The 71,937-nt window shown below is 38.6% G+C and overlaps 4 protein-coding genes across 6 annotated transcripts in view; 2 read left to right on the plus strand and 2 right to left on the minus strand.

Annotated features, from left to right (window-relative positions):
* Positions 1-14,292, plus strand: part of LOC113446133 (chitinase-3-like protein 1) — a 19,853-nt gene extending 5,561 nt beyond the window's left edge. Inside the window, exons 5-10 of the mRNA XM_026715627.2 lie at positions 1,099-1,249; positions 7,086-7,213; positions 10,459-10,594; positions 10,705-10,887; positions 13,101-13,217; positions 13,781-14,292. Of these exons, the coding sequence (XP_026571412.1) occupies positions 1,099-1,249; positions 7,086-7,213; positions 10,459-10,594; positions 10,705-10,887; positions 13,101-13,217; positions 13,781-13,915 (850 nt within the window). The 3' untranslated portion in view covers positions 13,916-14,292. The remainder of the gene's footprint in view (positions 1-1,098; positions 1,250-7,085; positions 7,214-10,458; positions 10,595-10,704; positions 10,888-13,100; positions 13,218-13,780) is intronic.
* Positions 14,293-17,042: 2,750 nt separating this feature from the next.
* Positions 17,043-42,378, plus strand: CIMAP3 (ciliary microtubule associated protein 3). 3 transcript variants are annotated; one of them, XM_087929507.1, is made up of 7 exons: positions 17,043-17,087; positions 20,421-20,579; positions 26,218-26,360; positions 30,908-31,006; positions 32,558-32,691; positions 36,923-37,040; positions 40,118-42,378. In XM_087929507.1, exons 1-7 carry the CDS (start codon positions 17,069-17,071, stop codon positions 40,187-40,189), a joined length of 744 nt encoding a protein of 247 aa, XP_087785633.1. In that variant the 5' UTR covers positions 17,043-17,068; the 3' UTR covers positions 40,190-42,378. The 3 variants fall into 3 exon arrangements, with proteins under 3 accessions (XP_087785633.1, XP_026571368.2, XP_026571369.1); XM_026715583.2 differs by lacking the exon at positions 17,043-17,087 and having other exon boundaries at positions 20,250-20,579; XM_026715584.2 differs by lacking the exon at positions 17,043-17,087 and having other exon boundaries at positions 20,524-20,889.
* On the minus strand, positions 41,568-59,956 carry LOC113446105 (acidic mammalian chitinase-like). Its single transcript, XM_026715582.2, has 13 exons — positions 59,573-59,956; positions 57,504-57,690; positions 57,160-57,198; positions 55,892-55,921; positions 54,056-54,257; positions 51,973-52,029; positions 49,372-49,537; positions 47,611-47,735; positions 46,928-47,051; positions 45,929-46,111; positions 45,059-45,175; positions 44,277-44,412; positions 41,568-41,956 (listed from the first exon to the last, which is right to left on the minus strand). The coding sequence occupies exons 3-12, from the start codon at positions 57,182-57,184 to the stop codon at positions 44,278-44,280; spliced, it is 1,164 nt and encodes a 387-aa protein (XP_026571367.2). The 5' UTR covers positions 57,185-57,198; positions 57,504-57,690; positions 59,573-59,956; the 3' UTR covers positions 41,568-41,956; position 44,277.
* Positions 59,957-63,141: 3,185 nt separating this feature from the next.
* Positions 63,142-71,937, minus strand: part of TAF8 (TATA-box binding protein associated factor 8) — a 13,046-nt gene continuing 4,250 nt past the window's right edge. The window contains exons 4-8 of the mRNA XM_026715626.2: positions 71,366-71,428; positions 70,258-70,382; positions 69,806-69,953; positions 67,019-67,161; positions 63,142-64,683 (exon numbers count right to left, since the gene is read on the minus strand). Coding sequence (XP_026571411.1) covers positions 64,540-64,683; positions 67,019-67,161; positions 69,806-69,953; positions 70,258-70,382; positions 71,366-71,428 — 623 coding nt within the window. The 3' untranslated portion in view covers positions 63,142-64,539. The remainder of the gene's footprint in view (positions 64,684-67,018; positions 67,162-69,805; positions 69,954-70,257; positions 70,383-71,365; positions 71,429-71,937) is intronic.

The raw sequence follows: 71,937 nt of genomic DNA on the forward strand, positions 1-71,937 counted from the left end.
TATTTAGCTTCTCCTCATAGTGAGCTGATCCCTTAAAATTAACTATTTTTTCCTGCTAAAGGCTGCACTTGAAAAATCATAACCTATATCTGTCTTCCTCATCTCCCTAGTCTCCACTTGTTCACATATAGAGAATACTTTCCCAAGGTGATGTCTAAATGTGCCGGAACTGCAACTGTGATACATACATGCATACATACATACATACATACATACATACACACACACACACATATGTTTGTATACACACAGCCTGACATAAATTGAGTTTTACTTATACTGAATCATTTGCAAAGGGTATATCTATTTAGATTCTCAGTCATCCAGGTCATGATTGTCTCAAAAGCACTTTTCAAAAGGCATCTGTGCTTTCTTTATTTTTCCTTAAAGAAAAACATCATCCAGTCAGAAAACATCCCCATCCAGTCAGAACTGGTGAAGCTTCTTGAATGAGAAGTGAAATGTCTTCAAGAAAAAAATGAAGAAAGTCCAATTGCCTTTTGAAAAAGCATGTTTGAGAGAGGTTGGCAAAGAGTAACTTTGAACTGAAGCCATCTTGTGCTGTGTAGCAGGTCACCACTTTTCTACAGCTTTAAAAAGCTAGACAGAAAGTGAAAAGGGAGAGGAAGGGTTATAGACCTTTGTATCTCTGCAGAATTTAATAGACAAAGTGTTTGTGTATCAAATTGAATTCTGAATCTTTAGAATTCAAGTCCTTTGACACTTTTTAATGATGATGATGATGATGTCCAGCTTTTAAATTCTCTTTCCACTAATACCAATCATACTATGGAAGCTTTGAGGGGTTTGGGGATGTAATAGTGGAAGAGAACTGACAACTTAAATTTTAGTTTTGAAAAGATAGTGATTTTATTAGTCAGTAAAAAGCCAGCTTGCAAGTACAATTTGTTTTGAGTGTAGTTGTTTCTGTTACTGCTTATTTATTTCATTTATATAGCTGTCCATCTCAGCAAATGACTCTGGGAAGCTTGCAATATTAGAAAGCATGTTGCACATCTCTTAAAATGTCTCAATTATATTCCTTTTAAAAAATGTTCTTTTTAAAATCTGATTGTCTCTCTCTCCCATTTATAACAGCTTTCAGAATATAAATACTTCTCCAGCCACACGCTCAGAATTTGTAGCATCTGTGATCAGCTTTCTTCGGAGCAATAATTTTGATGGTCTTGATATTTCTTGGCATAGGCCAAGCCAGAATGATAAAAGGAATTTGGTTAAGCTGGTTCAGGTACATGTATATTAAATCGTCTTTTTGTAAATTGTAAAAGGATATGACTTTCCTTCCTCTATGCATATTAGAAATTTGTACAATCATTTCATTCCACCAGAACACTGCCTCAGTTATTCAAATATACTGATTATCCTTATGAGGACAGTTTCCTCCCATGTTTGTCTCTCTACTTTCTGATTTTGATTTTTTTCCTCAATCAAATTGTTAAGTTTGAGCAATGAGAGGCTGAACCAGAGCATGAGTGCAACAGTACTTTATTTTACAAATAAAGGGCTGACCGTGCTTGCCAAGCCTGGAACTGGCTCGCAGCAATCAGCAACCAGTTGGACCCCGCAGCCTGCTTTTATAGCTGGCTGCTGGGGGAGAACCAACCAATGGGAATGGGGAATATCGCCCACACAAAGTGAGTGGACCTGAGTGAGAACTCCTTGAGTCCTCAGGACATAACACCCCTTCCCCCAGATGCGAACACGCATAGTCCTTGAGGTAGATGGGGGTTTGTGTTGGCGCCCGGAGCGGCGCAACTCGGGAACATTGTCTGACTGTTCGGTATCAGTCTGTGACGGTTGAGCTGGCATAGTGTCGCCAACACTCTCTCTGGACTGGCATCCTCGGAAACCACCGGGTTGGTTTCTGGGGTCGAGCTCGTGGGTTGAATCCGGTTGGTCAACTCTCTGGGTGCTGTTGTCCGAGTTTGGGCTGACCGGAACGACGCTGGCGCAGACTGGTCACTGGGTGCGGTGTGGCTGGGTGGCGGATGAGGCGGTTCCCCTTCGACTGGAGACTCCGGATTCTTGTTTGCAAGGTTGCTGAGGCGCCTTCTGAGTTGGTCTATGTCTCCTCCAGACGCGACCATCCTCCAGCCTGACTCTATACGATCTCGGCCCGGTGACGGCGATGACCTCGCCCGGAATCCAAAGTGGGTCCCCAGCGAAATTCCTTGCGAATATCGGCTCCTGTAACATAAAATGTCTAACCCCAAGTGGAAGCGAGGGGAGAGTCAGGGCAGTATTGTGGGTGCAGTCTATCTAATACAGTCCTCAGGCGCCGGCCCATCAGAAGTTCCGCTGGGGACTTATTGGTGACTGCACAGGGGGTTGAGTGCTGGCTCATCAGGAACCGTGAGAGCTTGTGGTGCCAGTCATCTCTGCCAAACCTAGCGAGGGCCTCTTTGGTGGTCCTGACGGCCCTTTCAGCCAACCCATTACTCGCAGGGTGAAATGGGGCTGTGAAAATGTGGCGAATGCCTAGGTTGGCTGCAAAACGGCTGAATTCTACTGATGCGAACTGTGGGCCATTATCGGAGACCAAGGAATCGGGTAGTCCATGTGTAACGAACAGGCGCGTTAACACGTTGGTGATTGCTAGTGTGGTGGTCGTGGATAGCTGTGCCACGTCTATCCATTTGGAATAAGCGTCCACGACCACTAGGAACATCTTTCCATGCACGGGCCGGCCAGATCGATATGGATTCTAGACCAAGGGCGCTGGCGCTCCCATCTGGTAGGGGTGGCGATGGGGGAGCAGGACGGGATTCCTGGCAAATGCTGCAGGAACTTACCCAATTGACAATGTCCTCGTCTAGACCCGGCCACCACACGTAGCTGCGTGCCACGCCTTCATTCTCACAATGCCGGAGTGTCCTCGTGCAACGCCTCCAGGACTCGGGTACGCAGCGAGGTCGGAATGACCACTCGAGTGCCCCACAGTAGACAACCCTGCAAACTGGACAGCTCCTGCATGCGAGTCTTAAAGGGTGTGAATTTGTTATCAACATTGCCTCCCGGCCACCCCTCCTCACCCAGTCGAGCACCTGGGCGAGCGTTTGGTCTTCCTTGGTTTTGGCGGCGATGTCAAGGGCGGTGATGGGCAGGTCCAACTGGGTGATTTCAAAAATGGCATTGACAGGAGCTGGGTCTTCAGCCGGAGCGGGTAAGGGGCAGCGACTGAGCGCGTCAGCGTGGGATAGAGTTTTGCCCGGGCGGTGGATAAGTTTGTATGAGTAGGCCGCTAGGAAAAGTGTCCACCTTGTCATCCGAGGGGAGAGGACTTGAGGTGTCTGCTTGTCGCCGCCAGTAGGCCCAGGAGGGGCTTATGGTCGGTGACCAGTTCAAGAAGTGGCCAAAAGGAATTCGTGAAACTTTTTCACGGCTGCAACAGCTGCTAGGGCTTCCTTGTCTATTTGGCTGTAATTTCGCTCCGTGGCCGAGAGCGTCCTGGAGAAAAAGGCGATGGGGGCCTCGGCGCCATTGGCGAGTCGGTGACTAAGGACCGCCCCAATTCCAAAAGGGATGCGCGTCTGCTGCCAGTACTAAAGGAAGGTTGGGGTCGGTGGATGAGCACTGCCTCTGGACGTAAGTAGTGATTTGACGGCGTTAAACGCCTGGTCTTCTTTGTGCCCCCAGTGCCACGGTGACTTTTTGTCTAGTAATCTGTGTAGGGTTCGGCTACTGAGGCTTTATGGGGCAAAAAGGATGCATAAAAGTTTAGGAGCCCAAGAAAGCTTGTAGCTCCGTTTTGGAGGTCGGTGTGGGAGCTTCGTGGATTGCCCTGACCTTGGACTCCAGGGGGTGAATGCCAGAGGCGTCAATTTTATAACCCAGAAAGTCCACCTGTCTAGTGGCAATGGCGCATTTTTCTTTTTTTAACTTGAGGCCATGCTGTCTGAACCTCTCTAACACTGCTCGCACTCTCTGGAAGAGTTGGGGTCTGTCCCTGGCCGAGACCAAGATGTCGTCAAGTAGGGTACTACACCAGGGAGGCCCTGTAAAATCCGCCCATGAGGGATTGAAAAATACCCGGGCAACACTTACGCCAAATTGGAGACGCTTGCATCGGAAGGCACCCCTGTGAGTGGCGATGGTCTGAAGTTCGCTGTTTGGTTATCAACAGGGAACTGTTGATATGCTTGAGACATGTCCAATTTAGCAAAAATACTGCCCGGTTCGAATGTGTGCAATAAGTGCTGAATGACGGGCACGGGTAGGCGCTAACTTGTAAATATTTATTGATTGTTGTCTTGTAGTCCGAGCAAATTCTCAGGCTACCATCTTTTTTGAGGGGTGTGACAATGGGCGTCTCCCACTTGGCGAAATCTGTTGGCTCAATGACCCCTTGTTTTAGTAGTTTATCCAATTCAGCGTCTAGTTTTGGTCGAATAGCAAATGGAACTCTACGTGGTTTTAATCTGATTGGGACTGCCTGGGGTCAACGGTGAACGAGATGGGGGTTCCATTATAACACCCCAGCTCCTCGCTGAACACATCTGCGTAGTCAGCGAATAAGGAGTCAGTGTCTGAGGTTGAGACAGCATGGACTCCTGTTAACCCTAGGCCGAGGTAGGGAAACCAATCGAGCCCCAATAAGGTGGGTAGATTGCCGTTAACTACCACTAGAGGTAGGTGGCCTTTAAAAGCTCTAAAACTGACAAAGAACTTGCCTCTGCCGATCACGGGAATGGCCTTCCCTGGTAGTCCTTCAGACCGAACTGGCATCTCTGAAGCCGGGTAGTAGATAGGCTGGGGTGGAGTCTCTTGAGGGTGTTCCACGAGATTATTGAGAGCGCTGACCCTGTGTCCACCTCCATGTGGCACGGTTTACCTTCTAGGGAAACGGAGAGAGAAATTTTACTAACAGTGTGGCAAGTACGCCTGGCAAGGCGGTGCGTGCGACAGTTTAATACTTTCCTCTGTGGTCCCGAGTGCGAGGACGGGGGTCTGTGTGCAACGCTTTGGGGGCTTGGCAGACTCTCGCAATGTGCCCCTCTTATGGCAGTTGTTGCAAACGGCTCCTTTAAACTTGCAGGTGGCCCTTTGATGTGATCCCCACAGGCTAGGCACAGCGTGATGTGCTTGGGTGGACGGTGTATTCTTGTTTGGCCCCTACCTGTGACCGTCTGTCATTGGTGAGGCGATGGACATCGTTCTCATCATTGTGGGCTTCCTCCACTTCCACTTCTTCGGAATGGACTGGGAACGATGCTAGCTTGGCACTTGGGCCCTGAATTTCGGTGGCTGAGTTCGTTGCTAGCTCGGCTGCTAGGGCCTCCTCTACCGCTTGCAAGGTTGAGGTCTTTTTGGCTAGCAGTCGCCTCTGTAGGTTGAGATCCTTGACCCCACAAACTAATTGATCGAGGAGCATGTCCTCCAGGTATGTTCCAAACCCGCAGTGCAGGGCTGCTGTTCTGAGGGCGGCCATATATTGATTGATGGTCTCCTTACTTGATTGCTTCCTCATACGGAACGTGAACCTCCTGGCGATTTGTGAAGGCCTGGGAGCGTAGTGGTTAGTGAGGATCTCAAGCAACCGGACCACGGAACGTTTTTCAATTCTCTCGGCGCCACGAGTGCTGCGGCGGTATCATAAACAGTGGCTCCAGTAGATTAGGAAATAGGATTTTTTCCGATGCTCTCCCGCATCTGCCAGGCCGACCGCATCGATGTAATGATTGAAACGGTTCTTATACGATTCCCACTTCTCTTCGTCTGGTTTAAACGCTGGGAATACTGGGTTGGAACTCATGGTGCTGGAACGGCTGGGCTACCTGCGGAAAAAATCTCTCTGGGACTACGAGCGCTCGTGAGTTACTAGTGATATCAGCTCTGGAGAGGTTTTTGCTACCCTCTCTTCTCTCTCTGGGTTACCACGTTGGCTGCTAGCCGTTGGAGGTGTCTTGATTCGCGCCAAAAAAAGTGGGCGTTAGTGACTCTCTACAGCCTGTGCTGTGATTTCTACTGGCTCGAAATTCAAATGACACCCGTTTGAATTTCGCGCCAAATGCAGAGCGGCTGCGGCTCGCAGCGCTTCACTTTCCCGTAGCGGGGCTAACAAGCTGCTACAGACGCTTCTAACTATTTGACTCAGACCGCTTTCTCTGGCTGCGGATCTGCGTTTGCTCTTTTTGATCGCTCGTTTTGTTAGCTGACCGCTCTCTCTGGCTGCGGATCAGCGTTTCCTTATCGCCAGCCGATCGCTCTCTCTGGGCTGCGGATCAGTGGCTAGTGACTCAGCGGTTGCAAGGTGCATCTGGTAGCCATCCCACCTCGTCGCCAGTGTTAAGTTTGAGCAATGAGAGGCTGAACCAGAGCATGAGTGCAACAGTACTTTATTTTACAAATAAAGGGCTGACCGTGCTTGCCAAGCCTGGAACTGGCTCGCAGCAATCAGCAACCAGTTGGACCCCGCAGCCTGCTTTTATAGCTGGCTGCTGGGGAGAACCAACCAATGGGAATGGGGGAATATCGCCCACACAAAGTGAGTGGACCTGAGTGAGAACTCCTTGAGTCCTCAGGACATAACACAAATGATAAAGATTTTCTTCAGAAGCTCACCATTTCCTGAATCATTCAAATTCACAAACTTTTTGAAGTGCTACTCCTTTTCTTTACAATAAATCAATTCCCTCAAATTTTACTTCAATTATACTTCTCCCAATCTTCACCTGTAGTACTTTACAGCTCAAGTGATCATTCTCTGGCTTCCAAAGAATTTATGTTCTGTAGACTTTTAGAAGAAGTGTGTGTGTGTGTGTGTGTGTGTGTGTGTGTGTGTGTGTGTGTGTGTGTGTGTGTAGGAGGGGGGAAGGAGCAAACAATTTTTAAGCCAGTTCTTTTGCTGTGGAGTTCAGTAGTTCCAGGATTCATTCATGCTTTGATGCACTGGGACAGGGATCTGCAGACAACACAGCCTATTGTAGTAAATTAAAAAAAAGTTGAAAATACTTGCAATACTAGATTCTTGCTGCTTTTCTACTGTATATAATTTAAGAACTTGCAAGTTAAATCTTTTTACCATTTATTAAATCACAATAATGATTTCAATTGATGTCATTTAGGACCTGAATGTAGCATTCCGCTATGAGGCCCAGAGGAATCCAAAGAGGCAAAATCTCATATTGAGTGTGGCAGTACCAGCTGGAAAAGAAGCTATTGATAATGGCTTTGATATCCCAAATATTGCTAGGCAAGTATTCTTATTATCATGACTTATAAAATACATACAGATATGAACATATATTGATGAGCTATCCCAAATGAACATTTCTAATTTATTATTTTTTCATACTTGTCTAGTTTAAAAGTTTCTGATAAATTTGTTTTATCGCTGAAAACATCGCTTAAAAAAATGGAAAAAAACGCAAATTAAATACAAGTAGTCCTCAAGTTATGACCACAATTGAGCCCAAAATTTCTGTTGCTAAGTAAAACATTTGTTAAGTGAATTTTGCCCCATTTTACAATCTTTCTTGCCACAGTTGTTAAGTGAATCACTGCAGTTATTAAATTAGTAACACAGTTGTTAAGTGAATCTGGTTTGCCCATTGACTTGCTTGTAAGAAGGTGGCCAGCACACTGCAACTGTCATAAATATGAGTTGGTTGCCAAGCATCCAAATTTTGATGCTGTAACTATGGGGATCCTACAAACGGTTGTGTGAAAAATGGTCATAAGCCACTTTTTTCAGTACTGTCGTAACTTTGAATGGTCACTAAATGAACTGCTGTAAGTTGAGGTCTACCTTGAGTGGATCAAACCATTTCAAGACATGTGCAAGGAGAATAAACAATTTATTTACATTACTTGCACAACTTTCTTTAAAGTTATTTAAAACGGTGTTAAGGTTTTAATTAAAATTCACATTCCAGAAATGTATGATTTCATCTCTAACTGTATTCATAAAAGTTAATTAAGCGTGCTACACTCAGAATTCCTATTAAAATTCAATGTGAGCTAATGGCTTTGTTCACAATCTTTACAAATACTTAAAGTTTATTAAATTATTGAATTGAATTTTAATTCAAAATTATAGGCCCATATCCCTTTTAAATGTTGATTATAAAATATTTATGTCCATAATGGCAGAAAGATTGAAAAAAACCCTTAATCAGATCATTCATAGAGATCAAAACGGATTCTTACCGAATAGACCAATAATAATAATACCAGAATGGTATTGAATATAATAGAATATTATGAAGCAAACCCAGGAAAACAATTGGCAATGGTCCTCCTCAATGCGCAAAAGGCATTTGACAATGTTAATTGGCAGTTCATAATACAATTAAAAAGTATGCAATTTGGCAATAAATTTATTAAATTGATTTTGACAATTTATACGACACAGATGGCCAGTGTAATAATGAACGGTGACAGAACAGAAACATTCAAGATTAACAAGGGAGTAAGGCAGGGATGCCCACTGTCACCCCTTTTCTTTATTCTTACCTTAGAAAACTTATTGGAAGACATTAGGAAAAATGTAGAAATCAAAGGGGCTTTAATTAAAAAGGAGCATTATAAGGTACAGGCATTTGCCAATGATGTAGTATTTTTGGGGAAGATCCAGAGGATACGGAAGTAAAATTAATAAAGGAAATAGAGGAATTTGGCAAGGTCACAGGCCTTAAGATAAATAAAAACAAAACAAAATTATTGACTAAAAATTTAAAAGATAAGCAAAAAAAAGAATTAGAAGGAAAATTGGGAATGCAAAGCGTGAAAAAGGTAAAATATTTAGGCATTTGGTTAACAGCAAGATGCTCTTCAATCTAAAAAGATAACTATGACAAATTAATAATACAAATAAAAAAAGAATTAGAAATTATAGCTATCATTACTGAGGAAAATTGCAGCAATTAAAATATCAATCCTACCAAAAATGCTATCTCTTTTTCAAACTGTACCAAGAAGATTGGATAAAACCTTTTTTAGAGAATTAGATTGAATAATAAGTAAATTTGTTTGGGATGGGAAAAAAGCTAGGATGAAAATGAAATTGTTACAGGATAAAAGAGAAAGGGTGACCCTGTTGGGAAGTGTATCATCAGGCTGCGGCTATGGTATGGATTAAAGATTGGATCAACCTGGAAAATAGAAGAGTATTGTCGATAGAGGGTCAAGACTTGCAGAGAGGGTGGCATAGTTTCCTATGGGATGGGAAATGTAAACAGCATACATATTTTCAGAGACACATGATTAGAGATTCATTAATTCAGATATGGAACAAGATTAAAAAGAATCATTATACTAAAATACCAAACTGGCTGTCAACTATGGAAACACAAAGCTACCCAAATGCAATGGATCTGGGAAAAAAGAGGAATTACAAAGACCTATTAGACACTCATGGAAGATTAAAAACAAGACAAGAATTACAGCAACAAAATATAAAGATAGATTGGTGGCCATACATGCAAATTCAGGCAAGATATCATAAGGACGAAGAACAATTTGGTTTCTGCATGGAAAAGCATCAATTAGATAAAATTCTCCAAGAAATGGAAAATAAAATAATTATCAAGAATATATAACTTTCTACTAGATTTTAAAATGGAAGAGCAGGTGGTCAAAAAGACGATGGTGGCATGGGCGAAAAATATAGATCTGGAAAATTGGGAGAGAATGTGGGGATCAAATTACAAACTAATTACATCCAGAGCATACAAGGAAAATCAATACAAAATGTTCTACAGATGGCACCTTCCTCCCGCTAGATTGGCAAAAAAGTTTAACTCAGACTCAAATTGTTGGAAATGTGGAAAAGAAAAAGGCACTTATTTTCATACCTGGTGGACATGCCAGGAAGTGAAAAAATATTGGAATACAATTAGACAATGGATAGAAGAAATCACGAATCAGAAAATTGAATTTAATCCGGAACGTTTTTATTTTAAATGTTTTAAATGCAATAAAAAGTTTTAAATGCAATAAAACAGATAGATATGTTACATATATTAACAGCTTCAAGGATTTCATACGCACAACTCTGGCAGGAAAAAAGGGTTCCACTGGAAGGCATGGTTATAAAAAAAATAATAGACTGTATAGAGATGGACAGGCTAACGATGAAAATAAAAGACAGAGAAGATTCAATTTATTATAGGGCCTGGGATGCCTGGGATGAGTGGTTTAGAAATAAAAAGATAATAAAATGGCAATTAGGAAAAGACTGAGGGAATATGTAAATATGTAAATATACCATGGAGAAAATTGAGATGTAAAGATAAAAGATATTGATTCATAGTAAGAGTAAGATGCAATGGTAAAGGAATAAGTAAATACATATACTGACAAATGTGAGGAGATGCAAAAGATGTCTTGATGTTGATAACAATGTATAAAGTTTTATTTTATGTTTTTAAAATTTGGAGACTTAATAAAATTTATTTTTAAAAAAGTTTATTAAATTATTATTCATTTTCCCTATAGATTTGCAGATTTGCTTAATGTCATGACCTTTGATTTTCATGGTTACTGGCCAGATCATAGTCACACTTATACTGGCCACGGAAGTCCCCTTAGGAAGAGCAGAGTTGACAAAGGAGCTGCATCCGCTTATAATGTTGTAAGTTATCTAATTGTGAACTTTTTCAAGTAGGTTTGAAATACTATATTTGACTTTGACCCTAATTGATGACCCCTGATCATCATGAATACTTACATCTTCTTTTTCAGGACTACGCTGTGAGATATTTGAAGACCAAAGGTGCCCCTGATGGGAAAATCATTATGGGAATTCCTACCTATGGACGAACTTTCACTCTTTCTTCTGCACAGACTGGGGTTGGAGCTCCCGCCTCTGGCCCTGGGCTAGCTGGCACATTCACAAAAATAGCAGGAACCCTGGCATATTATGAGGTAAAAATCATTTTAGTGGTTTTCCTACTTGCACCTAAGCATGATATCATGGCAACATACTTTTTCTGCTGTATCCCCTTCATCTCCTTTCCAGTCTATGAATGAGGCAAGTTTAGGTTGTTCTTAGCATAACTAATGATTGACCTAGTATTTTAACTTTAATAATTGCCCTTATTTTAAAGCCATTTAAGAATTGCTTCAAGATATGTAAAATCTGTTAGGCTTTGTCATCTGTAACCTGGGAGGGAAATCAAGTGACTTGAAACAGAGGCAAGATTGACAATTGGGAGAGCGGATTTCATTCTTTTATAGTTTTATCTTTCAGTCAATATCCTATATATGTACACACACAGAGTACATACCTACCCTATTTCTAGTATATTCATGTTGAAGAAAGTTAGCACCCACCCCCGTCCTAGAAGAATGAAATATTTTAGGAAATATTAAAAAGGCAGAATATTATATATCCCTGGATGAGAAAAGGAGAAACATGCTCTTGGAAAGCAGCCCCCACCTTTGACTGAGCCATCTTATCTACAAGACAAACGGCCTTCAGCTCCAGGGTGATAGGATTAGCCCTCACTCAAGATCTAAATCAGGACAAAAACATAATAGGAATTGCCCAACACCCTTTCAGAACACAACCCAGAAACATTCAACTAAACTTGGGACATAGACAGCCTATAAGGTTAGCTGGAGTCCACCTGGAACTGAACCCAGATGGACATTTCTTCCAACAATGTGAAAGATCAATAGGAATCCCACAAGATTATAGTGCACAGTACTGTATTTAATCCTATCACTATGCTTGTCCTGTTTTTTATAGTCCCTCCATGCTGAGGATAAACTTAGACAGCAAGGCGCATTTTATATTTGTGTAATTTTCCATTTTGATTACAACACTGAATTCCACTGAGAAAAGAAACTGTTACGGAGAAACAATTTGAGAACTGCTTCCAAATTAAAGGAAGCAAAGATGGGAACATTAAAAGGGACAGATATCAAAAGAGGATGCTTGATAATTCTTGTAATCTTTTGCATTAAGACTGTACATGAAGAGGAAATCCTCATCTAGTTAGACCAAAAGAAGGAAAAACCAGATCTCAGGCTATATGATGTTTAGGAAGCACGAATATTGTGTTTTATGTTGCAACAAGAAACAGCCAGCTGGAATTCCAAAAAAAACACTTTGAGCCAATCGGCTGCTAAAAAGACAGCTCTTAAAAAAACACAGGAAAGGTTGGATTAATATGTACATTTTAAGAGTCCTTTTGCACATGGTTGTTCGTGTACTAGGACACTCATTTCCTTCCAATTGTGGACTGTTTTAGGACATGCTAGTTCTCAGAATCATGTTCCATTGCCTTAAGTTGCTAACATTATTGGATTCATTGACAATTAAAGAATGATTAGACATTCCCAAAATAGTATCAATAAAACCTGAATAATTAAAACAAGGGTGCTTCCTCAGAGAAGACCATTTCTTCTGTACATGCATCTCTGTACATACATCTCCTATAGATGGAACGTAAAATGCTCCTCCACTGATTATTTTAATATGGATGTTGATCAATATGGAATCAGACTTTTTCAACTATTTAGGCCCTAGAATTAGAAGAATTAGAAGAAAGTGCAAATAACTAAACAGAGATTGGTAATAGATTGGCAGCCAAATTAACTATTTCAAAGGTATATAATGATAACAACTACATAGATCAATCAGAAATAGTATAGACTTCTGTACTTATTGAAGCTTCCAAACCACTTTTAAATACTATCTCAGACATTTAAAAAAAAATTACAGCGATCCAGTTGGAATAATCTGTGAATGGTAATGCTGACCAGTCTTTCTTATCAATAGCAACAAAAAAACCTACAGATGATGATGACATATCGTCTGAAACTGGTAGACAGTGTCTAATTATTTAAGATCACCTGAGTATATGACAACAGCATCAATGGTGACACTCATCCATTATAGTACAAGCTGAATATAAGGGAGCATATCTCACATATAATATACCAATTTTCCAGATCTGGAGATATCAATGCATTTTATCTCCATCAGCAATCCAAAGCATTTGCTAAAATGACAAATACAGGTAGAAAAAAAGATGCTCCAGATGTAGATAACAGTCATTCCTAACTTCAAAAGAGAGCCAGACAATTTATTGACATCACAATATTTATCCTTTCTAATTTATTACTGACAGGTTTGTAGTTTTAATCATGGTGCCACAAAAGAAAAGATTGAAGAGCAAGATGTCCCCTATTCCTATAAAGGGAACCAATGGGTGGGCTACGAAGATGAAACAAGTGTTCAAATTAAGGCAAGTATTGTATGATGATTATTTATTACTTAAGTACCAATGGTGGTGATACAAATAGTGTGCAACAAGGTTGAAAAGAACTACTTCATTTGCTCAAAAAAGAAGGCAAAAATGTTGTAGAAAAATCTCACTTCTATGCAATAGGGCAATTTTAGGCACACTTTCCTGGATTGGGAGACCCTGTACTCATTCACTCATGCTCTGGTCATCCACTGCAATATGCTCTACATAGAGCAACTACCTCAAAGAATATTTGGAAACTACAACTGGCATAGAATGCAAAAGCATGGACCATTCTAGGCGCCCCTCGAATGGCCCATAATACCATGAGCCTAATAATGTTATCTGCTTGAATGCTATTTCCTGATCTTCTAGTGACTGATATACAAACAAATTCAAATTTGGGAAACAATAAGCTCTTTTGAAGATTTGAGACAAAGTGAAGATTGATACACTTCTGTGTGTGGTTTGTGAGATAAGAAGTTCCTGTAAGTTCATATTTGTTACAGAGTGGATATTGTGTTTGGGATTTTATTTCATTCCTTTCCCTCTCCCTCCTTTAGGTTCAGTATGCAAAAAACAACAATCTGGGAGGTGTTATGGTTTGGTCACTTGATCAAGATGATTTTTCAGGTACCTTCTGCAAGAATGGCAATTATCCACTACTTGCTGCTATTAAAAATGAACTAAATAAATAAGAACATGTATTTGCAACAAAAAAAAAAGCCCCAATTTTAAATAGCAATAGAATCTTACAGGTTAAGTCAAATTTTGGCTTTCTCTTAGGGATTAAAAATAAATTCTGACTTCTAAGTACTATACATGCTTAAAGTAGCATTACAAATAACTAGTTATTAGTTTTGTATTATTTCACTTCCTATTATGTATTATGTATTTCCATTTTTTTAATTATTTCTGCAGGCCGTATGTGTTCTTTTGACATTATACCTAGGCTTTCATTATATAAATAAATAGTTGATCTTGATTATACTGTATTAAAAATGTTCATACGGTTCATTAAATGTGCTATCACAAAAAAAAGTAATACTTTCAATAAAAGATTTGCCTCCCTTTACTTTGGTATTCTATATATCAGAAACTATGTTTATTCTTTTGATGAATGGAAGATGGTGAAGTGGAGCATTTTTTCTTCAAAACACACCTTTTTCTAAAATAATTTTGTTTACAGTTGTAAACTATCACCCTGGACAATTCAGCTGCCCCTTCTTTGAACATCAACAAATTAAGTCAATTTGATTTATGGACAAGCATTATATTACTTTTGTAGAATGAATATAAGCTAGATACTGCAATAAATATCAAGCTGGATATTTTTTTTTACAAGTAACTCTTGTACTTAACTGTTTTAGTATCATGGAAAGGGAATATGTTCCTTTGAGCACATTTTTGGCTTCAACATATTAGAAAATATCAGTAAGAGAAAAATGTATGATGTTACTGGGATAATAATATATTGAAGTCGAAGAGAAGAATTGGCTACTATTTGAGCACATGGACAAATTGTTTTCGAATTAGTTAATTTGAAATTAAAGTATAAACTGCACATAAAATTTGGTGACCTGACTAAACACACAATGGGTAACTATACTAAGTTTTTTACATAATACAGTGCACTCAGTCCCAGAGAATTCACATACAGTGTAGCTTATTTCAAATGATGACAAAATGGTCCCTAATGACTGATCATCAGCATAATTCAACTCAGATTTACATGTTCTCATGAAACCCATATTTATAGTTCTATATAAGCTCTGTCTGCTAAAATTAATTTGGTATGAAAATGCATATATAAAACACAAGTATCAGGAAGACCCGAAAAAAATGTGCTAACCCATTTTTCCATCGGCTGTTTAAAAACAACAAATGCAAACTAACTTTGTGAGAAGGAGGATCTGAAAGTGGAATAAAATTATCCATGCAAAATTCCCAGGTGTGGAAAGATTTTTAAGCACATCTGGCAGAACAGGGGTGTGTATGGTCCTTGGGCCGGATGCATCACATGATGGCCCCGCCTCCACCCGGTTTAGCCAAGGGGAAGAAAGTTCCAATACGTCATGTGAGGCCATCATGATGACCCTATGGTAGAACATGAAAATTCACCCTCTGTCTTCCATTGAAGAAGGAAATTTGGGGTAGTACCAGTGGGAATGTAGATGCTGGGATTCAAAATGGCCTATGTAGCACCAAGCTCCCTCCTTTATTACTTACTGTGTATAGAAAATATATCTCTACATATGAATGCTAAACCAAGGAAATGTTTTGCACATAAAAGAATATGGCATTTTTTATGGCCACAGTTTCTATGAAACAAATCACAGACCCAGAAACTACAACTAGGTTTGGAAATGACCTGCCTCAAACCCTGAATCCTGGAAGGCAGTGCTATTTTGCTAAGAGATAGGATTCCTATCTCAACAGTGACCCTTGCTCTTATCACTTCTCCACTGGACTGTTGCAAGATACTTTATATGGAGCTATCTTTGAAGATCATTGAAAAACTGCAACTGAGATAAATTGCAGCAGTTCAATTACTGGCAGGTATTATTGCTAGTACTGTACTTATGTTTTTGACCCTACATTGGTCACTAATAGGTTTCTGAATACAGTTTGGCCTATAAAGATCTATATGGTCACCACGCAGGCACTTATAAAGAACACTTTCTATCTAAATCAGCTAATTTTACCAAATTCTTCCTGCAAAAACTTTGAGTCACACTTTACTTTTGGGAAATGAGGAGGATGGTGGCAGGCTAGGGGACTTATTTCTCAGTTCTTGCTCCAGGCCCACTCCTGCTAACTAGGAAGTTCCTTCCAAAATTATTTTGGCTTCAAGTGCAAGGGAAAGTTGGACTGCAGTGACATCTGTCTCATAACGAATGATCAACACTTTTAAAAGTGCGTAGCAGGCTGTTAATAAATGTTAGTTTAGTGCATTTTTGAAAGCAAGCCAGGCCTCTATTCAAAAAGCAATCAAGAACAGTGTTTCTCAAGCTTGGCAATTTTAAGCTGTGTGGACTTCAACTCCCAGAATTCCTCAGCCAGCATGCCTTAACTGATTTAAACTGGAAAAAAGGAACCAGGTTCTGTCAGTTGTCTGTTGCTGATTCTGTTACTACTGGGTATTACAGGTTTGTAATTGTTTCTGCCAATAAACAATTTGATCATATGGTCCTGCTTTTATTTTTCCATTATCTGGGAGAGGCACCATTGGCTATGCTTTTATTTTTCCAATATCTGGAAGAGGCACCATTTTGCCTCTGTGCCTGTGACATACTAGTCAGTTAATATAAGAGGCAGCTAAACAAGCCATTTCATGTACCGATAATAAGCCTTTTAGCACATTAATAGAGTATGGCTGAACTGTTTGATTAACCTAGATTTCACCCATCATGTGGCCTCTAATTCTAACTCAAACTGAGCTTATCTGTCACAATTTTTATTTAGAAGGGGGAAAAGGTCTTCCTCAATCAATTTACCTGTTGGTGTCCTTACTCTGTTAGGAAAGGCATGGTGAGGTTGTGAGTAACTCCACTCTCCAATTTATTCTAGTTTTACAAATTCTCAGGCACATTTCTCCCTCCAGGGATTAACTGCTATGATGATAAGGAAGCCAAATATTAAACGCCTCTTATATCTCATTTCCACTCTCTCAGTCAAAATGATCCAGGCTTATAGTTATATAATCTATATGATGTCAACCTTGAAGATTATGTTGTTCTAAAACCACTAATGATTTGAGAAATAAGTGGTCAGAGAAACACTACTGTGATCTATTCTCATTAAATTTTCTATCATTTAGTTTTTAGATCACCAAAACCAGAATTTGTATCATGCCAGAACTTCTTTCAGGTAAGCTTGTAACTATTTCTATTATGAAATCTTTTATTATTTTATCTAGAATTACTGCTCTTGAATATTCAGGTAATTCTCTTGAATATTTCTCATAAAAGATGTATGACATTGAATAGTGAGATTTGTTTAAAATTTTTATTTATCCCAGTGGTTTCATTTCTCTTAGTATCTCAAACCTCACAATCAGATCCAATACATTATTTTTTCCACTGATATAGATAACACAAAGATTAAGTACAGGTAGTTCTCAACTTACAACCATAACTGAGCCCAAAATTTATGTTGCTAAGTGAGTCACAGTTGTTAAGTTAGCTTAACACTGCAGTTGTTAAGTTAGCTTAACACAATTGTTAAATGAATCTGGCTTCCCCATTCCAATCAATGGGCACCTTGTCAGGTCCCAAAAGATGATCACATGGGACACTGCAACTGTCATAAATATGAGTCAGTTGCTATCATGCCTGGTGGAGACTGACTCTGAGGAAGAGGAGGAGCAGCCAACAGGGTGTGGGAGTGTGGCTCCAGAGGTGGTGGAGGAGGCTGCGGAAGGGCAGAGGCCAGCTGAGCAATCAGAGGAGGATCCAGGCCCATCCGCTATCCATCCTAGGTCATGCAGGGAGGAGAGGATCAGGGAAAAGCAAAGTCTACTCAGGAGGAGATTACCATGATCCTCCTTGTGGCTTGCAGCTGGGAGCTATGTATATAAGTTTGTAACTGCGTAGTCAGAATTGCTGGAGTCAAAATTTATTGTTTTCTTTGAAAGAGGTTTATCTTTGCTGGCATTCTTCCCATGGACTCTCCTCGGTTATCTTCCTGGAATGTATGATTAATTATCTTGGCTTGCTTCAGAACTCTCGTCAATGCGGTTTGTTTTGGTTTTCTTTTGCCTCATTATTTACTTTTGTGACTTTAAACTGTGCCTAATAAAACAGTGAAGTTAAGTTGAAGGCATTACTGGACTTTAATGTATGTTTTGGGTTTTGGGTTATTTTGAGAGACTACGGGTCATCACAGTTGCCAAGCATCTGAATTTTGATCACATGACCATGGGAAATAATGCAACAATTCTGAGCATGAAAAAAGTTATTTTTTTCAGTGTTGTAACTGAATAGTCACTAAACAAATTGTTGTAAGTCGACGACTATCTGTAGGTAGACAACAATGGATCTGTAAAACACATGTACAGAAAAAATAAGGAACAACAAAGTAACTGATCAAAATCAATTTGGGCAAGAAAAATCAATTTCAACTGTTGTAGTTATACTTTCTTTTTTCTTTTTCTTAAGAAACTGCTCTTTATCTTGTTTCATTTCTATCACCAGTAGCCCACCAAAAAGCCACTAATCCACCAAGTTTACCCTAAATCCAAAGTTAGAAAAATCAGAGAAGAAAGGGGAAGGGAAAAATAGAGAACGTTGGTGTTCAACAATCCAATGGAGTTGACACTCAATGGAGTTGACTTTCTTCTTTAATGAAGGAAATATTTAGGAAATAAACATTTCAACATCTGCCAGATAAATATTAATTTAGCTTACGTAGTTAGATATAACACATGCATAGTCATATACTAACAAAGACGGGGTAAGTTTTGGGAGGAAGGATCAAACTTGAGGTCCTTCTTCTAAAGGGTCCCACAGAACTCAAGATTCTCCCACTTTTATTTAACATCTATATGAGTCACTGAATGAAGTCATCAATCAGTGTGGATATAGCCTCAGAATTGGATAGTATTCAGCTTTGCGTTTCACATCTGTTTGTATTGGTGATTCTCTCTGGTAATCTTCTCCCAGAACCAGGAGATATAAGAGAACCAGGAGATATAAGAGAACTTGATGGGCTTACACAAATCCAAGTGGCTTTGGATTCAAAGACCTTCTATTTTCAAGGACAATTGTTAGTTTTCAAGGGTGATCTATGCCTCCAGTTGGAATTGATGTGCAATTTGAGAGTCCTCTTAGACTCAATTCTATGACCTGATGGCAGCCATGGCCAGGAGGAGTTTTGCACTGATCCATAGTGTGTACTAAATATGACCTTTCGTGAAAGGAGGGGAGCTTCTCACAAGCACTCATAACTTAAATCATTTCTTATTTGAACACTGTAACATAATCTATCCAGGGCTAACCTTGAAAACAATTCAGAAGCTACAGCTAATATGAATAGCTATCATCACTTCTTATTTTGCCTACATAAAACCTCTACTTTGTACCCTGGCTATCAGTGAGTTTTAGTTCAAGATTCTAGCTGTCACCTGTACAAAAATTCATGACATAAGAACTGCTTTCTCCCATTGTTTCTGCCCAACCGGTGACATCTTGCAGGACCTAGGAATCAGGCCTTTGTTGTGGTTGTACCTGTACCATGGAAGATCTTCTCCCTTAAGTTCACATGGCATTTCTCAAATCTTTAAATCCCTGCCTCTTGCAACAAACTCTGGATTGGATTGGGTTATAATCAATATTGGATATCTGTCTTATGACTGCAACTGAATTTTTTTGTTTTTCTGAACTGCTATCCAATATTGTTCATTTTTTGTTATCATTCTATTGTTTTTAATCCAAAATGTAAACTGCTGCCTTTGTGATTGAGACAGACATTATAATTTGATTGAATTAATTAATTACCATGTTACCTTTTTATTTAAGTACTGTATAACTGAAGATGGTGTGCTTTGTGGATAAACAGGTCTCTGATTGGGAATTCCAATTTATCAAATAAGCTTGTTCAGGAACAAGAAACGCTATTTGCTCACTTTCTTTCGGTTACGGATTTCCGAACCAGCTGAATAGCCGTTTTCAACACTCACTGCCCATTGTATAAAAACAGGCTGTTTTAGGGTCTTCGTAATAAGGATGCAATAATAAAATAATTCCGTTCGCTCAGCCAGCCTTTTATTTCCAAAGGCTAAAGCGATTCTTTTTCCTCGCCCAAGAAAGATGGAGAATATTCCTCCATCTCCCTCAAAAGTTAGCTGCCATAGGGCGAGAGAGAAGCCTAAACTTCTTCGCAGTTCCACTTCTTTGCAGTACTAACGGAGCTGAGCCCCACCGCCGAAGGCACGGGGCAAAATTGACTCTGGCGAGAAAATGATAGTGGCGAGGCTATACTCCACCGCCCTACTACGTTGCTACTGTCAGGCAAAAGTAGCGTTAGCCGTAACCGCGCTACAAAAATCCGGACGACTATAAAGCTGGCAATAAAGAACCACGACGATGGCGTTGCTGCCGTCTGGAAATCGGCCAGGTGTCGTAGCCTGGTTGAACTCTCGCCCCGGCCGCCGGACGCAACGCCGCGGGCCTCCCCACCATTTCTCTCTCCCCGCCTTTGCAGATACGGTTCAAACCCTGGCGACCCAAAGCAGCATATTTCCTCAGTATTCCAACGTGGGGACCAGCCCAATTCTGTTTCCATGGCAAGAGAGGGACTCCAAACAGCTCGGAACCCTGGCGCTCATCTCCAGCCAGCGCCGCCTCGCGTGGGAGCTCTCAGGTGAGTCCGGCCGGGGATTGGCTCGAAGGCGCGTCAGACAAGCGTCGTTGCCCCGGCATTGTGGAGCGCTCGGGCTCGGCTGGAGAGGGACGCGGGTCGCCCTCGGAGAGGAGAGGTGCTAAGGTGGAAGCGAGGGAAATCCGGTGATTTTATTTTATTTTATTTTATTTTATTTATTTATTTGCGACCCTACAAACTTTGTTTTTCGGGATTGCTATGCCTCTGCTGGAGAGCCCGATACTGGGCCGTTATAACGCTCGGGTGCGATTGGATTTCCAAAATTGCCTGGATTCGGAACAGGAACTGAACGGTAAGTAAGGCCAATTTAAATTTCAGGGCTCTAATCGCAGGGCGATGAGGCAGTCGCTTCAGTCAAGCGATTTGGGATTTTAGGAGGGAGCTCTTAATTTCACTTACTGGCCCACAGGTGCTTTTTTTTTCTAGAGGCAACTGGACTGTCTAGTTTTTGGTTTTTGGTTTGGAAGATGTTTCGCTTCTCATCCAAGAAGCTTCTTCAGCTCTGACTGGGCGGTGGGGAATGGAAGGATTTATACTCCTTACAGACAGCTGGACATTTGCATCCTTTTAGCTGGGGTTGTTAAGGTCATCTGTTATCTGTGTCATCAGGGTCACCTGAATGGTGCAAATGGGTGTGGAGTCTTCTTGGAACCTTGAAAGGACTATGTTGTAGATTGGAGATAGATGATGTCATATTCTTCCCTCTCTGTTGACAGGGGGTTGTTCAATTTTGAAACAGATGGCCCCTTTAACTCTTCTTTCAAACCAGTGGTCCTCTCTGTCCAAATATGGACTCTGTTGTCTTCAAAAGAGTGGCTTGTGTCTTTTAAATGCTGATGGACTGCTGAATCTAGTCCTGATGTGTGTGTTCTCCTATGTTGTGCCATGCGTTTATGAAGTGGTTGTTTTGTTTCCCCAGTGTACAGATCTGCATATGGCTCAATGCATGTATTGCATATACCGTGTTGCTCAGTTTCTGCCTGGGTGTTTTATCTTTAGAGTGGACGAGCTTCTGCCTTAGTTTATTCTTGGGTTTGAACACGTATGTTATGTTGGCTGAAGCCTGAGCTTTTTCAAGATGCCTGCAACATATGGAATGACGTTGCTTCGTTTATTGTTCTCATCATTGCCTGTTACAGAGGAGCTCCTGTAGGATCTTTTTTGAGATTTGATGAAGGCCCACTTGGGATAGCTACATGTTCTGAGGGCTTTCTTGATGTGTTTACATTCTTTTTCTTTCCCATCTTTGCTAGTAGGCAGGTCTTCAGCTCGGTGATGTAAGTTTCTGATGACTCCTATTTGGGGCTCCAGTGTGTGGTGGGAATCAAAATGTAAATATTGATCAGTGTGGGTGGGTTTTCTGTAAACATCAATGTTAAGGCTTTTCTGTCTTCCTTGATATGTACTGCAGTAGTAGCAAGTAGTAGCAGAAGAAGCTTCTTGGATGAGAAGCAAAACATCTTCAAAGAAAAACCAGAATGTCCAGTTGCCTCTAGAAAATAAGGCACCTTTGGGACAACCTTGATCTGGATGACTGAGAATCTCCATAGACACTTAATTTATTGTGTTTTTATTGCTAATTTATAAGGAAGAGAAAGGCACTTCTGAAATTATTTGCCTCGGGTTTCAGAATAAATTTACATAAGCATATATAGATATCTTTTTAAAAAACTAAAGGGACTGTCACAATACTAAAAGAATATAATTCCTCTGTTCAAACATTTACATACCAGCAAAATTAGATGGATGTATGCCTGCCAAATATGTATTAGCAGTGGCGTTTCAAATTCCAATGTCACATTATGGGATCTTTAACAATATGTTAAAGGCATTGTTATTTCATTGTTAAATAGCATTGTTTATTTCAGAATAGATATATGGCAAAAAAAAACTACTTTAAGTTTTCCAGGATGTAATCACAGAACTAATTAGGAGTTAATCCTGAAACCAGTGAATAAATTAGTACAGTACTCTAAACTTCCATGAAGTGCCCCCTCTCTCTCATCAATAAATTACCATCAGAGGCAACTATTTATTTTATGTATTTTATTTATTTATTTATTTATTTATTTTTATTTGCCAATTGCTTACAAGAAAATAGGTATAAGTAAAAACATAGTTATGAATACATGGATACATATAAGATATATATATATATATATATGAAACAATAGGACAGGGACAGTAGGCACGTTGGTGCGCTTATGCACACCCCCTACAGACCTCTTAGGAAAGGGGTGAGGTCAATAGTAGACAGTCTAAGTCTATCTTGTTAGTTAGAAGGTTTAAGTCAATGCACAGAAACATCATAGTAAGTTGGCCTTGGAATGTATGTTGGAAGTTATCTAGTCCAAACGCCATTTACTGTACAGCATTCCAAATTCCAACTGCAATGTTCCTGACAAATGATTGCCCAACCTCTGCTGTGTATTTTTCAAAAAGAAGAGTTTGCTATCTCCCAGTTGTTGAAGAACTTCTAAGACTGATACTTGTACTATTAGAATTTTTTTGTAATATTTTATTAAAAGTTTTTTTTATCAGTCTTTTCAGACCTTTAAAGGTTACCATTTACACACTCCCCTCCCCCTCAAAATAATAACCAAATCAGCTTGAAGGAAAAGGGTGGATTCAGATTGGGTGTAAGAGATAAAATTTGTAACACAACGTATGGACAATTATTAGGCAACTGAGTATATTTTGACCATATCATCCTTTGTAGGCATATTTTCCACCTCCAAGCTGTATAAACCTAAATGCTTAGTGGATATAAGCAGATCAGGAGATATGTATTTGTGTAACGGGAGAAGGTGTGGCCTAAGTAGATCAACATCCTATATCAAGGTGTGCATAATTATTAGGCTGTTTCTTTTCCTCGGGCAAAATGGGCCAAAAAAAAGATTTAGCTAACTCTGAAAAGTCAAAAATTGTAAAAAATATTTCAGAGGGATGCAAGACTCTTGAAATTGCTAAGATATTGGGGCGTGATCACAGAATCATCAAATATTTTGTGGCAAATAATCAATAGGGTCACAAGAAATATGTTGAGAAAAGAAGACTCACCTTGACTGCCAAAGATTTGAGAAGAATTAAATGTGAAGCTACCAGGAACTCATTATACTCAAGTGATGTCATATTTCAGAACTGCAGCCTACCTGGAGTGCTCAGAAGTGCTAAGAAGGGCCCACAAGTGGTACTAAGAGACATGGCCAAGGAAGGCTGAAATCCGACCACCACTGAACAAGACACATAAGTTGAAATGGGAACCAGCCCAAGAAATATCTGAAGACAGAGTTTTCAAAGGTTTTATGGACTGATGAGATGAGACTAACTCTTGACGGACCAGATGGATGGGCCCGTGGCTGGATCAGTAACTGGCACAGAGCTCCAGTTCAACTCAGATGCCAGAAAGGTGGAAGAAGGGTACTGGTATGGGCTGGTAATATGAAAGATGAACTAATTGGACTTTTTCAGGTTGAAGATGAACTCAGAATCAACTCCCAAACCTTGTGCCAGGTTTTAGAAGACACTTTCTTCAAGCAGTGTACAAGAAAAAGTCTGCATCTTTCAAGAAGACCATGATTTTTATGCAGGACAATGCTCCATCACATGCATCAAACTATTCCACTGTGTGGCTAGCTAGTAAAGGTCTTAAAGATGAAAGAATAATGACTTGCCCCCCTTTCCTTACATGACCTAAACCCTGTTGAAAACTTGTGGGCCCTTCTTAAACGGGAAATGTATGGTGAAGGAAAACAGTACGCCTCTCTGAACAGTGTCTGGGAACAGTGTTTTGCTGCTGCACAAAAAGTTGGTCGTCAACAGATCAAGAAACTAACAGACTCCATGAATGGAAGGCATGTGACTGTTATTGAAAAGAAGGGTAGCTATATTGGTCATGGATATTTTTTTTGGAACTGTCAGAAATGTTTATTTGCAAATTTTGAGTTGTTTATTTATTACTCTCACTTTAATAGATGAAAATAAATGAGTGAGATGGGAAATTTTTCATTTTTCATTTAGTTGCATAATAATTCTGCACACATAGATATTCTAAGAAAGCCATAGCCTCATTTTTACTTTCTTAAATATTCAGGTTTGAGGTTTATTAACATTTTGGATTGACCAAGAGCACTGTAGTTGTTCAATAATAAAATTAATCCTTCAAGATAAAGCTTGCCTAATAATTGTGCGCATAGTGTACATTGTCATTTCTGATAACTCCTACTGGATTTTGATGCTTGTAGGGAGGGATAAGATCTTAGAGATGTGTTTGTAGAAACTAGAATTGAAACAAAGAGATGTTTGCTTTTAAGAGATAATAAGTTCTTAATGTTGATTATACCTGCTGGAGATGAGAGGAGAAGTTTCCTTTTTTTCTTTTTCTGCACTTTTTAAATTTTCTTTAATGTATCTATTTTGTCATTGTTTAAATTTTACTTGTACAGTAAAATTTCTAATAAATTTTTGGGACAATATAATGATCACCAAATTTCACTGTGGAGAGGGGACAGTGGGTTCAATGTCTTTTATTGTCTCCATTATTGTAAATTGGCTTGTTTTGAGTATTATCTCATCCTGGCTAATCTTGTAGCACAATATTTAACCATTCTTACCTTTCCCAGGCAGAGGAAAGCTCCGATACTAGGGTACGTATTCTAAAAGCCCATTAGCAAAGCATGTGCATATCCAGGAATATAAACACACAGGTGTGCTACTATTCTTTACCTTGGGAGACTCTCTGAAAGTGGGAAACAGGCCCAGTTTTAGCCTTACCAAACTTTCAGGTGGCCCGTTTTTTGCACTCCCCACGCTTCTGGTGTGCCCTGCACTTACCTGCATCCAAGACAGGCTATGTGGGGACTCCTTGGAGGGGCGGGGTGCAGTGGGCAGGGCCAGCTAGGAGTGGGATTTGGGGGTTCTCTGAACTGTACAGAATCTTAGCTAGGGGCTTTCCCGAACCCCTGCGAACCTGCAGTAGCTGACCCCTGGCTAAATGACACTATCATTAAATGAAATCTCCCATGACTGTGCTGCACTTATGACATCAGTTCCGGCTATGTTCATTAAGAAAAATCACTGTGGGTTGTTAAACACAACATCACATGACCATGTCTTGTGATTTCCTGCCAGCTTCTCTATTGATTTTGTTTGCTAGAAGCCTGCTATGAAGGTCATAAATGGAAATCACATGACCAAGGACATTGTGACCATTGTAAATGTTTTGTCACAAAGTACCCAAATCATGATCACATGACCATGAATATTATGTCCTCACTATGGGGATGTTCCAATGGCTGCAAGTCATTAATCTATTTTTACAGTGCCATTGTAACTCTGAATAGCTGCTGAGAGAAGCAGTCAATAAATGAGGACCATACCTATTTTTCCTTTCTAATTAAGTTTTTTATGTAAATACCTAAGTATTTACATAGGAAATAATGTAATTAATGGTAATTAGGTGAATGAACCTGACTGGCTGGCTGTATTCTGTGTTTCACTGAAAAGTTAGTCCAGTACATAAGAGGTGTCACTCTGCTATTTTATACACTTAGTTTTGTCGCACATTATAAAACATTGATGCAAACATTTGACTGACATAAACTCTTTTTGGGGTTTTCAGATGTTCAGAAGGAACGTCCATTTGGAACCACTCAGGAAAAGAAAATTTTCCCCTTTCATCATGCACCAGACCGATTAGGTAATGAGTTTGCACCAATTATAGGTGATCCTGATCGTGGACCAGGAACATATAATCATGCAGAGGTAAGTAGTGCTCCTTTTCATTTTTCTTTATTTTCTCTCCAAAGAGATCTTTAATTAGAAGTAAAGAAAGAATATTTACTATTCAGATTATATTGATTACTTTTGCTTCCAAAATTCAAATATATTGTAAATAAAAGCAATGTCTCTGGTCTTAGAAAATAGATAATTAGAGAATATTTGCAAAGATTTGAGAGACCACAGTTGAACCCTTTAGTCATCTATTATTTTCAGAAGATGACTCTGTGGCTTGATATTATCTTTCCTACCTCACATGATTGCTTCCAGCAAAAATCCATGAGTACAAGTTTTGTTATTTAGACTAATGAACCCTAACATTATTTGTAGTGAATGTGCAGGCTACAAACCCAGCTAATATTCACTGAGAGACACCCAATTTATGGTCACTGTCTGAGTTTCAGTCCATATCAAGAGGAAAAAATCTTTTGTTTTTCTTTTGTCATGGAAAGAAGAAACATCTTTGATGAATGGGTTCAATTGGATTCCTCAACTCATCTGTCTCCTAAACGAGAAAAAGTTTTGTTCTTTTAAAAAGTACGGAAGAACTCTGGGGAAATGGTACAGGAACCCTGGGTGACTGTGTTTGTTGTACTTCTGACCCTCTGCTATTGTTAACAAATTCTAGAAATCGGAAGATGGTTGAGGATGAACTGGGCCTGCACTAGACTTGTTGACTGGTTGGCTACTTTTGTGGACCTGGTGCTGGTTGCCCCTTGTATTTTATTCTCATCTCTTTGCTGCCAGTATCTTTCATCACACAGACCAGATAACTGTATTTGTAGAGGCTAACCAGGACTTTGGGGCTTGGATTATTGGTGTTGGCTTTGGGGGGGAGGATTGATAGCAGAAGAGTGTAACCTGATGTTGATCCCCCCCCCTGCCCCCAAACAGAGGCTTTTTCTCTGATTACGCCAGAGAGGGAGAAGATTATTTTCCTCCCAATTTTGTCTGTCAGCTAAGTATTTTGTTTGTGTGCTTCCTCCCTCAGGATGAGAGCCTGAGAAAAGAGTTGATGGGAGGAGGTGGCACCTGAGGGTGCTGAAAAGCAGTAGAGCTGAAGCATCTTGGGGGTCTTTTTTCCCCCTCCCTGGAATGGATGTAATTGGTTATTATTGGAGGTCCTGGGCCTTTGGAATTTGGGTATCTGGCAGGAAAGACAGGGTGGCCATTGAGGGGACATGGGTGGGCTACAATATTATGATGGTGATGGGCATGGGAAGATATGGTGGGAGACAAGCAGATCACGCCTGGAGAACACAGGACAAATATTTAATATTCTAGCTTTTGATTTTAGCATCTATCCTCAGCAGCAGACTGCCAGAGGCCCTGACTTCTGTTGCTGTTCTTAAATGTCAGGTCAGTTTTTAATAAGGCCTTTTTGATCACAGATGAGAAAGCCAAGTTCTCATGTGTTATTGAGACCTGGTTGCACCCAACAGTGGAGGTCCCCCTCCCAGAGCTATTGCCAGCTGGGTTTTGAGTTTGGCACCAACTAACAACATGGAGCAGGAGGGCTGATGTGGCAGTTGTCATCCGAGAATCACTTATGGACTTCAAGGGCACTGCCCAGCAGATCACAGGAAGTGAGACCCTGCTTGTTAGGTTGCGATCAATTGGGATTGTTACTGTTATACCGATTTCCCTGCTGTGTAGCAACTACCCTGCCTGAGCTACTCGATTCCATCTCTGGGTTGGCAGTGGAATTGAACAGATTTATTTATTTTTTAATAAAGTTTTATTTGGGTTTTCACACATACAAAATACAAGTAAAACATCTTTTTTGAAAATAGCATGGTCCCGGGTTGAACTTCTTTATACAGACACAAAACTCAATTTCATGCTCCTTTTTCTGTTCTATTCCATATCTTATACTATTCTACATTTTTCTATATAGTTTTTCCCCTCTTTTAATTTTCTCAATTTTATTTTGATTATCTCATTTCAATTCAAATCATTATATTTTTACTTTTGTCTGTTCTGTTTCAATTTCATATTATCTTTTCTCATTAAACAAATTTTCTCCTGTAGTTACTAATTGGAATATGACACCTTTATATCTTTTAATTACATCCATTCAACTCTTATTTAAACTTCAATATATACCTTAAGGTTATGACCATCAATTTAATACATAATACATAACTTCCAATCGAATTCTGCTTGGTACATTCTTATAATACACACTATATTCTTTTTTAAAAAAGATTATAAATATATGTAATTATAAACCCTCATTCCATTCCAATTCAGTTCTATCATTAATAATAATTAAAATCTTAACATCTTTAGCATTTCTTTACAATTAAATATCATATTTCCTGAAGGACATGTATAATCTCCATAATTAATTTTTCCCTTATTTCTCTTCACATATGTTTTGTAAATCATTAAATATTCATTTTGTTACATTTATTTATTGACAGGCATTCCACTGAATTACGATAGCTATTTTATAAAACATTTTAATCATACATTATTTCATATTTTCTAAAATTATTTCTATTTCTAATATAACAATACTATCTTATGTACCTTTGCAGAATCCCTTTTTCCATTAAATTTTCACCCATTATCTCTAAATAAGTCCTGTTTCTCTATATTTTGTTTCTGTCCTTTATAACTTCTTTTCCTTTCTTTCTTCCCTCTCATCTTCTCCCTCCCCTTTTTACCCCCTTGTCTCTCTAGTTCTAAGTCTCTTCTGCGTTTCCCTCTTCTGTTGCTTTCTGATTTTATACTTATTTTTCACTCTATTTTGGGGGGGGGGGTTCCCAATCTTAAACTTTCCATTCTCTTTCCCCCCTTTCCTTTTTTTCTCCCACCTAAGATTACTTGTTCATTAAAGATGGCTTCTTCTTTGTCGCGATCTTCTTGTTCTGCAGGCACTTCTTGTTGTTTCTCATAGTTCCAAATCTCCATTTCTAAAAACTGAAATACAAAGCCAAAAGAACCTCTCCCTTCTTGTGCATCTTCTTTGTACTTTTTAAGTTCCATTTTCAGTTCTTCTAAAAGTGGAGCCATTTTAAACAGTTTTAAACAACCACCCAATTGATTTTAGTCATTCAAATACAATAACCAAAAATCCAGAGAGCATCAAGTAATCCAAATAGTCCCAAGCTGTTTCTTCTTATTTCTTTTTCCACTTTATCTTCCTGGGGTTTTTGTAGCGATGTTTCAGTTAAAATGTATCTTTTGGAAGTCTTGTTGAGATTTTGCTGTAAATTCTTTTTAATTCCAGGCAGTCTCCTCCCTTCCAGATCCTGCCCTTTTATTCTTTTTCTCTCCTTTCCTGTTTTCAAAAGCTTTTGATTATCCAGAAATCTTTATTATCCCTTTGACTTTTTATTTTCAGCATTAAATGCCTATTAATGTCAAAGTGGATTTTTTTTTCCAATTTCTTGCTTAAGTCTCTTAGCTGTCAGTATAGGAAAAGGAGAAAAAAAAACACCAAATCTTTTCCCTTTTCTCTCTCCTTCGCAGCTTAAAAATCTTCTTAGGGAACAATGTTATTGGTTTTTTTTTAATAGTTTCAATTCCAGGGTACCTTATTTGTTGCTTTTGCTGTTTGACCCGGTCAACCAAAACTTTCTCTTCTTATCTTCCTCCTGCACATTCTTTTCCACTCGAGTTCTTCTTTGTGGTGGCCATTTCTGACCCCCGCTACAACCGCCTTCGGGAAAGGGAGTAATGGCCAGCTGGGGAGGAGAGATGCGGCTCTCCTCAACCCTGCAGGCAGTCTCCCCCTTCTTCACCACCTCTACAGGGTGGCTTAGCCCCGAAACCAGCCGGCTCGGGGCGCTCCAGCATCGAGCATGGATCGAAGGCTCGCAGAGACGAGGTTTCGGTCTGTCACCGAAGAAGCTCAAACCAGAAGTCCCGAAATTGAACAGATTTATGATCATCCTTCCCTAGGGATGGGGTCCCTCAAGACTTGGTTATGCCAGCTGGATTGGGAAACCTAAGAGACGAGTCAGCTAGTGAGGTAGCACTATCATTCTTAACATCCCTTTGTCTGCTATTCTCTGTTATAGTTTGTTTTTTATACCTTACACTGTATGTATTCTTAGCTCTGTTGTACACCATCCAGAATCTTTTGTTTGTGAGATGAGCAGCTATCTAAATTGGTTTAATAAATAATGAGTGGGAAAACAAATGGAGTGTACCATTTATTCAGCTGTTCTTCTAAGTGGCTCAAATTATTCCAATAAGGTGGGGGGGGAGGGAATTAGGAAAATTCAAGCTAAGAAAAAGTTAAATTTCGGTAGGGTGCTACATTATAATTATTTTATTATATTATTCACCATCCAGCTCCAACGTTGACTTTTTAGTTACGTGTATATTATAAATAAGTCTCATTCTGTTTTTCTATTTCTTTACACTACTCACGCTTTCTCTGAGAGTACCCAAAATTTACTTTTTATTAACTTCTTCTCAGTAGAAATCTTAGTTTTGCAGGCTTTATTATGTTGCTAAACATTGTTTTTTCCATTATTGTAGTATAGACTAACTTTAGCATTTGTCTTAATATGTAGAGGAACAATCTTATATATAACTTGGCTCAAAGACCACAGAGTATCAAGGGTTACAGCATGGGAGCAAGAACAACACCACGTTTTGTGATAATAAACAAGGTAAAAAACATTTTCCGTATATATACTCTGTAGTAGGAGTTCTGTTCTGCAGGCATGAAATCCTTCAGCAGACAACTCTTGCACCCAATGTGCCTTGCATACACCTAGGAAATTCACTTTCTTTACTGTGGGTCCCACTTAAGGAAGGGCTTCTTTCTACTCTAAAATTTAAATTTAAATAGAATGCCAAAATATTTCCGCTATAGCCAGCGTTACAAACCAGAGTGGCTGAGAGAAAGTTTAACCTTTCACAATTCACGTTTCATGCTTCTCTAGAAGAAAATAGTAAAGGTAGAAATGTTTATATTACTTATATTCTTTATGTGTTGTCACATTTTCTACTGTGAAACTGACTATATTTGATTTGCTGATATACTTAGATTGTGGAATCAGCTAGAGAACAGAGATGTTCAAAGCAAATTAATGCTTACATCCCTGTTTATCCATAACTAAGTTTAAAAGAACCTCTGTAATATTGTGCTGTAAAGACATAAAATCATTAAAAGAAATTCATCATGATGGAACACAGTACTGGTCCAGACAATAATTTTAAAGCCTCAGTGTTTGGGGGCATCTTTACTGAGCATATGAAATTGAAAAGATAAAAGGTTTCTTTTGTTCAGGGTTTAAATGGTTAATGTCTAAGCAGGGATCTCCAAACTTGGCAACTTTAGAACTTGTGGACTTCAACTTCCAGAATTCCATGCTGTCTGGGGAATTCTGGGAATTGAAGTCCACAAGTCTTAAAGTTGCCAAGTTTGGAGACCCCTGGTCTACGCAAACAGATAGGAAGAACATCATTTTTTAAAAAACAAAGAACCATCTCAATTCACTTCACAAAAGCCCCAGAAAGAGAAGGTGAATCAAGCCTTATTTATTTGTGTGACATTGCCTCACCCATCTTATTTTTATTTATTTTATCTATTTATTTATTTTGTCAAGAGATTATTAGATTACAGGTATAAGTATAAACATAGTTATGAATGCATGAAATGGATACATATAAGAAAAAAAAAAAAGAAACAATAGGACAGGGATGGTAGGCACATTGGTGCGCTTTTGCACGCCCCCTTGCAATCAAACCCCTTGCAACATTCATATCCTAAATTGGACAATTTTATATACCCAAAACACTCAATCGCACATTAAATTATTCTAATAAGACTCATCAAACTAGAAAGGAATCTCTAATATGGTTGTGCAGTATTTTGAATTTATTTAGATAGAGATCCTTCATAGGATCTCTATCTAAATAGAAACATGAAACTAAAGCAACTATGTCATTTTACAGGATTACACAGTTGCAACCCTGGTGTGTGAAGTCATTCTTAATGCACAAAAGTTTACAAAATTATTAAATTGAATTTTAATTACCATTCCAGGTTTATTTACAATGTATTAATTCACAAATTATTCTATTTTTATGAGGTTTAACAGAGTTAAAGATCAAGATTAATCACTCAGATTAAACTGAAAGCTAATTGGAGTTTTTATGGACTTCAAACAATATTCTTTATAATTTTATTTTATGCTCTCTCTCTTTTTTTTTAGCATGTGACCCCTGCTCCTACAACATATCAGTCAATATGGATCAAAGAACACAAGCATAAGACTGTTCATTTCCCATTTCTCAGCAATGTACCACGGTTTTTAGAGCAGGTTCAAGATAGAGAGCTCTTTCCCGGGTACTGTTTTTCATTTCTTAAATTATGGCTATTAGAAATGGAACCTGAAAAATAAAGTAAGTTCAGTACTAAGGAGGATAGGCGGGGGAAATCTTATATTTGAGCTTTCTTTTAATTTTGAAAAGGATTTAACTATGCATAAGCTGGAAATTGTATGGTTTTAGTTAGTCATGGATCTATCAGAGGAACAAAGTGATCTTTAGCTATCATTAATATGTCTGAATATATTTCACAACGGGGCTCCCATAGTGTCAGTGGGACTCCTGTACTTACAGATTTTGTTGGATTTATGTGGTGGCATAATTGCCATCTTATGCTATTTGGGGGGCTCTTTGGCAAGTATTTTAACAAACACTAATAACTATACCAAAATTTGCTATGTTGAGACGAAAACCTGATACATCTTAACCTTGACTGTATGTAAAAATTATCCCAATACAGCAGTGAAATTACTGTTGTATGAGCCATGCAAGATTTTTTTCATTTGAAAACAGTGCAGGTGGGGAGGGGGGGACAACAGAACCCAAATATAAATATTTGTTTTGCTATTCTGCTAGTCATACTTTTTGCATTAAGTTGAAATGTCATTTGATTGTAAATTATTAACAGAGATTTATTTTCCATTAATTGACTGCATGTAAGATCACATTCTCGGAACCTTTCTATCTAAAGAGCTAAATAAAATGCATTCCTTTTCATCATGAAGTTTTGAACCTTTACCCGATTCCAGCTATATTTTAATTTTTTAAATGTTCATTTGTTGTTATCAGAAGAAGAGGGAAAACAGACAAATGAAATATTACAGCAAAATTTTTAAAAACCCTATTCCTTTATAAAAATTATTTTGGAGCCCTGATGGTGCAATGGTTAGAATGCAGTATTGTAGGCAAACTCTGCCCCACAGCCTAGACTTTGATCCTAACAGGTACTCAAGATTCACTCAGCATTCCATCCTTCCGTGATCAGTAAAATGTGTTAGGAATGTAAGTCACCTAACAGCTATTTGGGTTGGACAATATATAAACCAGGATAGACATTTTAATACTGTCTCTTTAAGAGAATCCTAAAATTGTAAATGGGTGTGGTTTCTCAAACGGCCATAAGATGGAGCCAGAAACCTGGGTAGTCTTAGTCTTAGTCTCAGAAGAGAATGTGTCTGAGTGAGTCTCTGTTTCCTTCTGTTGGAGAGTATTGCCATTCCTCCATTTTTCCTAATTGACTGCTATTCTTGGATTTGATGTAAGTCTGATACTGAACTGTTTTTTGATACTGGACTTTGCTATTGGATCATCCCTGGACTGAAAACTGACTGATTTTACCTGTGAATGATTTTGGACTGTGTTTGAACTTTGCTTAAAAGTTTCTGAAAGTAAAAACCTACATTTACTGTGCAGTGTATCTGTGTGCTGTGTGTGTATTATTCAAACACTACTCTCAATACGTCTCCCTGTATGCGCTCATTCTCCTAACGGGGAATTACCTCAACACTGGTTATGGGCCCAGGCCATACCAGGCACAGATAACTGAGAGTTGGTGTGAATGCACAGTACTGTATACAGACAGCTGTTTATTGTTTAATTGTGGGTTACTATCCTGGTAAAGATAGCACAAGACACTTCAACAAGTCTATCACTGATAACCCGGTTGGATGGAACAAACTATGTTTCCTGGTCTATGAAGTGCAGTCTACTTCTACATAGAGAAGGTTTATGGAATGTAGTTCAAGACCCACCAGATGTAAATGCTTGGGATATAGCTAATGAAGATGATGCCAAGAAACATGCTGACTTTAAACAGAACAACAAACAAGCTCTTTGTATAATTGGACTAACACCAAGTGACCAGCAGCTAGTCCATATTTGTGGAGAAGAGTCTGCTGCTAAGTGTTGGGAGAATTTGAAGAGGATTTATGTTTGTGACAGTGTAGGTGCACACATACATCTTACACGTAAACTGTTAGAGCACGTCTTCTGAAAAGTGGAGATATGTTTGCTCATTTGAACTTCATGAAAAGAACTTTTCAAGAGCTACATGAAAAAGAACTGATATTTTCAGAGCTGCATCAAGTTTACATCATTCTTTCCTCATTGGATGAAAGTTATGATGATTACGTATCTTCACTGGAAGTCCTACCTGGAGATAAACTGACATTGACTGACATAACTGGAAGATTGCTAGAAGAAGCAAGAAGATGGCTGGATAGGGACCAACTGAGGAAGGAACAACCACAAGAAGAGGATTTGTCTTCAACTGCCTATACTGTTAGGGAATGTTTTTCTTGTGGGGCTAGGGGACATATAGCTAGATTCTGTAAGAAGGGGAAAAGACAGAATACTAGTAATCACCAGAAGGCCAAGAAGAATGTTAGTTTAGCTATGTCTAGCAATTCTACTGTAAACCATGATTTGTGGGTTGTTGATAGTGGAGCATCACAATGCATTACTAAAGATAGAAAAAGGTTATAAAGATGTCCACGAGTAAACAATATGTATCATTGGCAAATGGATGGAAGATTAACGCATCTGGTGAAGGTACTGCATATTGTTCTTGTATAAATGAACATTTAACTATGTTATATGTACCTAAACTGAAATTTAATTTGATATCAGTAAGGGCTTTAGTTAATATTGGTTATGCAGTAACCTTTAGGGGAGATAACTGTATAATAGAGAAAGGGTAAAAGTGTTACTGCTAATTTAGAGAATGATTTATATGTGATACATGATGACCAGTTGAAGATGGCTAACACAGTTTATAACAATGTTAAACCACATGATGAATGCATACATTTACTGCATAGACGTCTGGGGCACATTAATTTCAAAATGCTCAAATAAACTGTTGAATTGTCAGAGGGAGTAAAATTGAAACCATGTAGCAAGTATTTAAACTGTAATGCTTTTAGCCAGGAGAAAAGTAAGGTTACTCCTGCAAATAGACTAAATGGATTTAAAACCAAAGAACCTTTAGAGGTTGTGTTTGCTGACATAACTGGTCCTAAGAAACCAAGTTTAGGAGGTGCCTGTTATATTTTGAGTATTATGGACCATTACTCACGTTACAGTTTCTGCTATCTTATGAAAAACAAAACAGAAATATTCCAACATTTCTTTAACTGGCTAAGGTTTGCTGAGAGAAAAATGAAAAGTAAAGTAATTACTTTAGTTACTTTTGTTTGTTAACAAAAGATTCCAAACTATGTTGAAATTGGCTGGTGTCCAGCATAAACGTTCTGCACCTTACAGATCACAACATAACTCATTTATAGAATGAAGAGGTCAAACATTACAAGTCATGGCTCGCACTGTGTTATCTGATTCAGTTTTACCTGAAACACTGTGGGGTGAGGCCATAATGTGTAGTTACCATGTTTTAAACAATGTAGTTAATACAATAACTGGTGAATTGCCATTCACTCGCTGGCATGGCAGAAAACCAAATTTAAGTTACCTATACACATTTGGAGCTCCAGCATGGGTGCATATTCCCTCACAAGTAAGACTGAAAGGGCAACATAGCGCTAAGAAGTTATTTTTTGTGGGTTACGAGGCCAAACATAGATCATTCAGATTCTGGGATCAAGGCACAGCTCATGTTTATTGTAGCACATTGGGTGGGATAAACTGGAACAGGAATCCCACCCAATATTATTACTGACACCCAAATAGTCCCTAAAGATGAAATAAGTAAACCACGAATAGCCATTAAAGAGGAAGAACAGGCACAAGAGGAGGTAGGAGAACAGGAGCAGGTGGCACAGGAAAGTCCACCAGTTATCCCTGTATTACCAAGACGTTCAACCCAAGTAAGCTCAAAATTTATGTTGTTAAGTAAGAAATTTGCTAAGTGGGTTTTGCCCCATTTTACAACTTTTCTTGCCACATTTGTTTGGTGAATCATTACCATTGTTAGGTACTAACATGGTTGTTAAGTGAATCCGGCTTCCCCATTGACTTTGCTTGTCAGAAGGTCGCAAAAAGGGATCACATGACTCTGGGACACTGCAGTGGTTATAAATATGAGTCAGTTGCCAAGCATCCAAATTTAAATCACATGACCCTGGTGACTCCAGAACGGTCATACATGTGAAAAATGGTCATAAGTCACTTTTTCAGTGCTGTTGTAACTTTGAATGGTCATTAAACAAACTGTTGTAAGTTGAGGACTACCTGTATATAACAGAAAATACATGTTTTGAAGAACTTGTCTGTTCTCTCTCCTGTCTCCTCAGACCTGGAACTTACAACCCATACAAGTTGCCACACAGACATGTCAGTTGGCCAGGGAAGTTTGGTCCCCCAGACTGGTCTTTGGTTCCAATGCCACAGAGAAGAACTTTCAGAGCCGAGGTGTGAAATTTGGGGTTAAGAATGTTTGGAATGATAGAAATGCTTCAGTTCTTGAAATAGATTAACATATCTTCTTGTCCTTGAGCAACAGCTTACAAAAAATCGTGTGGTAGCTTATAGCTACTAGGCTGTTTGTTGCAGGAACAGATGGTCTGGATATTATACAGTAATTACTTTATTCATTTCTTATTTTAACATTTAAATGATATCATGATTTGGCATCAAGTTGGCACATATGTTCCTCTTGGCTTCTAGGTGCTGACTAAGAAAGGATTTTTCAAAATGACCATCAGAGCAATAGTATTTCGTATATTATTATTAACACGCTCTAATCCTGGACTTTGCCGACTCCCATGATATGACCATCACGAATACCTGCTTCATTAGGCGGAATCTCAACTCCTCACCTACCATAGCAGAAACGGGAGCCACCACACACAGATCGACTACATCATCGCATACGACGAAGAGCCGCTAAAAGCGTGCTCAACGCCAAGGTGTACCGCATGCGAATCGAGCAGTCAGCACAGGCCGCTGATGGCGAAGATCAGGATCAGCAAGCCCAAGACCAGGATTGACAAAAGGAATGCAGACCAGCCACGAATCAAGTGGTGGAACCAGAAGAAGATGGCGGGACCCCTCATCAAACCGGAGCAGTTCCTGCAGATGGTCGACGGGCCACAGGAAGCGTGGGTCCATGCTGAAGAGCACTGTTCACACTGCCGGCTGCCAACAGCTTGGTTGCACCAAGCCAGGACGGAGACGCATCGAACGAGATACATGGCTCTGGACACCGGAAGTACAAGATGCCGTACACCTGAAGAAACGGCTCTACAAGGCCTTTCTTCAGGACAAGACCAGCGAGAAGCTCTGCGAATACAAGGCGGCCAAAAAGGCAGCCAAGAAAGCAGTAGCGACAGCCAGAAGCTCCCACTACGATGACATCTCGAGAAGCTGAACACGCGAAGGCGAGAATGAGATCTACCGCCTAGCCAAAGCAGACACAGGAAGACCCTGGACATTGACCAGTTTCATGGGATCAGCGCGAAAGGGGAAATTTGATCGTCAACCCCAGAGGCGCTGCGGAGAGGTGGCGGCAATACTTGAGAAGATCTCCACCGAGGAGTTCCCACACCCACGAACCCGCGAGGTGACCCAGTTGAAGGCCCAGTCTCAGGCATTTATGCCAGCGAGGTCGCCGGACGCCATCAAGGCCATGAAAAGCGGTAAGGCAACAGGACCAGACGACATCCCTGCCGACTTCTGGAAAAAGGCACTACCGGGCTCGGCATTGTGGCTGTGCGAGCTGTTCAACAACATCGTCTCCACGGAAAAGTGCCACACGACTGGTACCGCAGCACCACTGTTCCGATCTGGAAGGGAAAGGGCAGCCCAGCGGACTGCTCCAACTACAGACCGGTCAGGTTACTGTCACACACTATGAAGATCTTTGACGCGCGTCCTTGATAAGCGCATTCGGGACATCGTCGACATCAGCGTCAACCAGGCTGGATTCATCAAGAACTGCGGCACCACCGACGCCATCTTCGGTGTGCGGATGCTGATGGAGGCTCACAGAGAGAAGAAAATCCCGCCCACACCGCCTTCCTAGACTTGGAAAAGGCCTTGACCGTGTCCCGCACGATCTCATCTGGTACGCACTGCACGAGATCACGGCGTGCCTGAGCTGCTCGTACAATGGGTCCAACTCCTATACAGATGTCACAAAAGCCGTGTAAAAGCGGCAGCTGGGATATCAGAAGAGTTTAATATTACCGTCCGGCGTACACCAGGGCTCTGCTCTCTCACCACTGCTGTTCATTCTGGTGATGGACACAGTACACACGACCTGTACACGCCCGCCCCATGGACGCTGCTCTCGCCGATGATGTGTTCCTGGCAAACCTGTGCAAGGCTGAACTCGAGCACCGAGTCCAACAGTGGCACGACCGCCTCGAGCAGTTCGGGCTCCGGCTGAACCTAAAGAAGTCTGAATACCTGACCACTGACAATGAAATGACAGGCTCCATCCACGTGAGCGGGCAGGAGCTGCACGCGCGCCTCCACCTTCAAGTACCTGGGAACTACTCTTGGGAAGAAGGCCTATTACAAACTGAGGTGGCAGCCAGGATCAATGCAGCGTGGGGCAAATGGAAGTCCGTCACGGGCGTCCTCTGTGACAAGAAGATGCACGTGCCTGAAGGCGAAAATCTATAACTCTGTGGTGCGCCCGTGGCATATACGGCGCAGAGTGCTGGCCGACGACCAAAGAAGTCGAAAGCAGACTCCAGATAATGGAGATGCGAATGCTCCGATGGTGGTAGGCCTCACCCTACTCGATCGCGTCAGGAACGAAGAAGTGCGTAGACGGTTCAACGCGTGCCCATCCCCACGGTCATGAGGCAGTCCCGGCTACGATGGTTCGGCCACGTGAGCCGCGCCAAGGAAGAATCCATCATCAAATCTGTAATGAAGGTGACTGTCGGAGGAGCGAGACCGCGTGGTAGACCTAAACAACGCTGGATGGACACGATCAAGGCCGATCTAGAGATCGCGAAGGCAGACCCGACACGCGTGGCAGACAGAGAGGTGTGGAAGCAGTACTCAAGGACGTTAGCGGACCTCGCCCGAGCGCGAGACAAACGCTGAAGAAAAAGAAGAAGAAGAAGAAGAAGAATGCTAAGGAGTTCTACTTCCCCTCCCCAACTGAAAAGAAATCTGTTCCAAATGCAAAACACAAGCAGAGGAGAGGATTTTCAGTTTTAGTTTCACAGCACCTAGCAGCTTTAGTACAGAACAGTTGAGCTATGCCATGCCCAGGCTCCTTGAAGTCTCCTTGCTCACACAGCAAATACTGTTTCAGTTTCCAAACAGCCCTCAACTCTCCACACAGACAGAACACTAGCCAGATGAATACAGATGGAGGTTGGTAGGCAGAGGCAGAATTTCCCCCCCCTATTTTCCTCCCCAAAAAATAAGCCCGAGCACATAGTTTCGTAGCAAAGCACGGCTATTGAGCTAGTAATAACAATAGGACAGCAATTATGTACAGTTAATATTTTTTACTTTCATTTCAGCTGCTTTCTGATAAAGAATTCAAGAAATATCGGAATCTGGTGGCCTACCTGAGCATATATTACAGTGATTAATTGGCTGAAGATATTTCCTCTCCTACATGCTTAGACCATTAATTTACTTTTTACTTTTACTTCTAATGAACATTTTAATTAATATGTTACTTGGATTCACATACTATTTCATAAAGAATTTCTTTGTTAGCCTTTTAAATGCTTCTATTTTCCTAATGCTCTCCACTATTTCACTATAAAACATTTATTATTTGGAAGTTGCTTCAAATGTAGGAATTTGGATTTTGCCAACAGCCACACCTGTTAAAATGTTTCTGGTTTTGAACAGTTTAGTTAGAAAAAAGCTTAAGAGAAATGCAGATTTTCAAAGTATAATCTCTATTGATATATCAGTTTGAGAGTTAAGGTAGTAATGCTCACAAAAGTCATGCCAAATTCGAGAAATTATTATGGGATCAAGCATGTATTGATTAAAACCTAAAATTGCAAATATTTTGTCCTGCTACTCCATTGCACTGGCCAGTGTCTTTTTTTAAATACAAAGGTATTAGAAGTATGTGCCATATGATCTGCTGCAGATGATACCATTTCTTGCACTGCATATCCTGCATGTGACTCAGAATGGAACTTTTATGGAATATATATGCAAGTATTTCAGCACAATGTTCTTTTCTCTCTGCTGCTGCAGAGAAAACAAACTTAATTAATACTGAACAAGAAACAGAGATTTCCCATTTGAGGAAAGACTTCTATGCTAAATTCTTGTAGGATGCTTTTCACTCAACCTGAATTGAGCTGTAGCTTTTATAGTTAGGAACTAGATTTGTACCATGCAAACTTTTACCTTCTGTACTCTGCAGTATGAGAGAAAACACATGAGTAATAAAATAAAACGTATTACAATTTCTAGTCAGTTTTATGAGATAATATACCAAACTGTCATAGCAGACAATTGCTCTGCTGATGTAGCAGGATACCTAAGTACTTTTCTGCACACCATTGTATAAAAAGTTTTCTTTAAGTTCCTCTTATGCTTGATTTCTCAAAAAATTAGATTTCATTTAGAAGTTTCATATAAAGCCTTATGGAATCCATTGTGTGTCTTGTAAACCAGCAGCTTTAGATTAGAAGGTATACAAAACCACTTGTACAAAATAGAAATAATTTATAGATTGCCAAATTTCAGTTTCAATCCTACAGTAGCCTTCCCATTCTAGTGTGTTTTAGATATTGATTATGTAATTCTCATAACCCTTGCCCATTCATCAAGGATACTTTGGTTCAAATTTTGTAAAATATACCACACTAGGAAAACATCTTTACAGCATAAATCCTGCCTCTCTCTATCCAGTCATCCACTTATTGAAGTAATTGGTAATTTACTGTTAATAACCAAACATCTGCAAACATATTACAGTAAAAGAAACTTAGCAACTGATTGAGTCATTGATTTATTAATATTTTTTTCAAAGAAATACATTACCTGAACAGGAAAAAATAGACGACTTGTTAGTCTTCCATTGAATGTTATTTTATTTCTTTCAGGTTGGGTAACGAAGCATGCACCACATTTAATTTTTGCTAATATTATCATAAAATTCAGAAAATAAATTTGATATTAGAAGTAGCTATAGAAAGATACCACTATTTTCCCAACAGTACATTTTCAACAATAATTTGGGATTTTGAATATTAAAATTTGACACTGCTTATTTAGTTACATAAATCACTCTATGTTATATCCTACGAAGTATTTATGATCAAGAAATAATTCAGGGATATATGTAGATGAGGATGAGGTAGGCTCTCCATTCTTCTTGCAGAGACCTATAGAAAAAATGCACAAAAAAACCTATCTGTAATTGGAATTTCAAGGCAAAATAACTGAAGCCAGAAAAGAGTGGAGGTAGGACTTTCTAATTTTTAAAAAAGTTTAATAGCAACCTTCCATAAGATTTGCGCTAGAGCATAAAGGAATTAATCCCTTTGCCTGTTTGCACTATAATACCTAAATTGTTGGTTGCTATTTTTTCTGGGGCTTACATTACAACTATAGTAAGCACAACTTATTTTTGTTCAAAAGCAAAGTGGCAGTTTCCTAAAGAAGTGTGAGTTTGGGAAAAACATGTTTTCAGTTATTCAACTGTAGGAATACAATAATGGATTTCCCATTGCCTTAATTTAGTTTGACCCATTGTATGTACTGTATATGTGTAACTGTTATTCCAAATAAAACTTTAGGAGTTTAATAGTTGGCCCCAACCTTCACTTTTAACATTATATGATACTAAACAAATATTTCTTTAAAGTTTAAGAAGGATACCATGAGTCCTCCAGATAATTTTTCCCATCCCAATCCTTCCCTTTCAAATAAAAAGACATCATGAAAGATAATCATTCCAAATTCAGAGTCAGTATATGTTTCAAAAGCATTTTCAGTTAGGCCCAGCATATACTACCAGTAGTAGCACTTGCAATGGCAAAGAATTTAATGACTCACAGAAATTTCATAGGATTTATTTCATAATAGGAAAACTACAAATTCTGAATGGAGCTAATAAGGAGGCAACCAACTCTAAGCATGCACATTTTCTCCCAAGTGTCACTCTTGCCTAAATAATAGTGTATCCCATGATCAAAATAATTATTCACCTTATATCCTTCATCAGTTCTCTCGGTCTTTCCTCATGCACTATGAAATCAATCATGCTTAAAGATTGATAATTATTTTGCTATGCATATAATCATTCCTGTGCTTTGCCATGATGATACTTGTGTTTAACTCGCATATTTGAAACCAATCATTCCTATTCATTGTTGGGGCTCTGAATAACCCAGTTACTTTTTTTGTGCTCTGTTGTCTTTACCACCAAAGTCATCTCACCTCATGGTATTATGTTTTTTCCTAGGTCATTCATTCATTCTTTCATTCATTCATTCATTTTGTTGCACAGTGTCTCCCTCAAACATATATAATATTGGCATTCAGTGGACCATAATAAGCAATTATCACCAAACCATGGATTTCTACTTTTCACATACATCCACAACAACCTAAATGCCACTAATTCATGAGAAATTCATATGTTTTAGCCCTTTCATTTATACACCTTCACTTCCATGCATGTGTTCATCAGCTCAAGTCTAGAAGATCAGAACTATTTACTCAGATCTATTAAATTTTTTCTCTTTTTTGTTTTACAGAGGCACAAGATATTTTCCTTTCAACTGTTTAATTCATTCTAAGTCATAGCCTTACATATAAAGGTAGTCCTTTACTTACAACAGTTCATTTAGTGACACATTCAAAATTACAAGGGCACTAAAAATGTTACTTAGGACCATTTTTCACAGTTACGACCTTTGCACCATCACCTTGATCATGTGATCAAAATTCAGATGCTTGGCAACTTTCATATTTATGACTTGCTGTGTCCCAAGGTCATGTGATCACCTTTTTGTGACCTTCTGACAAGCAAAGTCAATGGAAAGCCAGATTCACTCAACAACTGGGTTACTAATTTATCAACTGCAGTAATTCACACAACAACTAGGGCAAGAAATGGGGCAAAATTCACTTATCAAATCTCTCACTTAACAGAAATTTTGGGCTCAATTGTGGTTGTAAGTCAAAGACTATTTATATTATAGCCATTCCCATATGGACCTGTAAATATTAACTTCAGTCACCTACCAGGTCTTTTTTGAAGTTTTCATGTTATACTTTACATTATACTTAGGATAGGAAATGTGTAGATGAGGTTACATCTTTGTCACATACAGGATACTATAATGATTTGTAATGCTGCCCTGGGAATTCACTTCCTACTGTCATCTATTTTTATTAACATTTGTTGTTATTACTGATATTTTAGTATTGGTTATTTTTAATGTTTTTTATTAATGAGATAATGTAGTTGAAAAAAGTTCAAATATTTATTTCTATATGCATTATAACTGGATATTATATTATCATTTTATCTTAAAGAATTGGTACCTCCCCAGCCTTTTCTTTTGTGTTATATCTTTTTAGATTTTAAACCTGAGAGCAGGGATTGTCTTTTCTTAATGATCTCAGAATCAAAGTGAGAGTTAATCTGTCTGAAGAGCAGTGGGAAAGATTGACACAATGCTATTAATAAATTACCTCAGTTCATTAGAACACTCTTTAGTTTATTCACAAGGGGGTTGATTCCTCGACCACAGAAATTGCCAGAGAAGTCATCCAGACCAAGAGTCCAGACCATGGCTCCTCCATACTCTTTCCTCTTCAAAAACTCAGTCTGCAAAGAAAAACAGCAGCTTTTAGAGTTAGCCAAGTTGAAGGAAATTTATATTGAAAAGGGAAAAACCCTATAATCACTTCTTCCATTATGATGACCAAGTGAATGCTCCAGTTACTGTGTTAAAAACTGACCCACTGACAAACAAGAGCATGTTTAAATTGTATAAGAATACAAAGATGTTTAGATTTATAGCTAATATATGGAATGCATAAATAGTCGGCTGGACATTTGATCAGAAATACTTCATGCTATATTTTGTTATAAAATTTAGCAGTTCTATGTGAATCTTAAATAGGGCTCGTGCATCTGAGCTACAAAAATTCTGACTGTCACTAGATGGCAATAAAAAGCAGTTGCTGTCATTTTATAGCCCTTTATTAGTTGTCTGGATTTTTGCAACTTGGAGATGGTGATCCTGCCTTAATGCTCTGGTTTTGTTGACAAAAATTTTTTTTGTATTATTCAATGGCATCAGGCCCAGATATGAATTTATACTGTGTAACAGCATGATAACTTTAATAAGCAGATGAAACTTTTCTATGTACATTGTATATTGGAAGTTAGTCATGATTTTATTTCATGAAATCTGGCTAAATTAGGTTTACCAGTAACTCAATAATGATTATACAAAATGACAACTTACTTTAAACTGAAAACTTTTTTCATCATCATATGCAACCCATTCTCCATTTTTGAAAGCATATGGAACCTTCTGTTCTTTAATCCATGCTTTGCTAGCTCCTTGTAAGAATGCACAAACCTATCAAAATGATTATGATCTGTTTAGTCAAAGCAGTTCAAGAGACAGAACAAAATAAAGCAGAACTGTTTTTATAATATTGGAATTAATTGCTATTAAAGAGCATTGTGTGCTCAAATTTTAACCTACAGCAGATTCTTAAAAATAGATCTCTGTAGAATAAGAATAGGAAAAAAGATGTCTCAACTGATAGCCAAGAAAATGTTCTAATCTTTAGTGGGGAAAGAAATCCCAATTTAAGTGAGTTAAATTATAGTAAACAAACAATTTTGTTCTGTAAATATTTACTCAAATGTAAATTAAATTGCGACATTGCTCCCAATAAACTTGAAAATTATATTACTAAGATTTTCATATTGTTAAGTTTTGATCTTTTTGCCTTACCTTTCTTTCAAGATTTTAGAGACACATTCATAGAAATATTTCTGTTTACTCTTTCAACAAACTCACAAAGCAAGTAAAGCTGAGAGAGAACAATTTATCCATGGCCATTTTATAATCTTACCTATGGAAAGTTCACCCTTAGGTCCACGTTGATAATAGTATGAAGCTGGCTTCTCACTGTTTTCTTGTGCAAGTTAGTTTGTAAATTAATAACCTCCCAGCCTAGCAAAGGCCCCTGGAATTTCCTGAAAATCTTCTATCCAAGCTTAAGCCAATCCAAACCTTAACTTCTGGAGATTAGCCAAGGAAAACTGGGGTTGCCACCTAGTTAAAGAAATTATAATTTTTAATCAAATGAAGGGCATTTACCTCATAATATGCCAGGATACCAGAATGTTTAGTGTAGACACCAGGACTGCCTCCACCAGAGGCTGGAGCACCAACATTAGTATTTGTACTAGAAAGTCTAAAAGTACGTGCATAAGTTGGATACCCCATCATCAGTTTTTCAGATGGTGCTCCACTATCATTCCAGTACTTCATTGCATACTCCTACAGTATAAAAACAAACAAAAATGATACACACATAGTCTGTTCACAGTACAGAACAGGATAGAGGAAGATCAAGAACAGTATAGTCATTTATTAGTCTGTTCAGCAGCAAATCACATCAGATGGACAAATAAATAGCCCCATCTTTTAGTGCCCAATTTTAGTGGAATGAGAAGCTATGGCTAAAGCAAATGCCTTTTACAAATAAATAATAATAAAAAAGATTGGTTCCAGCCTTCTCTATGTCTCTCTCCCTGAGCTAACACACCTCTTTTTCTAGGTTCAGATTATCAATCATACCGTGGTTTCAGTAAGTGAATTAATGATTAAAAATGCTTTCAAGTGGTTACAGTGTACAGCATGCTCAGTCCATCATGATCTTTGCATATTATGCTTAGTGCTTTGTAAGTTTAAAAAAATGAGAATTCAAATAGATGAATTAACTAACTTGGGCTCCTGATTCAAGTGACCCATTAGTTACTAGGTTGTTTATAGGGTGCAAGTCATGTTACAGTCAGAGCTTGCTTAATCCTTTCTTAATTATTGTACCCAACTCAAGCTCTTCTTCTGCATATCTTTTGCCTTTTGTCAGTGATACAGCAATTTTAGCATGAGGGGTTAAAAAAATAAGCCTTTAGCTAGCATCCTGCTTTTCTGAGACATAGAAAATTCAAACGTGTTTTGATTTTGACATACACATACATCAACTATCCTGAGTTTCATCAATATTCTACATATGCTTGTATTGCTTAATCAAATTCCCACTATGAGTACTATAAAAGCTGTAACAGATCTTTATGTTGCCATTTTTCTTACACAATTGTAGAAGGGAACTGGATCGTAGACTACTAAACCTTGATGCAATGGGCTGTTGTGTCCTGTCACTGAAGCCCAACTTCCATGGAAATCATAAGTCATCACATTGATAAAATCAAAATTCCTGATTGCAAATTAAAAATAAAAATTAAGAAACAATAAACAAACAGCCAGTAAAAAGGATAAAAAACAATAGCTATTTTGCAACATAAATATATATGTAATGGTAAGCTAAAGCAGGATGTAGTTAATGCTCTTTAGAAAGCTGTCAAGAAACCTTCACAGAAATATCCTATATCACTTTTTCCCCAATCTGCTGCTAAGAGATAGGATAGACAGAACATTTCATCATCCCATTATTATCTATTATCTGATCTTGCAGAGGTAATATTCCAAACAGTGGTACCTTAGTATTCAACTGCCTTGAAACTCATCAAATTTGGTACTCAATGCATTTTGACATGAAAATGTCCTAGTATTCACGTTCATTTGGTACTCAATGCACAAGCTAGAACTTGTCAGTGTCAGCTGCCCTGTGACTCACTAGATTCCTTATGAAAAAAAATTGTTTGGTACTCATTGTTTTTGGTACTCATAATGCGTCCCAGAACCAATTAAGGATGAGTACCAAGGTATCACTGTAATTTCATATTGGACCCCTTATCTTAGATTGCAAGACCTACTTCCCTAGTGCAGGCACTTCATATGCAGCATCTATGGTTGTTTTGCTTGCAGATACAGCTGCTGAAAGCAGGAGCCGTGGCTTTCCAGTTTGTTCACTCTCCTCCCTAAAGCCTGCTGATAGTTCCTGCAGAGGGAAACAGAAGCAGCAGCAGTTACTATTGCTCATTTACAAGAGACCAGAAAATGTTTCAAAGGAAGTTTTTCATATTAGAAATTTTTCATACACATCAATCATTAAGTCATAGGACTGTGTGTGTGTGTGTGTATGTGTATATATTTACACACACACACACACACACGTTTATATATACATAACATACATATATACAATCGCATGTGTGTATATGTATATACAATATACACACATATAAATATAGCCTATTTAACTGAAACTTCTTTTTACACTGGGTAATTTAAAGAGCAATATATAAATCTTTGTGGTAGAACTACTATCATGTTTTCAGTGCAGGCAGAGCAAAATGTTTCAGTGACTCCCACATTCCAACCACCTGCACTCACATTTTGTTTCCTTTCCCTTACTTGACATCAATTAGAAAACTAACCAGGGGTGGGATTCAATTTTTTTAACAACCGGTTCTGTGGGTGTGGCTTAGGTGGTAGACATGGCTTGGTGGTCATGTTATTGGCTCGGTGTGGCCAACTCAATATCACTCACATCGAGGCATGCATCTCCTTGCTTGGCCTCTCATGACTGTGGGGATGCTGCAACAGTCATAAGTGTGAAAAATGGTCATAAGTCACTTTTTTCAGTGCCATTGTAACTTTGAATGCTCATTCCACACAAGCAAAGTACCAGCAAAGGAGGGGGAAAAAACTCCAGAGAAGTCCTGCCAAGAATGTAATAAGGGTTAACGGAGAGGCAGTTTCTGTAAGCAACACCAGGATGTTTCCTTCCTGCCTTCCATACAGGATTAGGCCTGTAATTTCTTCTAACAACCAGTTCTTTGAACTGCTTAGAATGTTAACAACCGGTTCTAGAGAATAAGTGCGAACTGGTAGAAACCCATCCCTGAAACTAACCGATACAAGCTCTTTTAGAGGAATATGCTCTAAACAAGGAACAGGAGAGAATCTAAATAAGCCTCTAAGTCCAACATACAGTACTGGTGGCATAGTGAAATCCTAAGGGCATACTGAAATCTCTTTTGCAACATGAGAGGGAGAGGTGGAGGAGGTTCTAAGGCAGCTTCCCAGGAAAGGAGCAATGATGTGCATTCCAGATTGTAGCTTCAAGCTCCAATCCTATAGCTCTTAACTTGGAAAAAAAGCATCCCTGAATTCAGTCAAACTTATTTCTGTAGACATGCACAGAATTGTACTGTTAGTCATGAAAGAGTATAAGAATATTTGTAAATAATACAAAAACTAAGTTGGAACTTCAGTCCTACCTTTGCTCTTACTATGTATTTTGCCATTCTAAATAAATAGAGGCTATCTATAAATACATAAGTACTTCATACATGCTCAAAAATATGCTATCATTTTATTTATATATCATTTCAATAAAATATGTATTCTAGGACTGGGTTCTAGAGCAACATTGTGATAAGAGCACAATTCTGAATAGCAAATCTTAATTGGAAATTGATTTTCAATTTTAATTTTAAAAGAATTTTTTTACTGCAGTTTGACTGTTGTTGATTTCAGAAGGGCATTCGTTGCAGAATATCAAACCACAGCAGCCTACAAGGTTCTTTTATGGAAATTTCCATTAAAAGTTTATGCTTTCAGTCTCATACCTGAATCAAAATGGTAAAGAGATGTTTGTCCTCTGGAGGGCTACCTTTGGACCCTGGATATTCCCAATCCAGATCCAGACCATCAAATCCACGCTCACGGAGAAAAGGTATAACTGATGAGATGAATGTCTGGCGATTTGCTGAAGATGATACCATTGTAGTAAATCTAGAAGACATACATTATTTTTGGACAGCATAATTTTCAATGTTCATTGGCATGGACCTCTCTTTTATTTCCGCAGAACATCATGAACCGTAGTTAGAAATTGGCAAGTTCCAGCACTTAACCATCTTAATAAATAAAAATAGAAAATGCTCCATTTGTTTCCAAGTTCAGTCAAATATTTTCAGAGTTTGTAGGGAAAGCTACATGTCCCAATTTACAGTTTAATTTGGTAAACTATTCTATTTTATTAAAAAGTAATGTGAAAACCTCAGCTGATCAGAGCCTTGATGGTCAATGGAGATCAATATTCATAGGTCTTCTCATTGATAACTGTGGTATATAGAACTTTGTAATTCAGAATGGAAAAGGAGTATTTGAGAAGGAAGAAAATTTCGAGAAGAGGAAGATGCATGGTCTAATCTCATGGATAATGCAGGGATAAGGTTAGGAATATATTAAAATACAGTTGTGCAGTTTGTTTTACATGTATGAGAAGAATGCTGTTACTGTTCCCTGTTACAAAACAAATGTCAGAAGAGCAAATACTACAGAATGGCGGATTGTTTGTTAAGTGTGATGGAAGTGGTGTTTCACAGAATTCTGACAAAAATAGTAGAAGAGTAACAATGAAAAAAAATTGGAAAGAACAGTGTAGTTTTCTGCTAGATAGGAATTGTGTGGTCCAGATCTTTGTTCTTTAGCAGTTCATTAAATGTAATGAGTATTTATGCATTATATGTATGAATTTGAAGAACTGAGACGTATTCTCCAAGTCTGAAGGTCCTTCCTATGGCTTCATCAAAGTATTATCCACCAGTTTTTGTAAGAAGTGAATTTTGATAAATGGCTAGATTGCCAAGTTTCATGAAACTATTTTGACGATGCTTCTAAGACAACCTAACAAACACTTGATATCATTTGGGCTCCTTTGCAATATAGAATCAGTATTATCTTGGAACAGCATTGTGTTCAAAAACATAGTAAATAACAGCAGAGAAATGAGGAGAGCTATGGTGCTAGGAATGTAAGTATCCTAACAGGTATTTGGGTTGGAAATATATAAACCAGGATATAAATTTTAATACTGTCTCTTTAAGAGCATGCTAAAAACTGCAATTGGGTGTAGTTACTCAAACATCCATAAGATGGAGCCAGAAACCTGGGTTGTCTTAGACTTAGTCTCAGAAGAGAGTGTGAGTGTATGTGTTTTCTTTCTGTTAGAGAGTATTGCCGTTCCATTTTTCCTACTTGATATTCCTGGATTTGATGTAAGTCTGATACTGAACTATTTTTGACACTGGACTTTGATATTGTAATTATCCCTGGATTGAAAACCTGTGATCAGGTTTTCTTACCTGTGAATGACTTTGGACTGTGTTTGAACTTTGCTTAACGTTTCTGAAAATAAAAACCTATATTTACTGTACAGCGTATCTGTGTGCTGTGTGTGTATTATTCAAACACTACTCTCAAATACGTCTCCCTGTATGCATTCATTCTCCTAACGGGGAATTACCTCAACATATGCCATGCAAAAATAAACAAATAGGTCTTTCTCTCCTTCTTTGCCATCTACCACCAACGCTGTCACACAAATAAACTAATCCACATCTCTGAGTTGATGATTAGAAAATAATGTCCAGGGATTGGAGGGGAAGAGATATGGCCAATGAAAGCCAGGCAGATCCCACTCAGTAGAGACCACCCAACTGAGTCATCGACAGATTGGAAAGTAAAGTGTAAAGCATATGAGATTATATTCTTGGTAAATCCATGCTGGGATAGGGGCAAAACATAAAGACGAGTATGATAAAGGCATGTAAGTCTGATTCAAGCATGGACCAGGAAACAGATTAAGGCAGTGAGGGGGGGAGTTATCCCAGCATTTTTATACTGTAATTATACCAAGTAAGAAAAAAAATCTTACTCAATTTTCTCTATCATGCCTTAAATGTCTCATTACAAATCACCAATAAAGCAATGTAACATGAAGATAGGGGTAATGTTGCAGGAAAGGAGGAGTTAACACATAGATTCACTGCTGTTTCCAAAGCCAAGCTAGCTTAAACTGGCCAAGACAAAACTGTCTTTCTGTCAGAGTTTTCAGCTTGTTTTGTTTGTTTCCACCAGTGAAAGCAGTAGTATAGAAAATTAGCTGTGAAGCCTTCAGGTTGAAGAGCAAAATCCACTTTATAGGAGAAATGGGGAAATTGAAATACTTTAGACTGAGCAATAAACAGTGTTTGCTTGACTTCTCCATAGAACTTTCTGTGTATGTAAATGTGGTTTCCATCATCTTTTTGCCAGCAGAATTCCTTCCCAGCTGCAGAGATGGAATCTCCATCCCTTTCTATCTCCTTTAGATCAGATTAAAAATCACATTATTACAAATATATGGCCTCTTTCAGTGAAAAAGATTAGGAGAAAACACTTACTTTTGGTTATTAAATGTTCCCCCTCCAACAGCCAGCAATGTGAGTAAATTGTTATTTCTGGAAAGCAAAAATAATAATATAAACATTCTGTGTATATTGACAATCAACAATAAGGCATGTCTCGAAAAATTATCCCAAGATTTCCATCAACTGTTTCCTTATATATGTATACCACAAGCTAATAGCCTTTGAGCCGTAATGGTGTAGTCATTAGAATTCAGTAATGCAGGCTACTTCTGCTGACTTCCAGCTGCCTGCAGTTTGCAGTTCGATTCTCATCAGCTGAAGGTTGACTCAGTCTTCTATCCTTCTGAGGTCAGTAAAATCAGGACCCAGATTGTTGGGGGCAGAATACTGATTCTGTAAACCGCTTAGAGGGACTGTAAAGCCCTGTGAAGCAGTTTAGAAGTCTAAGTGCTATTGGTATTGCTTTGAGGAAAACTTTGTGCCAAGGATTTATTGACACAGTAGCGATTAAAGAAACCATACATGATAGACCAGAATATAAAAGGCTTTCACATTCTTGGCTTCTCTGGCAGTTCCAATAGTGATAGAGAACAGCATTTCTCCTTTCTCTTTCTCATTGATATTTCCAATATAATTTGGATTGCTCAAACAAATCTAAAAATTCAAGGCTGACGCTAGTATTATTTTAGTTAGATTATGATTTACTAAGATTCTTTAAATTATTATTTTCTTCTAGATGAAAAGCTTGGGTCCATCTATCTCATACTCAACATACTCAGCTGGCTGTTTATGTTTGAAACAGGCTAACAATATATATAAACATTCATAACTAACATTTGCATTTTCCTAATGGTAAAAGAGAGAAAGAGAGCAGAACCACTGGCTTTTAAATTAAGACATTCCATTTTATGGGATATATATACTAGGGATATATCTGTAAAAAAAGGGTTATTTGCATATATTGGTTTGATCCCTATGAAATATATCCACTCCAAGCAATATCCAATGTTCCTTCATCCATAAAACATACAATTGGTTTGTGTAAAGTTGATTGTGAATCATCTTGCTTCAAAGTGAGATTCCTAAAGTTATATCAAAAGAGTCTGGCTAAGCTAAGAAGAACACAAAACTATAGAGAAAGCTCTACAATATCCTTAAAATAATTTGAAAAACAAAGAAAAATACCGATACTCTCAGAACTGAATAGGGGAAAGGGATGTCATTCATATAGAACAGAACAGAACAGAACAGAATTCTTTATTGGCCAAGTATGATTGGACACACAAGGAATTTGTCTTGGTGCAAATGCTCTCAGTGTACATAAAAGAAAAGATACATTAGTCAAGAGTCAAGAATCATAAGGTACAACACTTAATAATAGTCATAGGGTACAGTAAACAATCAAACCATACTTGGAAACGGTCAATATAAATCATAAGGAGACAAGTGACAAAGTTATACAATCATACAGTCATAAGTGGGAGAAGATGGGTGATAAGGAATGATGAGAAGATAGTAATAATAGTGAAGACTTTGTAAATAGTTGAACAGTGTTGAGGGAATTATTTGTTAAGCAGGGTGATGGCGTTCAGGAAAAAATTGTCCTTGTGTCTAGTTGTTCTGGTGTGCAGTGCTCTATAGCATCGCTTTGAGGGAAGGAGTTGAAACAGTTTATGTCCGGGATGTGAGGGGTCTGTAAATATTTTCACAGCCCTCTTTTTGACTCGTGCAGTATACAGGTACTCAATTGAAGGCAGGTGGGTAATAATTTTTTTTTCTGCAGTCCTAATTATCCTCTGAAGTCTGTCTCTGTCCTGTTGGGTTGCAGAACCAAACCAGACAGTTATAGAGGTGCAGATGACAAACTCAATAATTCCTCTGTATACATGACATAGCCTGCCCTACCTACTTTATATTTGTCCTAGGCACTGAGATTATGACCATTTGACAATATTAACAATAACTAAATATCCACAACATAGTGATGATTATGTGATGATCCATAAGGTCTGAATTAAGCATCTTTTTTCTGTTTTTCCTGGTTTTGGTGCTGTCATCTCATTGATAAAGGCAATATTATTGTTTCACAAATATATTTCTTCAGAAAATTACTTGCCTTTCCTTTAGGGCATTGAGTTTTCTGTAAAGTGTTTCATCATTCCATTCTCTAGTTGTAATTTGATTGTTGTCCATATCCGCAAAAGCAAAAATCAAGTGGGTGCACAGAAATGGATCTATGTTATCTGGGGTGAACATGGCCGGTTCTTTCCTATACTGAGCCCAGTTGGTGACATAACAAACAAGTTTGTAGGTAGAACCTGAAAACAGATATTACAAATAGCTAAAACTGCATGCAGTTTATCTTCACTATAACACTTGCCTTCTTCCCAGATGAAAAAAACACAATTCCACTGGTTTTAGAATAGTGGAAAATGGTAAACTATAAAAAATGTAAAGTATGCACATATGTACATTTGACCTTTGAAAGCAGTACTGACTCATTTATACGATTAAATTGAGTCAAATTAAAAGGTTTCTGAAATAATTAGTTTTTCCAAGTTAAGTGTCTTGTTGTATGAAACAGTGACATTTTAAGATAAGTGACTTTTTCATAAATGAGACATTAGCAACTTCAGCTAAGAACCAGGAATATTTTGGAAAAAGTAGGAACATTACAGGGAAGGCAGATGTTACAAGCTTCAATATCGCTATGCATTCTTTATTTCTGGACCTGGGGAACTAACTGTCTCTGTCCTTTTCATTATAACCCATTTTTATTATTCTTTGTGCTGTCTGTTGACATAGCTCAAAGTATCCAGAAAAACTCTATAAATGACTCAGTCGTGCATCTGAACTTGTTCCATCATCTATCTTCTTTGGCAATAATAAAAAAAAAATTAGAGTAGAATAGCATTTTTTATTCCATCTAGAACAGGGCTGTAAAACTGCTGGCTCGTGGGCCGGATATGTCATGTGTTGACCATGTCCACACCAGGTTTGGCAAAGGGGGGAAAGTCCTGATGCATCACATGACACTGCTATGACGTGAGTTTGACATCCCTGATCTAGAATAACCAGTAGGAGTATATAGATACTAGTCAGCATTTATATACTATTTATTGATAAGGATTTTTGCTCTAAATTATGTGTAAGGCAACTGATAAAACATTGTAGAGTTATTCAGGTCTTAATTATACAAGGGGAAAAAATTATTCTGCTGAAAGAATTTGTCTGCTAAACTTCCTTGCCTACATATTTTAAAGCAAATATGGGAGAAAACAAACCCTGAAAGTTTCATCCAATGGGATAAAACTCAGAAACTAAAACTTGATCTGTCTAGGGCTAATGAAATTGAATTTAAAATTCTGTCAGCAAATTGGTTTTGAGGGAAATCTGAATATATGCAGTAGCTACAGAGTGGGGGAAGAACATCATCAAGAGTTTTCAGAAGTCACCAGAAAGAAAGAAATTAGTCAGGCCATTGTTAAAACCATTGTAGTTTGGGGAAAAGCAGAGCTTCAACATAGTAAATTAGTCCAAATAGAAGATTGCCCTCTGTACTCCTCTTAATGCTGATTAGTGTCTATAGTTCCTCCTGTAAAGTTTGTTCTATTAGAGACTTGCACGAATGCTACGTTCCTTTAGAATATAGCATAAAAGAATCATGTAATTATGTGATACAAGGAGAACTGGAAAATCCATAGTTAAGGAGGCAAATTTGGCCTATGTTTTAAATAGGGATTCTAATTAATTTCAATCTCTCTTGCTCTCACATAGAAACAGTATTTAAGAAAGTATACGCAGGCTTAACTCTAAGTGTGCTTTATTTCTAAAACATTCACTACTTTTACTGTATCTTTTTAAATTCTGCTTCTGGTCATGCTAAGACAGGCTGCTTAAGATTTTTTGAACTGAACTCCTCAATTAACAAATACAAGTAAAAGAGTCCTACCAAGCTGCAGATTCAGCAGAACAATGAAACCTGCAAAGCAAAAATGCTCAACATCAGGAGTAGATAAGAAGTTACAATAGACATCATGTATTATTTATTTCCTAAACTGTAGACAGTTGATCAAATGAGTCCATAAAATATGACAAAATAAATATCTGAGATCAACTAAATTCAACAATAAATTGCTCATCATCTTTAAAACTACCGGGTATAGTTTTTTTAAAACAAACTTTATTGATTATACAACTAAAATATCAAACAAGCACATATACAACACACAGAAAAAAAAGAAGGAAAAAAGAAAAAAAGATTAAAAACTAGCAATTCTATTATCGACAGTCTATGGTTCCTTGTTTGTTATCAATATTGGTGATATATTTACAAATACATCTTATTGCGAATAGGATTGTAAAAAAACCCATTCATTTCTTTAGCACTATTTTGCTTATTTGTAATAAGGCTGATTCCTACTTCCCACTTGCACAGGCACAAGGATGGGCACTTCCAACAGTTTGGGAGGAAACAAATGATTGGCTGCATCCTCAGCCCTTCCCTACCATGACCTGTTGGGCAGGGGACCTCCACCTGAGTTTTCTGGCTCTGCGTCAAGAGTAGTGCTTTTTTCCCTCTATTCTGGAAGCAGCAAGGCAGTCTACATTCTGTCTCCTGCCTGTCATTCCATCCTACATAATGACTTTGCTTCAGTTGTTTGGGATGTGCTCTGATGGGCTAGGCCCCCTTCCATGGATCTCTGGTCTCTGCCTTCAAGGGCCATTTTGTCCAGGATAACTGGGGGTGCCTGTTGTGAAAGGCTGGATCTTTGATATGGGTTTTGTTTCTTTTTTTTAAATACAGTCTCTGGTGGAACTATGAAAACCTGGCCTTCCTTTTAACTATTTGAAGCTTGACAGGGTTTTGCCACATTTGCAAAATAAAAAATAAAAAAATTGATGTTCTTATGCTGCTCTACTCTAAAGTGGTTGCAAGTGGTAGAAAGCACTGTCTTCAGAAGTTTTGCTCACTAAAAAAAAAGTAAATACTGTTTGATTTTTCTATCATCCAAGGAAAAAGAAGCAGGGGAATTATCAATCAGGGATCATGTTGACTATGACAGGCCATCTGGCCATTGCTGTAGCCAAAAAAGAGAAAGAGGTAAAATCCAGAAAGGGGTTCCTTAAATTGGCTTTCTTTCTAGCCAATTTACACAGTGAGACAAGTACGCAAAGGCTACAGCACAGAAAAACCAATAAATATGCATGTTCACTCACCGGCCCAAAGTTTTGGATTCCCCATTTGGACACCTGCACCTAACCAATCAAATGCATACAGATAAGACAAATAATTACAGAGATGCTTCTGCACTTTTTTAAAAGTTAAGTCCATAATCTTGAATATTAGTCCATTTAATGCTTTACTTTTAATGTCTTATTTTAGTTGCAATTACTGATTTGGAAAAAGCCAAAATTTAACAAAATTGTTCATTCCATCCTTTTCAAATTAGCAAGTTTTAATGCCGTTGACATTGTAAGTCATCTGTGCATTCAGCATAATAATCAATGTGCAACAGAAAAGCCTAAACACTCAAAATCCATTTAAATAATTCTTCACATACCTATTAGCTTGAGAAAATCGTTGCAATTGAAACAGCCTGACTGTCTCTGTTATGCTTCTGCCCATCTGCAAAGTTCTGGAAAGGAAGGAACTTCTCCTATCTCCAGCCTTTGCAGAAATCACTTTGTCATTCTCCACACCCAGATTGTTGGGTGTTTTTTTTAAACTTTCAAGAGCTCCTTGTGTCCCTATTAAGTAAACACAAGTCAAGCAGGAAGTCAAGCAGACCTAGAGAAATTACACATATATCAACTTGACCTCAATACATGAAAAAAAATCCTAGAACAATAATCAAGCACTTAGAAAGAAACAAGGGGATTACTGAAAGTCAGCTTGTGTTCGTTAAAAGCAAGTTATGTAAACTCAATCTTAACTGCTCCTTTTTTTAGAAAATAAACCAAGTAAATGCTATGGATAACACATATTTAAGCTTGGGTTAAACATTGGATTATGTTCCTTCAGAAAGTGGAGCTATCTGGAATGGACTGCCAGATGATTTCATAGTTGGATTAATGACTATATGCAACACATGGTGCTTAATGGATGTATATCTACCTGGGGAAATATTCCTCACGCTTCTGTTTTTGGAGCAAACATACTTCAATATTTTTATAAATAACGTAGATGTCATAAAAGAGATATCAGCAAATCTGCAGATGATACAGTGCTGGGGGTTGGCATTGCTAACTTCAGAAGACAGAGTCAAGATTCAAAAGGATCTTGATAGATTTGAATATTGGGCTGAATTCAACAAGAAGTGTTCAGTAGTGATAAATGTAAGGTTTTATACCTAAGTTGATAGTACTTTTGAGAAATATCTGAGAGTCCTGATAGGCCACAAATTAAGCATGAGCCAACAGTATGCTACAGGTGCCAAAACAGCCAATGCAGACTTAGATTACATCAAAGAGAGCTAACATGGAGATGACAGGAAGTGATAGTTTTACTCTACATTACACTGGTCAGTTTGCATCTCCACTTAGAATCCTGTATTCAGTTTTGGATATCACAATATAAAAGAAGGATGCTGAAGAAGTGGAAAGATTACAGAGAAGAAAAATAAAATTTATTTATTTATTTATTTTTGTCAATTGCTTACAAAATAATAGGTATAAGTAAAAACATAGTTATGAATACATGGATACATATAAGAAAAATAAAAAATAAAAGTAAAAGAAACAAGTTGATGTGGGGCTTGGAGGTGAAATCCTATGAAGAAGAAAAGTTAAAGGAACTTGGTATGTAAAGCCTAAAGGGAAGGCTAAAGGAAGAATGATAACAGTCTTCCAGTATTTTAAAGGTGGTGACAGGGAAGACGGTGTGGATTTATTTTCTGTAGAGGTCAAGGGTGAGATAAGAATAATAAGTGGAAGTTTTACACAGAGATTCAAACTCAGAATGAGGAATTTTCTTGTTTTCAAACTGTTGAACAAGAAGTTTGAACAAGATAGTCTAAGAATTCCTATCCTAGATTTGATGTTACATTTATATTCCCTTCCAACCCTCTGATTCTGTGATTCTAAGCAGAAAATATCTATGAATAGTGTTGCTTCGAAACAACATGGGCTGCAAACATTTAATATATACAAAGAAACAAGATGAAAGGTATTACTTTGAAGATCTTAGCAGAAACAATATTTTCATAGAATATGCAGACATAAACTTAAAACAAAACAAAAAATTTAGAAACAAAACCAGCAAGAAAAAGAAGAGGAGGGGAAAAAATATGTAATAGTCTTTTACCTTGGGAGTTCAAAATACTGATGAGGATAATAGAGAAATACGTGGATAATCAACATTTACTATATCTGAAATGATATTTTGATAATGAAACAATCTGTCAGGGAAAATCTGTGTATGGTGCTCAAATAGGGCTAAGCCTATTATCCATTAAGGGATTTTTTTCTTGTAAAATTTCCTCGAATGATAATTGTGTTCACATGTTCTGGTGTTTCACAATAACAGCTTCTAACCACAATACAGCTCCTAAATATAGTAAATGAATCATTTTTCATGTAAGTTTTTATCTGTTCTGGAAAATGTAAACAATAGTCATGCTACATCACTTACCTGTTGTATTGTACTATGGAACGTGTTTCTTTGGCTTTGTCCTTACCCCAAGCAATTTCTGGGTTTGTCCCCAGAATGAACTGTAAACTCAGAATGATAGGTAATACACAGTCTACCAAATTACATGTCCAGAAAGATTGGAGCAATGCACTGAATATACAAGAAAGAAGAAAGACTTCAGTCACATGGTGGTAGATGCTATTTTGCTTTTGTTTTTAAATAGGACATATCCAAGAGTAGCATTTTTTAATAAGCACCATCAAAAGTTTGTTCTACATAGTTGTTCTGAGATTAAGCTAAATCTCTAAAGAAGAAATTGGTGAAAACTCCTATAATCAATACCAAGAGCCAGATTCCTTTCTTGCAACTAAAATCAATTGCAGTGGACTTCTTTCAGGAAGGAAAAGTATATAACTAGTAATCACATGGGAGAAGAATGAAGCACATTCATTTCAGCTGCTGGTAGATCAGGTATAAACCATCAATTGGCTAGAGTCCAGTGTTTTCCAGCAGTGTTTAGAATAGCAGCCAGGTCATTTTATATAAATCTTGTTCAATGAATCCTCAAAGAGCTGTTTTTGATTGCAGAGATTATATAGGCAGTACGTGGCTCAACAATAGTAACTTTCAGAAGGATCTAGGTGTCCTAATGGCTCATCATTTATGCATGAGCCAGCTGTGTGCTGCAGCTGCCAAAAGAAGCCAATCTAGTCCTAGGCTGCATAGCATCAAGGTCATGACAAGTATTAGTACTACTCTATACTGCATGAGTAAGATATCACGTTTCCCCCCTTCATGGAGCTGGGGTGGGTGCGGCCTGCTTGTGACACCTCCTGCCTGCAGGCCACCAGTTTGACACCCCTGGAAGGGAACTCAGTATGTTTAGTCTAATGAAGAGGATTAGGGTGACATGATAGCGGTCTTCCGGTACTTGAGGGGCTGTTACAGAGATGAGGGGGTTCACTTATTCTCCAAAGCACCAGATGGCAGGACAGGAAGTAACAGTTGGAAGCTCATAAGAGAGTTCCTGACAGTGAGAACAATTAATCAATGGAACAACTTGCCTCCCAGAATTGTGCTTGCTTCATTGCTGGAAACTTTCAAGAAAAGATTGAATATCCATTTTTCCAGAATAGTATAAGGACTCTTGCCTTAGGTTGGGGGATGGCCTAGAAAACCTCCAAGGTCTATAATTTTATTATCTCTTGTTGCCATTAGATGACCTTTCAAACACCTGACGTGTTTCTGCATAAATGGTAATAAAGGAGCTTCTTTCTTCATTTCTTTCACTTCCTGCAAAGCAAAAGCGGTTATTGTTCTCAGGCCTGGATACTGGCCTTCTGTAAACAGAAATGCACCCAGTATTTCACATTTAATATAATCTCAAGAAAACATTGCTGTGTGAAGAGTAACATGTTGCGTAATGATACTTGACCTAAATCAGCTTAGTTGCATCATGTACTAAGTTGGGCAAGATTTTACCATCCTCCATAACCCTGCCTAATTAACAGGACCAAAGTGAAGTATGCAAATGAAACAACATGTGATGCACACATATGCAAACATTTAATATGTTTTGGTACAGAACTAAATTACTTAGTACAAAATTGCAATTTGTTGTTTTTGTGCATATTTTATTTTTTCAGGCTGCTGGACTCTCAAAGGATATGTGGGAGTCAAATCAAATACGGCACACAGGAGGCAGTAGTGGTCAAGAAAAATGCATGGCGGACAGAGGTGTGTGTGTGGTGTTGCACCGGTTGGAAATGCTACAACAGGGGATGGCATGGGTTAGGAAGGTTGCCTGGGGATGCTTGGGATTCTGCAAGAGGTGCCGTACATGTTAAGAGACAGCATTTGGGGCAGTGCAAGTGCTAAAGGGGCTGCATGGGTCAGGAAGAGTGCCTGGAGTGCATCAGAAAGGTAATGCAGGCCGGGGAAGAATCATGGGGGTGGGAAGGTTGCATGGGGATGCCTAAGAGATGCCATTCGAGTCAGTACATGGGAGCACAACATGGATCAGGGTGTGCAGGCAAGCACAAAAGATGTTGTATGAATCAGGGAGGGTGAGGAGGGGACAGTGAAGATCAAGGAAAGTGTGCTGGGGATTCCTTCCTCTTTATTTGGCCCTTCTTTCCCTTTCCTTTCCAGCAGGCACGTTGGGTGGGAGAGGGAGCAAGAGATTGCAAAACTGGCTTGGAAATTGTCATGGAAAGTTGAAAATGAAAGACATGTGACCTCCAACAGTAGCCAATAGCATGAAGCACCCACAACTTCCCTGAATTTCATTCCTTTGGGAGTTGTGGGTCCTGGATTTTGGACACATTCTGCATTTGAGGTAATTCAAATATTGCTGCCTTATAATGCACTATTTTGGACACTTAAAGGTCATGAAAGTTTTAGTATACTATGTACTTAATATTCACACACACAAAATATGTACACTGTATCTAAACCAGTGGTCGCCAACGGGTGAAAATTTTGGTGGGCCAGAGAAATCTCACCCCCAGAGCACTTAAGTAATTAATCCAGGCTGCGCAGAAACACAAGGCTGCACCACCCACATGGCCCGCGGAAACCCTCCCCGCCCACTCATTCCTTACCCAGCAAACTTACCTGCTAAATTGCTATTTTTCCTTTTTCTGACCATCAGGTGTTCTGCTGTGCTGGGAGATTTAGATCAGTTAGAAACCAGGAAATGGTTGGATTTCTTGCCTTCTAACAAGATCTTTAGATCTTTGGCTCTGCTTTTAAGCACAGCCAACCTCCCTTAGGACTGAAGGTTCTATTATTCAGTACAGACTGACGGCAAGAAAAATTGAGACTGAGCTAGCCGATGGCAGATAGATAGATCACAGAATGATTCTGTGAGCAACTCAATCTGCCTGCCTGCTTTGGCTGATTTTGAGTAAAAGTTGTGAGTTAATTTTGTGAGTTTGCTTCCAAGCAAATTTTATGTGACAGACTGAGCTAGTCGATGGCAGATAGATAGATCTCTGAATGAATCTGTGATTCTATGAGCAACTCAAATCTGCCTGCCTGCTTTGCCTGATTTGGGGTAATCAGAGAATTTCAATCAGAGAAATAGCAGAAAATTCCAATGGGCCACAAAGTTTATCAGCCAGTGAAAGCAAGTAACAGAGCTGTTTCTATATACTTTTTTAAATGTAAAGGCTAAAAGTGAAAACCCAAAATGCTATTTTTTTATAAAAAATTCAATATTTATATAAATATTTATAATATTTACATACAAGCTATACCCAGCCAGTCACATGATTACCAAACCACACCCACAAATTATGCCATGCTCACAGAACCAGTTAGTGGTCCCTGGGAGTTAAAATTATGAGTTTGGTGGTCCCTGAGGTCCAAAAGGTTGGCGACCACTGATCTAAACAACTTTATCTGATCAAATAAGAGTAAATGGAGTGTAGTAACCTTTGTTGACTCAAAACAATTTTTTTTTCTCCAGCATTTCATTTTGTTTTTAATTTTTCTTGATAGTTTAAATGTATAAGAGAAGATTATTTTATTTTTGAGAGCAAATACAAAAACACACGTGGTCAGTAGAATCTAAATTTCTTTACTGAGACTTTAATCAATGCCTCCATCTTACCACCAACCAGTGCTGAAAAATCAGAGCACTAAGAGAAAACAGAATAAGGAATGGTCCCTTTTTTTCAGAGGTAAAACATGCTTTGAAGAACATTGCAATATAATGATAGAAGTCAGGATATTTTCCTTCACTAAGTGTACATCTTGCATTTCAATCAGAGAAATATCAGAAAATCCCAATGGGCCACAAAGTTTATCAGCCAGTGAAAGCAAGTAACAGAGCTGTTTCTATATACTTTTTTAAATGTAAAGGCTAAAACTGAAAACCCAAAATTCCCAGACAGCAAGTACCAACTGCTGGAAAATCAAAGCTTTTCAACAAAATACAGCTGCTGCTGCCATTTTAGAATGAAGGGAAAACATATCTTCTGTAGCTCTACTTCTTTTGTCCACACAGAAAAGGAATTTTCTGAAAGACATTTTTAAAAAGATATTTCTGATTTAACAAATGAGATAGCAGATGGGATTCCTGAAACTTCAGTTTTGTATGTGCACCCTTGTTTTATGGAGAAATACTGAAAATAAGAGATGGATACAAAATAATTCTACTGACAAATTACAGAAAATACAAACTTACAAAGCTCAGCATCAAAACAAAACACTCTGGGCTGTATGAAGCCAGACAGAAGAGTTACAGCCAATGTGCTGAACTATAAATGCACTTGCAGAAATTATTCTTAAACTCTGCCCTTGATAAATGTACTAGCAACCTTGTGTCTACGCCTGGACAACGCTGTCCCTTCTTTCCTCTCCCAGTAGCTCATGCTAGAGAAAGGATTAGTCCAAACCTTCCATTTCAGAGATTTCTAGATCTTGAGAAATAGTCAGCCGAGTAGTTCTAAACACCCTCGGTTTTTAAAGGCACAACAGTAGATATCCAGTTGGCACCAGAAGCCACTTCTACCCCTGGTAAATTGTATTCAACAATGTGGGATGACCTGAAACCAAAGAACTAGAAAACAAGAAGGAACTCTAATTCTGGAATTCTGTACTTGGCAAAATGAGAGGATAAACGTCTGCAGTGCCCCCAATTGATCCATTTGCAATTCTAGGAAAGAAGATTCTCTGAGGATGAAGAGCTGCAGCAGCTACTGTAAGCTAGCAGCATATCATTCTTATGCAGAGACAAAGTTAAATCCATGTAGCCATCAGTGCTTCTAAGGCATTCTTTCAGATTTCACCTTAAATTATCACAAATTGCTGGAGATAAAGAAAACAGCAACTGGGGAGTCCAGTATTTCCACTTGGCTCTTAACCAGGAGGGCTGTTCTGCCTTTCCAGTGCCCTATCTTAAGTGTGCAGAGATCACGAGAAACTGTTCCTTCTTACTTCACTCCATCAATTTGTTCACTTCACTTCTTCCTACGAATCTTGGGCTTCTTCACAGGCCGGAGGTAAGGATTGTCTATCAAGTTCTCCTCTCCATTTCGACTGCCAGAAAGGGAGGTATTGTGCTGAAGTACTGATGCGTTCTCCTTCTCAGCTCCTGAATCATCCTGGCAGATAAGACATAAAGTGAATATTATCAGATTTGAAACTGAAAAATCAGTATCCATAAGAAAAACTAAGATAGAAGAGAAACAGATATATAGGACCCCATGCAACAGGCACCCAACCCTGGTACATCCCAGAGAACACAATGCCTTCTGCTGAATAATGGAAAAAACATTCTGGAATTAAAGTAGTATAAGATTGTGCATTGATGAGGTTTGCTTTTCAGGATTAAAAGCTGCTGTTGAGGAAGAGGGAAGAATGAGGTAATTCATGCCAGAATCCTGTTTTGTATGTAGTTTTGAGGCTGTATTACTCGGAACTCTGGTGATCTGGCACTATTTTGTTTTTAAATGGATATTTTGCCACTTTAACATTTAACCAGATAGCTTCTGCTAATGGATGATGTTGCCATAGGCAAAGCTTCCCCAACTTCTATCCTCTTTCTCAAACAATTGAACCAGTGATCCCTATCTTGCAATGCTATATGTTTAATTGTCCACAAGGTTGTTCTTTTTCTGGAAAACTCTCAATTTAATCCACCTGTTAATCCACATGCCAGATTCCTGCCAAATGAAGATGGAAGCATAGCTCTCACCTATCATCAGTATAAACCTGGATCAGACTGCAGCAATATTAGACTGTTCAAATCAAAACCAAGGACGTGTTTTATCTTTCTACATTTCTCTTCCCTTATACAGGTTCATTCTTTAGCTGCAAAAGCTGCCCCAAAGAGGAGGACTGGGAAAATTCTTTGCTGACTCGAGATTCATGCCCAGTGTCAGCAAAATAGTGACTACTTGTTTCCATCCCAACAACAAACTTGCCAATGTCACCCCAAATAATTACTGTCTCTCTTTTGATCCTCACCCCAAATACCTCGGAGTAACTTTGGATCAGACTCTCTACGATAAGAAACACCTAGAGAACATGTCCGCTAAAATCAATACCAGGAACAACTTACTCCAGAAACTAAGAGGATCTAGATGGGGAGCCTCAGCCTCTATTCTCAGAACATCAGCACTAGAGTTGGTCTACTCCACAGGTGAATATTGCACTCCATTTGGCTTAACAGCTGCCACACTAACAAGATTGATGCTAGACTAAATGATACAATGAGGATCATAAGTGGCTGCATAAAATCTACTCCTACTTGCTGGCTCCCTGTCTTGAGTCACATAGTACCACCAGCCCTACGAGGGCAGGAAGCCTTAGTGAAGGAGTACAACAAAATTGTGAGAAGCCCTCTTCTTCCTGTGCACGCTGATCTTCCTCATCTATCAATTGGCAGGCTTAAATCCAGGAAGCCCTCTCTGGCATTCGCTCAAGCCCTCTCTGGCACTCCATTATTAGCTGTCTAACAACTTTCACATCAACCCACAGTAGAAAGCCAAATGGGCTGCTGAACACCCAGATACAGGCAGTTACGTAGATGTTTCTACACAAAAGGTGCCAGGTTTTGACCTTGCACACCAGCATTGGTCAACTCTGAACAGGATCTGTACCAACATGGTGTCTGCCAGGACTTATGGTTTAAGTGGGGTCTTGTCTCTACCCTTTAGTGTGACTGTGGTGCTCCTCAACAAAATATCCATCACATTGTGTCCGAATGTCCATCAAGAGCTTACACCAGCCCAATGCCTGATTTTTTTTCAACACAAACCACCCTGTCCTTGAATGGCTGGGTGGAACTACTTTAAGTCCATGTATTTGCAATATGCTAAATAAATAAAACCAGAGAAGGATATACAGGTAGTCCTTGACTTACAACAATTCACTTAGTGACCATTCAAAGTTACAATGGCACTGAAAAAAAGTGACTTATGACCATTTTTCCCACTTATGACATTGCAGCATCCCCAGGGTCACATGATCAAAAGTTCAATGCTTGGCTACTGACTCATATTTATGGTTGTTGCAGTGTCCCAGGGTCATGTGATCCCTTTTTGTGACCTCCTGACAAGCAAAGTAAATGGGGAAGCCAGATTCCCTTAACAACCGTGTTACTAATTTAAGAACTGCAGTGATTCACTTAACAAATGTGACAAGAAATGTTATAAAATGGGGCAAAACTCACTTAACAAATTTCTTACTTAGCAACATAAATTTTGGGCTTAGTTGTAGTCATAAGTAGAGGACTACCTGTATTACAGAGGAAAACCATACAGCCATGTGGTAGGCTTGCTCTTCTAACTTTTAAGCATTTTTTGCACCTAGGATTATGAGGCAAATTTGGACCTGATCCATAAATTTCATTTACAAGGTGGCAATTCAATACCGAATTCCCAGAAATTTAGAACTTATATTACACTGAATGAAGCAAAATGTCGTGAGTTCTACCATGCTCATCTGTAAAGCGAGGTTCTCTGTGTCCGTCTGGTCATCTTGTTCAGAGGAATCAGTCTCTTCCATCTGCTGCATCTCCAATTCAGAAGGAAGCAGAGCTGTCAGGTAGGGTATTGCAAAAGGCCTGGCAGCTATCACTGAAGATAAAGAAGGAGAAATGACTTTAGAAACCAATCAGAAAAAAAGTGATTTCAGATTCTTCTCTCAGATAATCAGCCTAAAATATAAGAAGCATAGGAGGAAAGCTGGTTTTACAAAGAAAGAAGCAGATTATTTTAGATCATTTATTACTATACAAGCTGTGAAGAGATATACTGCAACTCTGTGTGTAATGGATGCATTATTGCACATGCTCTACACAGGGCTACCCTTGAAGAGTAGTTGGAAGCAATAACTGGTACAGAATACAGTGGACAGACAGTTCTGGAGGCTCCTCGGCTGACACACATAACACTGCTGTTATATGAGCTGAACTCACTGTCTATTTGTTTCTGGGTCTAATTCAAGGTGTTGGTCATCACCTTGAAAGCCATTTATGGGACAGATCCAGGGTACCTCAGGAACCACCTTACTCCAATTGGACGAACTTGCTCCTCTCGTTCCAACGGAAAGGGTCTACTTTGGATTCTATCAGGCAAAGAATTTTAGTTGGTGGGATCCAGGAGAAGACCCTTTTCTGCTGTGGCCCCCACCTTCTGGAATATTCTCCCATACCCCTGACTTTCCCCAAACAGCTTAAAAGCTTGGCTCTGCCGTTTGACCTGAGGGCCCAATAGGGGGCTGCGACATTGGGGGTGGCTGGCAGTGTAGATGATCTGCATGCCAAAGGCACAGCTGGAACTAAGGTTTCCCCACTCCTGGTCCAGCACCTTAATCTCTAGAGCAAACATGCTCTACTAGGCTTAGTAAACATATTAAAAAAACAAAACACATCTCAAAACACACACACACAAAAAAACCTTCCAAAAATGTTAGTCCCCATTATCTCCACCATCTCAACTACATACAGTTGTGGTCATAAGTTTACATACTCTAGCAGAATTTATGATTTCTTGGCCATTTTTCAGAGAATATGAATGATAACACAAAAACTTTTCTTTCACTCATAGTTAGTGGTTGGCTGAAGCCATTTATTATCAATCAACCGTGTTTACTCTTTTTAAATCATCATGACAACAGAAACTACCCAAATGACCCTGATCAAAAGTTTATATACCCCAGTTCTTAATACGGCGTATTGCCCCCTTTAACATCAATGACAGCTTGAAGTATTTTGTGGTATGTGTGGATGAGGCTCTTTATCTTCTCAGATGGTAAAGCTGCCCATTCTTCCTGACAAAAAGCCTCCAGTTCCTGTAAATTTTTGGGCTGTCTCGCATGAACTGTACGTTTGAGATCTCCCCAGAGTGGCTCAATGATATTGAGGTCAGGAGACTGAGATGGCCACTCCAGAACCTTCACTTTATTCTGCTGTAGTCAATGACAGGTCGACTTGGCCTTGTGTTTAGGATCATAGTTATGTTGGAATGTCCAAGTACGTCCCATGCGTAGCTTCCAGGCTGATGAATGCAAATTTTCCTCCAGTATCTTTTGATAACATACTGCATTTATCTTGCCATCTGACCAAAATTCTGACCAAATTTCCTGCATTGTAGCTCACACATCTGCTAAACATCAGCGATCCACCTCCATGTGTCACAGTAGGAATGATGTACTTTTCCTCATAGGCCTTGTTGACTTCTCTCCAAATGTAGCATTTATGGTTGTGGCCAAAAAGCTCAATTTTGGTCTCATCACTCCAAATGACTTTGTGTCAGAAGGTTTGAGGCTTGTTTCTGTGCTGTTTGACGTATTGTAAGCGGGATACTTTGTGGCATTTGTGTAGTAATGACTTTCTTCTGGTGACTCCACCATGCAGCCCATCTTTCTTCCAGTGCCTCCTTATTATGCATCTTGAAACAGCCACACCACATGGTTTCAGAGAGTCTTGTATTTCACCTGAAGTTATTTGTGGATTTTTCTTTGCATCCTGAACAATTTTCTTGGCAGTTCTGGCTGAAATTTTAGTTGATCTACCTGACCATGGTTTGGTTTCAACAGAACCCCTCATTTTCCACTTCTTGATTAGTGTTTGAACACTGCTGACTGGCATTCTCAATTCCTTGGATATCTTTTTATATCCCTTTCCTGTTTTATACAGTTCAACTATCTTTTCCCACAGATGCTTTGACAATTCTTTTGCTTTCCCCATGACTCATAAGCCAGAAACGTCAGTGCAGCACTGGATGAAAGATGCAAGGATCTGTCAGGAGTCCAGGAACTCATTGACCTTTTATACACACACACTAATTACAAGCAAACCTGTGAACAAGCAAACAGGTTAGGATGGTTACCTTTAATAACCATTCAAACCCCTTTGTGCCAACCTGTCTGCATGTTATCAGGCCAAAATCACCAGGGTATGAAAACTTTTGATCAGGACCATTTGGGTAGTTTCTGTTGTCATGATGATTTAAAAAGAGTAAACACGGTTGATTGATAATAAATGGCTTCAGCCAACCACTAACCATGAGTGAAAGAAAAGTTTTTGTGTTATCATTCATATTCTCTGAAAAATGGCCAAGAAATCGTAAATTCTGCCAGGGTATGTAAACTTATGAGCTCAACTGTATATAGATGACTTTCGGCTACAAAAAAAGTTACCTGCCTTTCATCCTAAGCATTAGGCATCGTATTGAAACAATGTATTCTCCCCCCAATTGCAGCTTAGACACCTCTTACAAGGAAAAGTGCTGACATCATCTTTGAAAAGACTCTGTGTCTCTCCAGTTTTTGCCATGAAGCGGGTCAAAGCTCTTTCAACATCTCGTCTCTGTGAAGCAGCTTTTTCTCGTAAGATCTGATAATCCAGTACAGGCTCCCGATAGGTCTGTAGGCAAAGGGAAGGAAAACAGAAATAGAGATTGTGCATTAACTTATCACATGCCTTTCCCCCACTCATTTGGTGGGGGTGGGGGTGGGGAGGCAAAAGAGCCAGTCACTCACGCACTTCCAATGGAGAATCAAAGCTTTTTATTCATGGCATGTCTTCCAAAAATAGCAGAATTTATATTCTAGGAAACTGAAACATACTACCATACATCTAACACTGAGGGAAAAAAAATTTCTGGATATAGTTCTGTTTTATTTTATGATTTTTAACAATATTTTATTATTGTTTATGTAAGACTTACTGGTGTTTTGATATAAGTATGAGGATCCGGAAACTCTGGGAAATGGCTAGGGATGTGAGAAGGATGAGGTTTGTTCTGTCCAGCTGTCAGGGCTTTTGGGGTCACAGGTTGATTTGTTACAGGTGCTGCAATTGAAAATGGAAATTTGATGATGACAACTTCTACCACAATGCTATCAGTCAAGCTGAAAAGAAAGATAATGCAGTTCTGCCATTTAATATGACAACTTGTTCAGACAAATGGAATGAGAACATTGTTCAGGAAGCAAAATATGAAAAAGCAAAATATTTAATGCAGACCAATCCTGAAATAACACATGCTAACTAATTTGAAACCATCAAAACCATAGAAAATTCTACTTGGATTTGTCTTCCTCTTTTCCGTTGATTATAAATCCAGTGCCATCATGTACTTTTTCCATGTTCTCAAGTTTAATAACAAGGAACATGGATTTAAAAAAAGGATAATAAGATCTATATACAACCAGTTCATATTCAGGGCTCAACAGCGCTGTTCTAAATTCCTTAATTAGCTTGATTTTCTAAGCAAAGGACAGAGATCCTCTAATGGCTGTTAAAAATGGGATTATCACTCACCTATTATTAGCTCTGAATCAGTATAAATAGTCCCGCCCAGATCTGGACCCTCTGATTTCAATGAAAGATACTTAAAGGTCTGCCAGATGCTCCTTTAACCACTGATTTCAACAGAAGTTTGATGGCCATTAAATCTGCTTAAAACTGCAGATACAGTATATTGTTTAAGTGTACCACAGACATTTTTAATAAAATACTAATGCAATAGCTTGAAAAGCCATATAATGTGCAATAGATATAAGTCAAGCATGCTAACCTTTCATTCTATATAAATAGCTAAGAAAGTTGATTTCAAGAAAAGCAGGCTTCCCAACAGAAAAGGGTACATAAATATTTATTTAATGTGTATGTCTGCTATAGAAATTATTCTTATTTTTGAGAATACAATACCATATTAAAGAGAAATTAGCACAACCCTAAGTCACCTAAGCAAACTTTTGAACTAATGCATTGCATTTCTTCTTGGGAAATACATAAAGAAATAAAAGCATACTAGACAACAGCTTACATACGTGCAGTGATCACCATCCGCTGGGAACGTTTAGCATATGCAGGGAGCATCTCCACATTAAAGCCTAGAATATACAAAAAGAAACAGCATTTGAGCAAGTCAGATCCAGAATGCATTTGAAATTACTCAATTAATTAAATTCAGATGCACTAGTTGGGCTGAGGAAACATACAGGAGTATTTTATTATTCCCCTCTCTATTTCTACCACTGTATTTCCCAACTGGGCAACTTCCAGCTTGTGGATTTTGAGTCCCAGGATTCTTAACAATGGCTATACTAGTTGGATAATTCTGGGAACTGAAGTCAATCTACTTGGAAGCTGCCCAGCTAGGAAATATTGCTCTACAGAGTTCTACCTAGGACCTGGGCCAGTAGAATAAGGATATATCCAAATAGATCAGTCTGTTTTGACAAGTTGATATACATCTCCTAAGAATGCAGTCAATCGCATGTATAGAGTCAGTATCCATGTACACATGATCTGCACTCAGTTCTCACTTTTATCAGATTGCAGAAAAATATGTGTAAAATCTACTTCATACTGAATATAATAAGTATTTTACATTCAATGT

This window comes from Pseudonaja textilis, chromosome 3, assembly GCF_049901715.1.
Source record: "Pseudonaja textilis isolate UNSWEBS1 chromosome 3, rPseTex1.2, whole genome shotgun sequence".
In the NCBI taxonomy this organism is placed as follows: Eukaryota; Metazoa; Chordata; class Lepidosauria; order Squamata; family Elapidae; genus Pseudonaja; species Pseudonaja textilis.

Excerpts from the sequence above, each read along its gene's own strand:
- LOC113446105 (XM_026715582.2), bottom strand. The coding sequence starts at position 57,184 with ATGGGGAATCCAAAACTTTGGGCCG. Across the intron at positions 47,736-49,371 it reads TCTTTACCATTTTGATTCAG|GAACTATCAGCAGGCTTTAG; the intron begins GTATGAGACTGA and ends TTCCCTCTGCAG. Across the intron at positions 46,112-46,927 it reads CAGTTCCCTTCTACAATTGT|GAGTATGCAATGAAGTACTG; the intron begins GTAAGAAAAATG and ends TTTATACTGTAG.
- CIMAP3 (XM_026715583.2), top strand. The coding sequence starts at position 20,303 with ATGGCGTTGCTGCCGTCTGGAAATCGGCCAGGTGTCGTAGCCTGGTTG. Across the intron at positions 20,580-26,217 it reads CCTCGCGTGGGAGCTCTCAG|ATGTTCAGAAGGAACGTCCA; the intron begins GTGAGTCCGGCC and ends TGGGGTTTTCAG. Across the intron at positions 31,007-32,557 it reads GTTTTGTGATAATAAACAAG|CATGTGACCCCTGCTCCTAC; the intron begins GTAAAAAACATT and ends CTTTTTTTTTAG.